The sequence below is a fragment of the Carya illinoinensis genome, chromosome 4 (assembly GCF_018687715.1).
Source record: "Carya illinoinensis cultivar Pawnee chromosome 4, C.illinoinensisPawnee_v1, whole genome shotgun sequence".
Lineage (NCBI taxonomy): Eukaryota > Viridiplantae > Streptophyta > Magnoliopsida > Fagales > Juglandaceae > Carya > Carya illinoinensis.
Window position 1 is genome coordinate 22,060,941 of NC_056755.1, and position 72,089 is coordinate 22,133,029.

Consider the following 72,089-nt stretch of genomic DNA (forward strand, 5'->3'; position numbering starts at 1 on the left):
TTTGGTGCGTGTATATAGATTTCACACAGCAGACAGAAAATGATATAGGAAAACTCAAAATTGTGGGGTTGTAGTTGAAGGAAGTCATGGAGATGATAATATCGATTTTTACGGAATTGTGGAAGATATCATAGCGTTAAAGTATGTGGGGGGATATATAGTCTGGTTATTTAAATGTAATTGGTGGGATGTCTCAAATCTTAGGTTGGGAGTGCGTAAGGATGAATATTTTGTAAGTGTCAATACCTCTCACAAATGGTATGAGGACGATTCTTTCGTTCTCACAAACCAAGCAAATCAAGTTTTTTATTTAGATGATCCGGAGTTCGGAAATCCATGGCAGGTAGTCGAGAAGTTTGCACCAAGAAATATATATATATGATTATATTCCAGAGGCAGACAAACCACATGAAGAAGTTGATAGTCCAGACCATGAAGAAGCATATCAACAAAATGAATCAGACATCAATCTATTTGTTGATCTAAGCCAATATGACATGGTCCCATTGCGCAAAGAAGATGTTCAACCCGAAGTAATTGAAGGTTACATGTCGGAAGAACATGAATCAACTGAAGTGTCTACTAATGATGAGAGCGACTGGTCCAACAAAACTGATACCGAATGATTTTCAAATAGATATTTGTGTAGGTATAATTCTTATAATAATATGAAATGTATCTTGTTTGAATAATAATTTATTATAATTTCAAACAGATATGCCTCTTAAATGCAAAAGAACACGTGAGCCATCCCCACCACCTACTAACTTCCCGTGTGATTCACCTATTAACAATGGTGGGCCAACATCACCAGAATCAGAACAAAGTATTTTATTATTATATATCTTTTAAATAAAATAATTTAATTAAAATATATGCTTTAATTTTTGTATATATAGCTGTTGTAAATCAGCGTTGAGTTAGAGGCATTACGAGGGGTGTCGGCATAGAGAAAGTAAGGAAAGTTGGTAAAATTAAAGTTGATATACCTGATGATCACACCGGTGGCTCTGGAGATTTAGCAGCTTGGCTTGCTTCTTATGTTGGTACACTTACTCACACGTATGCACCGATGGTTACATCCTCCTTGGATAAAATTTTCCAAGATGTGAAATATCACATCAAAAATCGTTTCTTGGTAATAAGTTACTTTAGAGAACATTTTTTTAAATAACTTTTGAAATTATACTAATTGCTTCTAATTTTTTGAAGGACGAGTTTGAACTAAATTTTGGTCGACGAGAGGATCGACTAACAATTGAGGAACTGATGTCAAATGCATTCCGAAGGTACAAAGGTCGATGCCATGCACACTATCAGAAGTTCAGTACTACAATAGAGGCGCGTCAAAATCCATTCCAAGCAATGCCACTAAACGAATGGAAGAAAGTTTGTGATCTGTTTGAAGATTATGTTTATCAGGTAATTTCACTACTATCTTTTTTTAATAATGATAGATGTATTAAACATAAAATTATAATATCTTTTTTAGCAATGGAGTACGGTGAACAAAATAAATAGATCAAATTTAACAATACACCATCATGCGGGTTCTCGATCTTTTCATCGCTTGTAAAAAAAATGGTTAGTTATTTTAGTCTCCATTAAATATTAATACATACACTTTTCTGGTTTAAATTTTGATATTAATTTTCATTTTGCAGCAAGAAGAAAATTCTGCTGATTATGATCTGACCCAATTATATACTAAAGTACATAAAAATCGTGATGGTGTTTGGAGTAATCCTGAAACAGAGGCAAATTATGTAAGTTTAAGTTTATTTAATTTCATTATCTAAATATATTTTTATTACTTATACTAATTTTAATGTTTTTCTTTTTGTAGGACAAGATGAAATCTCTTAAAGACACTGCTGTGGATCCATCTAATGAATCATCTGTCAACAATGCTCAAATCTTTTCTCAAGTTCTTGGATCACGTTCTGGATATTTGAGGGGCTTAGGATGTTGTGTGAAACCATCCTCAACATCTTCATCCTCTTCTAAAGCCAGATCAAAGGACGACTAGACTAAGAGGTTAGAGGAAGTTACACTTGAGATAGAACGATTGAGATCGAAGGAAAAAGAGTTGCTGACCCAATTAGATCAAGCAGCAGATTTAGAGACAAGATTAGAAGAAAGACTACAATTAAATAACTAAAAAATGTTTGAACAATTCCAGTCAATGATGTCTCAAAATCCTATGCCACCAGTACCCCTACAATCATAGTTCATTTAATTTTTGTAATTACCTTTATTTATGATATTTGTAAACATTTGAACAATTGATGTATATAGATTACAATTTGTATTAGTATGTTCTTTTTAATTAAATTTTATTTTGTTTGATCAATACCGTTCGAACTTTAAATAATCTGTTCGAATGGTAAATTACCATTTATGCATATATTCGGACAAAAATATATCCATTCGAACATATCGGAAAATACGATTAGTGCCTTTGTTCGAACAATTAAATATTCATTCGAATAACGATATTTTTCAAAATTTCATTCGAACAACGATATTGTCAGAATAACGATATTGTCTGTTTGAACAGTTAAATTTTTCTTCAAACAAAAATCACTTAAAAATGTGTTGTTCGAACGGATTCGGTTAAAGATGGTTATTGGTTCGAATAAACATTTCCTGTTGTTTAAACAATAATTTTTTCATTCGAACTTCATTCTGAGATGAAATTTTTTTATCTCAAAAAAATTACTGTTCAAACGGTTTCAACTGGTTCTGCCCAATTTCATCCCTAAAGGTATTTTTTGGAGGCGAAATTCAATTTTTATCTCCAAAAAGCTTCTGAGACGATCTTTCTGAGACAAAATATGTGATGACCCGCTTTTGCGTGTATTTTCACTAAAGGGTTGTTTCTAATTTAATTAATATATTGGTTTATTTATTTTAAATTATTATGTTTTAAAATTGGTTTTTATTTATTTGATATTGTGTTTTATTTATTTAGTCGTTTTACGGTTTTTAAAATCGTTTTCGGCGGATCAGTTTTGGTTTCCGGAGTGAGGACTGGACCTCATTTCTTTTCCCTCATCTTTTCTTTTTCTTTTCTCTTTTTCCTTTTTCTTTTTCCTTTTTCCTTCTTTTTCTTTCTTTTCTTCTTCTTTCTTCTCCTTTCTCTCCCGCGTACGCCGAACAGCTTCTTTTTCTCCTTCCTGTCGCCACCCCTTTGACCCCCCAGTTCTCCGCCGTTCAGCCACCGTTTAGTGCACCACCACCACCATTCTCTTCCCCTTCCACCAGAGATCATCCCCACCAATTTTCAGAGCCATCGGACCAGCCGTTAGCGACCGCGAGCCCCCGGAAGTCACTGCACCTGCTCTGTTTTTGCCCCTGTCGCCGGTTGCTTTCGCAGCCCAGAACCGTCGCTCGCCGGTGGTGTGGCCTACAACACCGACCCAGTTTTCTTCCCCTCTTACCGGTGAACATCCCCACCAAGTTTCACCTCCATCCGAGCCATCGTTAGCCACCACGAGCTCCTCCAAGCCATACGGTTTTTCACTGATTCCGGCGCCGTCGCACCGCCTCCGGCCACCATCTCTTCACAGCTTCTTCCCCTACCTCCTGCCAACCTAAACCACCCATTTCTGGCCTCGATCAGTTGCCGGAGCAGCTCCCACGAGCTCAACTCCGTTCAGCCCCTTTTTGGCCTTCAACCGCCATTTCCACCACCACTCACGGTCAAAACTCATTTTCCTTAACTTCATAAATATCTCAAGGCCATTCCCTATCAATCCCGAGCCTTGGTTTGTCCCCGTTAAAAAGTGGGTATTTTACAACCCACGGCCACAGTGAAATTTCACTGTTACGTTACTTTCCTTCTGCCATTTGCAACGCCGCGAGCTTTCTAAAAATACTATATAGCGCTGTAAGTATTTTTCAAACCCTACTTTCAGATTTAAATATATTTTTCTCATTCAATAATTATTTATCTGCTGATTGGTTGATTCTGGACTGAGTCCGAGGAGTTCGAGGGTCGGATGGATGGAGGACGGAGTTGCTTGTTTTATTGATTTATGAATGGTTGATTATTTTGTGCATTGATATCGCATTTATATGGTGCATGAACGTGCATTTTTATTTAATTGAGAAAAGCCTGTTTTATTGACGTAAGTAGATTTTCGGGTGCGTGTGTATCATGACCCCAAGCCGGGATGGGGTATTATCTCGGTGGAGCTCCTCTGGTCACTCGAGAGCGGAATAAACTGAGTGACGTCCCCTGAGTTGTCGCTGGGCGACGACGGGAGCAGGGACTAGGGGATGCTTGGCTACGAACGCGCCGGGCACGGAACTGGGTATCGCTCTATGCACCGACTCCGTGGCCCTTCGCTGGCGAGGGCTAGAGGATGTTTGGCTATGAACGCGCAAGGCGCGGAATTGGGCATCGCTCGTTAGGTGTCACATGCGTGGTCGTAACCTGCGGTGTGGCACTGGAGCCAGGGTGTGCAGATGACCCCTAGGAGAGGTCATGGTGCATACGGATTAATTGGATAATGTTTTGAGATGGATATGGGCCAAATATGACTTTTGGCGTGATATTTGGAAAGAATATGTTTTTGGGCCAAATGAGATTTTTGGCATGCGTGGAAAAATATGTTTTTATGGGTTTTGAGATGTGGTTTATGAGACATGTGCATTGGGCATACTTCATGCATATTGTTTAAGTTTTATATGTTTTTATCTGGTGGCCTTTGGATTTTACTTACCTGCGGCGCCATTTTTGGTTCCGTAGATTTTGGTGTAGGGTTCGAGGAGAAGGAGGAGGCTAAGCCCGAGGATGCATCTTCGCCGGAATCTTGAGTTGAAGTTATGTTTTGTAGCTGTTTTTAAAATTATATTTGTGTTATGTAATATTTTATTTATGTATGTTTTAAACAGCTTGTATTATATTAAGAAAAATTCTGGTATTTAGTCATATGACTTTCGTTATCTACTGCGTTTTCTTTTGCACATTTGTTGCTCTTACACACACTTGGCACTCGTCGATAGGGTGGTGACTCGAGTTGTCATCATCCAGACGTCTCGATTTTTCCGTATCTGTGCGTGGGGATTTAAGAGCGTCACAGAATAGAGATAAAAAATTTTCATCTTTAAAAATTTCTAGAGATAAAATAGACAAATTTTTTTATTTCAAAAAACTAATTCTCTTATAGGGTGCAACGAAAACATTACTAGAAAATTTCTGTGACAGTTTTATCCGTCACCAGAAATAAAATCTGTTATAGTAATTATAAGAAACATTACTCGTAATAACATAATCACCCAGCAATGATTACTTGATCTTTCCACAACTTTAATGGACTTAGCACAAGTGGTGATGGCAAACACTTGTAGTTGATTCCACATTTGGTCGTACAATGCAACTACTACCCTTAAATGAGGCACTCAGGTATAGTGGCCTCCAAGAGCCACGTGGAAACCCTCTTCTTCAGGACATCTGTAGGGTAGCAGTCACAGAGAATCTCAGTAATTCAACCACAAGACAACCTCCACCTTATCGCTTATAGAGGACGGTGAGCAACAAGGGAAATAATGGCTATATAGGGAGAAGGGAGAGAGGAGAAATGTTACAACCCATCCCAGAGTAAAGGGTCCGTCCTTACAAAAGAAATTAAAAATAAATAAATGAGAATAAGAACGCACCGTATTGTCCTGGAAAATTTTCCCATTTCATTAATACTCTTCCTCCTTTCGAAGTCTCCAACTCTCCATGCCTTCTCTCTTCATTTTCTCTGCAACTTCCCATATTTATTCTCTTTTTGCTTCCTGATCTCTGGCTCTCTTCTATCCTTTCGTTGCCATCTCTCTCGCTAAGTGCATGCAGGAGTTTTTGATCAGAAATTAAGCACACATTCAACGGTACCTCACATTCGATTCTCGATCTTCCCTCTTTCTCATATATTTTTTTTCTTTCTCTAATTGGTCTCCCTGTTGTGCGCTTAATTTCTTCCCGCAGAGATCGATTGAGTGCTGTTGATCGTCCTCCACTTTTATAAGCTTTATTTTTCATTTTTTTAATTATCTTTTCGAGCATATAATTACGACACTCCCACTCAATAATAATAATAATAAAATAGATGCCTACATGATCATATATCAGTAGAAGTACGTACGGTACTTTTTTTTTCAAAAATAAAACTTCCATTCATATTTCATGCATTATAGAGTTTTTCAAAGTAATACAATACATAATCACTTCGGGTCCCTCTTCAATCATTACAAGCTCACTGTCATAAGATAATGCAAATTTTGTTGCTCTATGAGCTGCTTTATTACCATCTCTAAGTACATGTTGAAGTCTCCATGTGGATCTACTTTATGTCCTCAACAACCTGGCCATAGCATGACCAAAAACCTCCTCTATAACTTTTATAGCTTTAACTACTGCTAGAGCATCCCCTTCAAAGGCAACATTCTCTATCCCTAGCTTAGTACACAATTCCATAGTTCTCTCCAGTGCTAACAGCTCAGCCTGCAAAGGGTAATTTTCTAAAATAGTTCTGACATGTAGAAAGCAACCATTAAATCCCCTCCCCAGTTCTTTACCACAACGCCTCCACCCATCTTAGATATGCTACTATACAAGGCTCCATCCAAGTTAACCTTATACCAATTTATCTCTAGTTTTTGCCATCTAGTGGGTACTGATCTGGTTACCTAGTTTTCTAGAATTTTGCCTTTAATAACTTGTGCTTTATGAAACTCTTCCCTTTCGTCCCTAGCCTTCTGCCACACAAAGCTAGGGCTTTCAAACTTTTTTTCTAAAACAAACTTATTCCTTTTCAACCATACACGTCTCGTAACACAAGCAATCTCCTCAATCTAATTTTTTTTGCAAAGCATTTATCATGTGATCTTTCCAAATGTTGTAAAAGCTAACAGCTTCAAAATTCCACTTCTATAACCAGCTAGATGAGTATGTCCAACATCCTGAGTAGCTACACAACTCCACAACATATGACTGATATTCTCCTAAAGTGGCCCATAGATAGGACAGATATAAGTAGTAACTCTCCTTCTGAACAGACTGCCCTTCGTGGGAAGTGCATCACCAACAGCTCCCCACATAAAAGTTTTAACTACATTTGGAATATTCAAATCCCAAATGGTCTTCCAAGCCTCAGAGCTATTAAGCTGAACATATGACTCACCTCTGCAACCCCTCTTTAACTGATATGCTAGATAATAAGCTGATTTAACTGTAAATGGACGAGACTTGGTAAGGCCCAAAATCAATTTATCATCCTGTCCTCTCTTACTAAGTGGAAGTCTCTTTACTATATTTGCTTCATCCTTTAGGGCGCGTGGGGGCGCAAGAAGCTCGTGTAAGTCACACGTCGTCTTCCTCCGGGCACGTGGGGCGCATGTCTGCGCGTGGGGGCACGTGGATGCACACGCCGATCTTCTAGGGGCATGTGTGGGCTCCTCTGACCTCCATTTTCGATTTCGTTTGTGGCAACGGATTTGTCTCGATGCGAGGAACACCCTGGAGTTGTCAAAAATTGATTTCAATCAATTTAAATTTTAGGACAGCTCAAACCAGAGTTCTGATACCAATTGTTGCGCCTACGGCCTGTCCAAAAATCACACAAGACGATATTTAAGTGGTTCAGCAAATTGTCTACGTCCACTGGATCCTCTTTTATTGAATTTGTATGAGATTTACATAAACTCTACAAATTCTCTTTCTCTCCCTCACATACTCTCTTTCTCTTTTTTTTTCCCCACTTCCTTGCCTTCACAACTGAGCTCTCTCCTATTTATAGGAGAGAGCAGCCTATAATCTAATTTCGGTGCAACAATTTGCTGCAGAAATTGTGTGAGTGGGTGCCTAATAATCCAAGAAAGAAAATGGTGCATACTTGGGTGGTTTTTTAACAAACACCCCCTCTACCCAAGTGTGTCATACCAGGCTGCTTGCAAATTGATTCATTTTTCAAATGAATGCACTTCTTTCTTTGTCATGAGAGACTTCTGCTATCGAATACGTTCCAATGCACCCGAGGGTGCTCAGCAGTATACAATACTGATAAAGTCCAAACAGTATTGGAAATTGATCCCTGTGATGACTTTCGTCAACATATCTGCTGGATTATCTTCAGTACCAATCTTCTGAAGTTTGATGTCATCTTCTTCTAATATTTCATGTACGAAGTGAAATCGGACATCTATGTGTTTTGTTCGAGAGTAATATACTTGATTCTTGGTCAAATAAATTGCACTTTGACTGTCATAGTAAACGGTAACCTCTTGCTGCTTAAAGCCCAAATCTATTATCAAAACCTATAACCAAATAGCTTCTTTCATGGCTTCTGTTACAGCCATGTATTCAGCCTCAGTTGATGATAGTGCAATTGTCGACTGCAAAGTTGATCGCCAACTAACTGGTCCTCCAGCCATAGTGAACACATATCCAGTTGTTGATCGGCATTTGTCAAGATCACCTGCATAGTCTGAGTCAACATATCCAGTTACTAGACTATCTTCACTCTTCTCGAACTTCAAACCAACATCTACAGTCCTTAAAATATACCATAGAATCCACTTAGCCGCATGCCATGAACCTTTCTAGGATTATGCATATAGCGATTAACTAAGCTAACGGCCTAGGAGATATCAGGTCGTGTACACACCATGGCATACATTAAGCTTCCAACAACACTTGCACATGGGACATTCCTCATGTAGTCCCATTCGTCATCGGTTTTAGGAGACTGCAATGCACTGAGCTTGAAATATGAGGCCATAGGAGTACTCACCGAGTTCGTCTTTGAGTCGATGTTGAAGCATTTCAGTATTTTCTTCAGATACTGCATCTAAGGTGAACTGTACCTTTCACCCTATCTCTGCTGATCTCCATCCCCAGTATTCTTCATACTTCTCCCAGATCTTTCATTTCAAACTCATGACTTAACTGAGTTTTTAAGTGATCTATCTCACGCTTGCTTTTACATGCAATTAATATATCATCTACATATAAAAGCAAATAAATGAAAGATTCATTTGCAAGTTTTCTGAAATACACACAGTGATCGTATTGGCAACGAGTGTATTTCAGATCTATCATAAAGCAGTCAAACTGCTTATACTATTGCCAGATGACTGCTTCAAGCCATAGAGAGACTTTTTCATAATGCATACCCAATTTTCTTTTCTAGCTTCTTTAAACCCTTTTGGTTGAGACAAATAAATCTCCTCTTCCAGATCACCATATAAGAAAGCTGTTTTCACATCAAGTTGTGCTAACTCAAGATCATATTGTGCAACCAAAGCTAGCAATATCCGAATGGATGAATGCTTCACAGCAAGAGAGAATACTTCATTGTAGTCAATTCCCTCTGTCTGAGCATAGCCCTTGGCTACCAACCTAGTTTTGTATCGCACTCCATTTTTAGCAGCTTGATCATCTTTCTGATTAAAGATCCACTTACAGCCAATTGTTTTCTTTCCTTTTAGAAGCGGCATAAGCTCTCAAGTCTGGTTCTGGTGAAGAGTCCACTCAACTTGTTCACTGGACTGTATGGCTTTTCTGTAAGTGGTTGGGATCTCACCCCCTTCAGCTGATAATGCATATGTCACATAGCTGCAAAACGTGTCGGTACACGTTTCTCTCGTCTCGGTCTGTTAGTTGCTATTGATTCGGGTTGACATGGAGGTACTGTGATTGGACTATCAAACTCATCTTATCCATGTTTCTCCAACTTCTTTGAAGTAATAAACTGCACATTTTGCAAATCATCTGATGTTTCGCCCTCACTGCTGCCTTTATTGGAATCTTTATACTTATGTGACTTAAGCATATCAAATTCATTGAATGTTACATCTCTACTGATGATCACCTTTTTGAACTCTATCCACCAGAGTCTATACCCTTTTACACCAGTACTAAAGTCCAAAAATTTTACTTTCTTAGCTTTAGGATCAAGCTTACTTTCTTTAGTATGAAAGTAAGCAGAACATCCGATAATGTGTAAAGAGTCATAATCAGTAGCATGTTTACCTCTCCACATTTCAATATGTGTCTTCCCGTCATTAGCAGCTACGGGTAGTCGGTTGATGAGGTGGCAGGCATATGTCACAGCTTTAGCCCAAAATTGTTTACTAAATCTAACATTCAGTAACATACATCACAATTTCTCTAATAAAGTATGATTCATCCATTCTACCACACCGTCCTGCTACGGTGTACCTCGTACCCTGAAGTGTCCGACAATTTCCTCTCTCCGGCATACTTCCATGAAGGGGTCTGAAGTGTACTCACCTCTATTATCAAATCTGAGCCGTTTGATCCTTCTGTCGGTCTGAGTTTCAACCATTTTCTTCCAATCAAGGAAGATTTTCAGCACTTCATCTTTATTCTTCATCGTATACACCCACACACGATGAGAATAATTATCAACAAAAGTTATAAACCAATGCTTACCTCCCAAAGATGATTTTGGGTAGGTCCCCAAATATCAGAGTGCATATAGTCAAGTATCCGCTGTGTATTGTGTATAGCAGTTCCAAACCTGATCCGATTCTGCTTCCCCAATACACAGTGCTAACAGAAAGATAGTTTACCAGTCTTGGCACCTTTGAGTAGGCCTTGCTTCACCAGTATTTGCAAAGCTTTTTCTCCTGCGTGTCCCATACGCATATGCCAATGACTGGTGGTATCATAATCAGTCTCATCTAGCTTCTCACAGCATGTGGAAGCTCTTCCATCAACAATACTTCATTGCAAGAAGTACAAGTTTCCTCGCCTCAAAGCCTTCATTGCCACCTGAACTCCTATTAGTACTTTGAGAGTTCCGTCTTCAATGGTGATTCTGAATCCCTTTGAATCCAGAGATCCCAGTGAGATGAGATTCTTCCGCAAGTTCGAAATGTACCGAACTTCTGTCAGAGTCTTGACGCTGCCATCGTGTAGTTTTAACCGAATGCTACATATTCCCTGAGTTTTACAGGCACTATTATTGCCCATAAGTACTGCTCCACCTTCAATCTTTGTGAAGTCAGTAAACCAGTCCCGATTGGGACACATGTGATAGGTACATCCGGAATCCATAATCCATTCATCAGAATGACAAATGGATGATGAACTTGTCAAGGCAAAATCTGAATCATCATCTATGTCCATGACATTGGCTGTGGTGGGTTAATTCTGTTGTTGTCCCTTCAACTTGCAACAATCCTTCTTCCAGTATCCTTTGTTGCGACAAAAGGAACACTCGTCTCTGGCGAGTTTTCTTCCGACTGATGAACCACATGATATGGCCCGGGTTTTCGATTGAAAACCTTTCTTCTTTCTGGGATACCTTGACTGTGGTCTCCCTCTTGTTGTTAGCGCTTCACTTGATGTATCTTGTTGTATCTACTTATCTTTTTTGCGAACTTTTGTTCTTCATCTTGGATTTCAACATCCAAGTTTAACAAATCAACAAGAATTTGGTTATAACTATTCATATGTTCAAACATAGAATTACCTTCACAAAATTGGAATCTGAAGAGCTTCTTCTTCAAGTGCAAACGGCTCTCAATGCTCTTCTTCATGAACTTATCCTCTAATTTCTGCCAAATTTTCTTAGCATTTGTCTCTCTCATGACAAAATGCTTCTGCTCTTTGGTAAGGCATAACTGGATTATACTACAAGCTTGGGTATTAAGCTTTCTCCAATCCTGATCAGTCATATCATCTGGTTTATCGTCCAACGCAATATCCAACTCTTGTTGGATCAAAACGTCCATCACTTCACACTGCCACATATCGAAATTGCTTGTTTCATCGAATTTCTCAACTTCAAATTTGGCATTTGACACTGTGGACCAACGTCCAGAGCTATTGGCATTTTCAGAGCTCCTATCTCTTCCAAATCTTTCCATTTGAATTTAAAAAATTTAGACACAAAATTTCAAAATTATAACCATACGGATGAGTCTGGAATGATCCAAATAGTTGGAACATACTATTTGATTGTTGAAATTGGATTCCAAATGGCTTAGATCAAGCTCAAAATGAATCTGGAAAATGAAAAGTCCTGATCGTCTGTCGAGTGAGATGCACGTGTCACGTGTCGTCTTCCTCCAGGCGTGTGGGGCTCGTGTCTGCATGTGGGGGCACATGAAGTGTGAGTTTCAGTCGTCTTCAACCTCCAGATGCATGTTTGGCGAGTGGATGCACATGCCGATCTTCTAGGGGCACGTGTTGGCTCCTCCGACCTCCATTTTCGATTCCGTTTGCGGCAACGGATTCGTCTCGACACGAAGAACACCTGGAGTTGTCAAAAATTGATTTCGATCTACTTGAATTTTTAGACAGCTCGAACCAGAGCTCTGATACCAATTGTTGCGCTTCCGGCCCATCTAAAAATCATACAAGACGATATTTAAGTAGTTCAGCAAATTGCCTACGTCCACTGGAGCCTCTTTTATTGAATTTGTACGAGATTTACATAAGCTCTACAAATTCTCTTTCTCTCCCTCACATACTCTCTTTCTCTCCTTTTTTTCCCCACTTCCTTGCCTTCACAACTGAGCTCTCTCCTATTTATAAGAGAGAGCAGCCTACAATCTAATTTCGGTGCAACAATTTGCTGCAGAAATTGTGTGGGTGGGTGCCTAATAATCCAAGAAAGAAAACGGTGTACACTTGGGTGGTTTTTCAACAAAACCAAGCACAAATGTTAATATATATATATATATATTTATATATCTGCTGATCAATACTAGATCATTTGGAATATTCAAATCCCAAATCGTCTTCCAAGCCTCAGAGCTATTAAGCTGAACAGATGACTCACCTCTGCAACCCCTCTTTAATTGATATGCTAGATAATAAGCTGATTTTAACTGTAAATGGACGAGACTTGGTAAGGCCCCAAATCAATTTATCATCTTGTACTCTCTTACTAAGTGGAAGTAGTCTCTTTACTATACCTGCTTCATCATCATTCAACACTTCAGTTATTAAATCAACATTCTAGCAACCCTTTATCATCAATTATATTATTAACACAAGCATCATGATATAGCAGTTTTATTGGGGATTGGATCATATAAGTTGTAGGAGTAACCACTTATCACCCCATATTTTGATATTATCTCCCTTTCCCACTCTCCATCTCATCCCTCCCTTTATCCAGACACCCAACCCCCAAATACTCCTCCATATTTGTGATGGTCCATAACCACTTTTGACTGCAAAATATCCCTGTGTCTATAATATTTCTTCTTTATAATCTTAGCCATCGTATTTGATATTTCCTTACACAACAGTGTAGGAAACTTAAACACACTTATTGCATAAATAGGGTATGTACGGTACGTACTTAAATATGAGAAACCAAGCACAAACATTAATAAATATATATATATATCCACTGATCAATACAAGATCATGATGATAAACATAGAAACACACATGCTAGCATGCATGCATGCATTTTGGAATTAAACACCAAACCAAACTAGCTAGTACGTACAGATCAATGCGACGGCGCCAAGCCACAAACATAGATGATACACACTTCGTACATATCACGATCAAGGTCTAACGATCATCTAGCCATTATTTATTCATCATATATATATATATATGGAGATGATCATAGCGATCAAATGATCTCTCTCCTGAAGTACATGATAAATTAATGCCCATGCCTAATTTTTTTGAGCGCACCTACGATGACTTCCAGGCATTCTTGTATTTGAAGAAGCGAGTTCTCGATATCTTTTCGCGGATCATGATGATCATCACTGCTTTGACCAGGACTCGTTTCTGCTTTTGGCGGACGACGATGACCCTCATGTCCTCGATGACCACTTGCTCCTGCTGTCTCATTCCTGCGATCGCTGCGTTTCCCATTACGTGCTGCAGATCTGGAAATACAAAGATTAAACAATGTAGAGATCATCATGTAGATAAGATTGGCATATCGAGTTGATTTTGTACGTGGTTATTCCTATCGCAACTAAAATAACAAAAGTGGAGAAAAATTCAAAAATTTCAAAAAATATTATAGTTTAAAATATATATATATATATATATATATATAGAAAGGCCGGTGAGAAAGATGATGATCATGAAAATTAGGGAGAGATCGAGTGAATCAGTGAGAAAAAAAATGAAGAGTTATTAATTTGAGACTTGAGAGATGTTGAGTAAGATTGGAAATCGGTGTTAAACCACTAAAACCAATTTAAAAAAAATGTTTAATTTTTCATTGATTGAATGTGTTTTTCACTTTTTCAAACACCAAAATTATTTACGAAAATTGTTTTAATTTATGGTGAAACAAATGCCGCTTTTACATACAACACATGATTCTTCTTCAGCTAGCAGACGACCATCACTCGTTCGATGCACAAAATCAACTTTGGTGAAAAAATAGGATTTTTCTTTTTACTATTGACCAAATTGGAAGTTAAACTCACCGCAATATAAACAGAATATATTTACTAAATTTAATTAAAAAAAAAAAAAAAACAGAATATATTTGCTTCCAAAAAACTACTCGTCCTGGGCCTTCGAACTCTTGCGTGGCGATGGCATGTTGTCCAAAACTGCAGCGTGTCTCGAACTTGGAAGAAATGATATCGACCGAAGTACGGGACAGCTAAGGATATATACTACAATATATACACTGTTGAGAATAATTAATTACAAGACTGTTTTTTCTTTTGGCCAAATGAAGACTAGGACTGAAGAGTCTTTTTATTTTTTATTTATTTTTTCTTACTTTGACAACTACCATGCACGAGATCAATACGGTAGTGCATGTTAGAGCTGGCGACGTAAATATAAAATCAAATCCTTCTACCTGCTAATTTGGCCACCTTCGGAAACTTCTCATATGATAATTAATATAATAATAATAATGTTAGTAATGTATGCTAACAGAAAATGTCATCTATACTTATAATTTTACATAAATAACCTTATATGCTGACATGTCAGTTATTAAAATAATGAAAATTTTATTACTCGAGTTTCAAATTTAAAAATAAAAATTAAGAAAATGAAACTAATACTCAATACATATATAAATGTTAAATATTGTGTGTAACCTTATGCATACATACAGCACTACCCAATAATAATAATAGTTTTTCTTTCCGCATACTAGTGAGGTGGGCATGATGATCTACTAATTAGATTCTTTGACAACCTGCTTATTTGGCCTCATTCGAAAATTATATTATATATAATAATAATAATAGTATAATGATAATAATAATTTTTCTTACATGGTCCTATACACCTTGCATGGTAGATACATTGGTGAGTGGGTAGACAAAATAAGATCCCTTCACCTTATACTTTGGCCTCACTAGAAAATTATAATAATAGCAATAATATTTTTTATTTTTTATTTTTTAATTTTTGGGAGGAGAAATTAAGGAAAGCTTGTCAATGTTTAAAGCAGGTCAATGGTAGATGCATTCGTTGTTCAGCGGTAGTGGTCCCCATTTTCGGCCCGAATGAGAAGAGTTCGGATCAATCCTACGTCACATGCCAAAGCGGTAGTTCCGACTTGTTTGTTTTCACAGATGATGAGATGAGATGAAATAAAATGAGATTAGATAAAATATGTGTTTGTTTTTAGAGATGAAATGAGATAAAAAATTTTGAGACATATTGAAATGAGATGAAATATGTATTTGTTTTTAGAGATGAGATGGGATTAGTTTGACTTTGTTATAGTTAGTAGTATAATGGGACCCACAAGTACTTGTAGTACTTTTTATAATATTTTATTTATTTGCTAATGTTGCAATTTTTATTTTTATTTTTCTACTTCTTTTTTTTATTTTTTTTTTTGCTGATTCTTTTGTTTATTTATTTACCAATGATGCAATTTTCTTTTTGCTGCTTCCTTTTTTATTAACCATTTGGTCAAAAAAAAATTTTTCTACTTCCTGTTTTTTTTAACCATTTTCTCTTTTTTTTTTGGCTATTTCCTTTATTTATTTATTTACCAATGGTGTAATTTTTTTTAGATGAAAACTTGAGATCTTTTAAGATGAAAACTTGAGATGAAAACCTGAGAAGAAACTTGAGATCTTTTGAGATGAAAACCTGAGAAGAAACTTGAGATCTTTTGAGATGAAAACTTGAGATGAAAACCTGAGAAGAAACTTGAGATCTTTTGAGATAAAAACTGGTAGATAAAAATGTGTGTTTGTTTTTATAAACCTTTTGACAGTACGAAAATTTTGAAAAGTTTTTAAAGTTTTAATTTTTTGTCACGAAAACAAACAAGACCTAATTTTCTTCCCTAATGAAAAGGTTAAGCATTTGTAATGCTTTATCGAGGATAAGGGCTTGCGAGCCTGGGCTCAGAATCATGCCGTGCACATCCCAACAGCCCATCAGCGGTCCTGCACTTTTCTAAATGTCTAAAGAAAGTCCAAATGTTCCTTGATTGGCGTTTGGAGCCCCATGGTATGGAATATTATATATATATATATATATATATAAAAAAGAAAATGAATTTATTATAATGCGGTAAATTTGTTAGTTGAAAATTAAATATTAAAAAAAAACATTAATATTTAACATGACTGTCTATTAACTCTATTTTAAAGAGGAGGGAGGAGTGTGTTCAACTAACTACGCACTAAATTAGGCATTAAAGTATAAAATATATATATTAGGCTCGGCATTCATACAAGTGTTTATTATATACAAGTAAATATTTCGACTAAATGGACTGAGGTGGCTCGGGAAAAGATAATTTATAATTTACTTTTTAAAAAAAAAAAAGTAAATAAATAATCTACGTAACTGAAACATATGTACTTAGAGTACATTTAGTCGAAATATTTGCTCTAATTTAGTTATTATTAATAAATTAGAAACAAAACGATATTGGCTTATATATATATATTAGGTCGGAGCAACGTGCAAAGCACGTTTGCCTAATCAGGTAAGATAATATTTTGCACATAAGATATAATAAACTATTCAATTTTTTAAAGTTTGTAGTAATTTAATTTTTTTAAAGATAGTTTAATAATCTAGTTCATTACCATCACATCACATAAAACATTTTAGATGGTTTTTTTCTTTTATAAAGCATCTGTTAAATAATACCTTAAAAAAAGTAAATGTTTTTTTTATATATATTTGAAGGAGTGGAGTTTTAAACTCTAACTTCTATTTTAAAAGAGAGATGATATTTGTATTTTTGGTTGTGCAAATATCATGTAGTTTTTTTGAAAAAAATGAATTAATACGGAACTTACATGAAAAAATATTAATTTTTTAATCTTAAATCTCATTATTTTTCAAAATAATTATGTGGCGTTTGTATATTTCACGATTGTATGTAGTATTACTAATTTTAAAAACTGTAAGTTATGCCAATCAAATCATATGTATTTGATAAAAAAAAATTGTTAAATAAAAATTGAGATGAACTTTTTATATAAGATTTTTTGTATTTATCAAATAAAAACTTTTTATTAGATCACTCTATTATATTCGTACAAATTTTCATTCCTTTTAATTTCTTAAACAGTCGTAACAATTACAACATGTTCACTTGTCCTCAAAAGGACGATTAGACAAACTCATGTCTATCCATTTAGGTATTTAAAAAATAAAAATAAAACCATTGTCAGAAGGAGCTGAAAAAAGAAGAGCATATCTTCGATTTTATTCAACATTTAATAACCTGTTAAAAACAGAGAAGAGAGGGATACTAATGAAAGAACTGCAAAAAAAATTTCTCCTTATCTCTCTCCCTCTGCAATTCAGTCGTATTTGACTCTCTTTCTTCAAAATTATAGGGTTACGTTTTGTGAGCCTCGTCATTTGGCTTGTTGCCCAAATGACTAACACAAGAGGAGTGGTGAATTGAATTATATTTTAAAAAAACATAACAATTATAAATCAAATATAGAATATAAAATATAAACAAAATATGAAACAGTAATAAATATAAAGAGTAAGGGTAAGAGAGAAGCAAATTCAGTATGTTAACGCGGTTCGGCCCCACTGCCTACGTCCTCGCCTCAAGCTACCCCTTGAGGATCCTCAAATTCACTATTCAACCTCATTCAGGTGGAGATAGAAACCTATTACACTTTTGAACAACACCGCTACAAAGGATCCGTGTAGAACACCCTCTACACTTGCAATCACCTTACACGTGGTGATTCAACTATTCCCTGTGTAGAACACTTTCTACACGCACAAGAGTTATACACACCTTTTTATTAATACAAGAGCTGATAGTTGGTAGGTTATCAGAAAACACTCTTCAATGAGTGAAATAAGAACAATACAGCACAAACTATATCTTTAAAAATGAATAAGGATTAAGGCTCAATGCTTAGAGAAGAGAGAATGAAAGCTTTGAATGAATGTTGTATGATCTTAGTGTTGTGAATATAAAGCTCTCAAATGATCTATTTATAGGGATATGAGATTTCATATTCAAATTTAAAAAGATTCACATGTCAAAGACAACATTATTCACTTTTTCAAAAAATTCAAATAAAAGGTTCTTCTTTTTCAATTGTCAAAAACAACATCATTCATTTTTCAAAAACTTCAAACCTAATTTTTTACTTTTGGCATATGACAAAAGGAGCACACTTTACTTTTCAAATATATCAAGCCTAATCTTTTACTTTTTGCATATGACAAAAGGAGCACACTTTACTTTTCAAAATTTTCAAACCTAATCTTTTTACTTTTTGTATATGACAAAAGGAGCACACTTTACTTTTCAAATATTCAAACAAAAACATCTACCTTTTGCATAAGTCAAAAAAAGTATCAATCACTTTAGAAAATATTCAAATAAAACATGCACATGTGAAAGATGATAATCAATCATCTTTAATATTTTCAAAGTTCAACCCTTTAATCAAGGTATGCACATGTGAAAGATGACAATCAATCATCTTTCAAAATTTTCAAATTTAATTTTCAAAATATTCATGCACATGTGAAAAATGTATTTTAATGTTTTATGATAAAATATTAATTTTGATCTTTAATCCTAATTTCGAATTTTTAAGAGATTTACAACATTACTCTATGACTTTAATATGAACTTATTCCCTTCTTGTTTATGCTTGTTTCCTTGATGTGCTTGACTCCATTGTGTAGACAACTTGAATTTGAAACTCCTTTATTCTTTGAATTCATTTGTTATCATCAAAATCCATGTGTAGATATATAATTACACAAAACTTGAAACCTTGGGTTTAACAATCTCCCCCTTTTTGATAATGACAAATACTTGATAGAACCTGAAACTTGTATTAATGCTTAAGCTCCCCCTAAAAATATACGTTAGTTATTCAAGCAAAAGTATAAATATAATTCCAAGCATATATAACAAATTTAGCAATTCAAACAATGTTAATGTTCTAGTCTAACACTTCTCCCCCTTTTGACATCATTAAAAAAGATCCGCAATAAGTAAATAGATTGAAGAAAACGGTGCGTTAGTAGACACTGTAGATAATTGAAAAAAAAAGGGATTTGAAAAAATTGTCTGATGTTGTTGACAAACGAGATTGAAGGTTCTGAGTTTTTAAAAAATGTCATTTTCACCGATCGGGAAAAAAAATCACATTACTCTTTGACTTGGATGATAGCTCGTCTGGTTCTTTATGCTATCTCTATAAAATTAGTCTTAAAGTTCATCCAATCCGCATCAAATTTTCTTCTTATCTCTATAATTCATATGCATTCCTTCAACATTCTCATTTTAAGCCTTTTATTCTTTTCTTAATGGCTCATTCTTCTAACATTTTTCTAGATCCATCCATGAGACATTCTGCATCTCAACCTCCTGTCCCTTTTGCAGCTGCCATTGGTGCCATGTTGTAGCAGGAAAATAATAATTTGGCTAATAAGTCAGATTCTGATGCTATCTATGACTTGGTGAGTCTTGGGACTCACTACTCTTCCTTTATTGTTGCTTTTTCCCAACAGCTATAAGCTAGAAATCATGAAATTGAAAAGCTCAAAGAACAAATTGTTATAATTCAACGAATTGCTTAAGAGTCTCACACAAGGGAATGAATCATTCGGCAGAAGAATAAACAGTTGAAATCTTTATTAGATTCTTCATTCCGCTTGCTGGTTTCCATGGATAAGAATGACATGATATTGTATGAAGAGAATGAGCGTCTCAAACATGAGGTTAAGAATCTCAAGTATATGTAAAAGTATTTAAAAAAATTATCTTTATTTTTATTGACTCTGGTCTATCTTTTAAGAGATATTCATAGCATGCATCATACCTATTTCTCTTCTGATCATACATAATCTATCTTCTAGTAAAGGTTTTGTGAAAATATCTGCTAACTGATCATGTGTTTGTGAACTCTAGTACTATATCGTCTTTCTGCACATGATCTCGAAGAAAATGATATCTTATTTCAATATGCTTAGTTCTAAAATGTTGTATTGGGTTCTTTGAAAGATTTATAGCACTTGTATTATCATATTTGATTGGAATGTGATTATACATGAGTTTACAATCTTTAAGTTGTTGCTTCATGTAGAGAACTTGAGCACAACAACTACTCGCAGTAACATATTCTGCCTCAACAGTAGATAGTGCAACAGAATTTTGTTTTTTATTAAACCAGGAAACTAGTGTATGACCTAAGAAATCGTATGCTCCACTAGTGCTTTTTCGATCTATTTTACAGCCAGCATAATCTGCATCTGTGTAGCTGATTAGATCGAAAGATGTGTGCTTAGGGTACCATAACCCTATGTTAATTGTACCACTAAGATATTTAAGAATGCGTTTAACTGTAATTAAATGTGATTCTTTTGGAGATGATTGAAAGCATGCACATAAGCACACACTAAACATAATATCTGGTCTACTAGCTGTTAAATATAATAAGCTACGAATCATACCTCAATATATTTTCAAGTCAACTGGCTTACCGGATTCATCTTTATCAAGTTTAGTTGATAGGTTCATTGGTGTTCCAATTTCCTTAGCACTTTCCATCCCAAACTTTTTCAGTAATTCGTTAATATATTTTGATTGATTGATGAATGTCCAAATTTTTGCTTGCTTAATTTGCAAGCCGAGAAAGAATGTAAGTTCTCCCATCATGCTCATCTTAAATTCTTCCTGCATAGTCTTAACAAAAACTTGACACATATTTTCATTAGTAGCACCGAATATTATATCATCAACATAAATCTGAATCAAAAGAATATCATCATTTTCATATTTAATGAAAAGAGTTGTATCGATTTTTCCTCTTGAAAAACATTTTTCAATCAAGAAACTACTGAATCTCTCGTACCAAGCTCTAGGAGCTTATTTAAGTCCATATAGTGCTTTTGTGAGTTTAAAAACATGATTTGGGGAAATATGATTTTCAAAATCTGGAGGTTGCTCAACATATACCTCTTTATTTATAAAACCATTTAAGAAAGTACTTTTAACATCCATTTGAAAAAGTTTGAAATCTTTATAACAAGCATATGCAAGTAGCATTCGAATAGCTTCTAATCTTGCGATTAGTGCATATGTCTCATCATAATCGATTCCTTCTTCTTGATTAAAACCTTGAGCTACAAGTCGAGCCTTATTTCTAGTAATGACTCCGAACTCATCTTTCTTGTTTCTAAAACCCCATTTTGTTCCAATAATAGTATGATTTTTTGATTTAGGAACAAGTGTCCAAATAGCATTTCTTTCAAATTGATTCAACTCTTTTTGCATAGCTAGAATTCAAGATTCATCAAGAAGTGCGTCATCAATATTTTTGGGTTCAATCTGAGATAGAAAAACAGTATGATTGCAAATATTTCTAAGAGATGATCAAGTACTTACACCTCGTGAAGGTTCTCCCAAAATTTATTCCACTGGATGATCTTTCACAAATTTCCACTGTTTGATTGCATCTTGTATTAAATTTTGATGATCTTTCCTGATGGTTCCATGTTAAACTTATTCTATTGTATTCTCTTTGTTGAGATTGAGACTTTCCATGTTATTTATACCTCCTGTTTCTTCATCAATAGATTTCTTGGAGAGTGGAGAATTAGATTCATCAAATACTACATGCATAGATTCTTGTACAGTCAAAGTCTTTTTATTGAATACTCTATAAGCTTTACTATTAGTAGAATACCCGAGAAAAATACCTTCATCATGCCTAAATTATCCCTGTCATTCAAAATAAAACATTTGCATCCAAATTCATGAAAGTAACCAATGTTGGACTTTTTTTCATTCCAAAGCTCATAGGGGTTTTTATCTAATTTAGACCTTAGCATAACTCTATTTATAACATAACATGCAATACTTATCGCTTCGGCTAAAAAATAACTAGGCAAGTTGTTCTCATTGAGCGTTATTCTTGCCATCTCTTGAAGAGATATATTTTTCCTCTCTACTACCCCATTTTGTTGAGGAGTTCGAGGAGCAGAAAAATTATGCACAAAACCATTTTCATCAAAAAAATGTTTCAATATTTTTATTAACAAACTCTTTTCTCCTATCACTTCGGATACTTGAAATAGTATAACCCTTTTCATTTTGAATTCTCTTGCATAACTTGGTAAAAACATTATGTGCCTCATCTTTATGAGCAAGAAAGATGACCCAAGTATATCTAGAGAAATCATCAATAATAATAAATGCATAATATTTTCCTCCTAGACTTGCAACTCTATTTGGTCCAAAAAGATCCATATGTATCAGTTGCAATGGTCTAGTAGTGGAAATATATTTCTTGGTTTTAAAAAAAATTTTTGTTTGTTTACCAAATTGACATGCATCGCAAATTTTGTTTAAAAAAATATGTTTTTGGTAAACCTCTCACAAGATCATTTTTTGAAAGTTTGGAAATAAGTTCCATGTTGGCATGACCTAGTCTTCTATGCCATAACCAACTAGTTTCATTTTGAACTGAAAAACAAATTGCATCTTGTGAGGTAATTTCTTCAAAATCGATTGTATAAACGTTGTTGCTTCTAAAAGCAATAAAACAAATATTACAATCATTATCATTCAAAATAATGCATTTATCCATTTTGAAAGTAACTATAAATCCTTTATCACATAATTGACTTATGCTTAAAAGATTATGTTTTAGACCTTCAACAAGTAGAATATCTTCAATTATGAAAGAAGGTTTATTACCAATTTTACCTATTCCCACGATCTTCCATTTCGAGTTGTCTCCAAATGTCACATGTCATTCTTCTTTAGATCTAAGATCAAAGAATTTAGTCTTGTCTCCCTTCATGTGTCTTGAACATCCACTATCTAAAAACCATTTGTTTTTGCTTGTGGATGACTTCATGCATACCTATAAATAATTAAAATGATTTTCTTGATACCCAAGTTTTTTGGGTCCTTTATTTATTAGTATTAGAAAAAACAAGATTTTTAGGTACCCATATAGCACTAATAGTCATTATATGATTTCTTCTAATAGAACAAGTATGATAATTATAACCATTTCTATTACAAAAATTGCAAATAGCATGTGACATATATGAAGAACTTGAATGATTATAATAATATCTTTTTTTAACAAAATTATTTTTATGAAAAGAATTTTGAATATTAGTCTTTGATGTAGAAAGATTATCAAAGAAATTTTTATAAGGTTTGTATTTTTGTTTTGGCATATATCCTAAGCCTGCCTTGTTAAAAACACATTTTTGACTACCAAGAATTTTTTCAAAATTTCTTTTTCTATTCGTAAAGTTTTCAACAATATTTTCTAAATCAGCTTTCTTCTTATTTAACTCAAGATTTTCATCTTTCAAAATGATACTTTCTTTTCTTAAAATATAAATTTTGTTTGTTAAAGAAGAATTTTTCTTTTCAAAGCAGTATACTTGATACATAATTTTTCAAATTCCTTATATACCTCTTCTAAAACATTTTACAATTCTTCATATGAAAGATCTTCAATATTATCAAGATTTGTTATCTCAATGTCATCTTTAGCCATAAGACAAAGATTTGCTGATTTTCCATTGCTTGCTTCACCATCTGAACTGCTTGAATCATCATCCATTGTAGCTTTCATTGCTTTCTTGCCATTGTTTCGATCTTTTTTTAGCAGAGGACAATCTGGCTTGATATGACCAGGTTTATTGCATTTATAACAAATTAAAGTGTCATTTTTACCTGAATCTTTCTTGGAAAACTTTTTGAAGGATTTCCTCGGAAGAGTTTTATTTTTCTTTAAGAGCCTTTGAATTCTTCTTGTTATCATCGCAACTTCTTCATCTTTGTCTTCATTTTCCTCATCGTCATCACTTTCACTTTCATGAGGAACAACTTTAAGTGCCAAACTCTTCTTTGGTTTTCCTTCTTCTTCTCCTCTTTTCAATGTGTACTCATGGGTGATAAGTGACCCGATGAGTTCATTCACTTCGAGCTTCTTGAGGTCTCTAACTTCAAGAATCGCTGTCACTTTTGATTCTCAGCATTTTGGTAGAGAGTTGAGAATTTTTCTTACTATTTCTATCTTGAAATAAATTTTGCTAAGAGCTGTCAAGCTATTTATGATGTTAGCAAAACGAGTGTGCATACTAGAAATAGATTCATTATCATTCATCTTAAACATTTCATATTCATGAGTAAGAATATAAATTTTTGATTCCTTGACTTGCAAAATTCCTTCATAAGTAACTTCCAAGTTATCCCAAATTTCTTTTGCCATAACACAAGTCATTATTCTATTAAACTCATTTCCATTGAGAGCATTAAATAATAAATTCATGGCAGTTAAATTCAAAGTATAAAGTCTATCGTCTTCACGATCAAACTCTTCTTCTTCCTTTTTGACCTTTACTCCATCAACCACTTTTGTTGGAATATAAGGTCCATTTACAATGCATTTCTAGAATTTTCGACCTTGAGTCTGAAGGAATATTCTCATTTTAATTTTTAAGAATGAGTAATTATCTCCACAAAAGAGTGGAGACCGACTGCTAGATTGACCTTCACCAAATGAAGCTGGAATGTTAGCCATAAGATCTTAACTCAAAAGATAGTTAATCTTATAATAGAGCTCTTAGCTCTGATACCAATTGTTGCCCAGATGACTAACACAAGAGGGGGGTAAATTGAGTTGTATTTAAAAAAAATAACAATTATAAATCAAATATACAATATAAAATATAAACAAAATATGAAACAGTAATAAATATAAAGAGTAAGGGTAAGAGAGAAGCAAAGTCTGTATGTTAACGAGGTTCGGCCCCACTGCCTATGTCTTTACCTCAAGCTACCCTTTGAGGATCCCTAAATTCACTATTCAACCTCCTTCAGGTGGAGATAGAAACATATTACACCTTTGAACAACACCGCTACAAAGGATCTGTGTAGAACACCCTCTACACTTGCAATCACCTTACATGTGGTGATTCAACTATTTCCTGTGTAGAACACTTTCTACACGCACAAGGGTTATATACACTCTTTTACTGATACAAAAGCTAATAGTGAGTAGGTTATCAGAAAACACTCCTCAATGAGTGAAATAAGAGCAATACAGTACAAACTATATCTATCAAAATGAACAAGGATTAAAGCTCAATGCGTAGAGAAGAGAGAATGAAAGTTTTGAATGAATGTTGTATGCTTTTGGTGTTGTGAATGTGAAACTCTCAAATGATCTATTTATAAGCATATGAGATTTCATATTCAAATTTAAAAAGATTCACATGTCAAAGACAATATCATTCACTTTTTCAAAAAATTCAAATAAAATGTTCTTTTTTATCAATTGTCAAAGACAACATCATCCATTTTTCAAAAATTTCAAACCTAATCTTTTACTTTTGGCATATGACAAAAGGAGCACACTTTACTTTTCAAATATTTCAAACCTAATCTTTTACTTTTTGCATATGACAAAAGGAGCACATTTTACTTTTCAAAATTTTTAAATCTAATCTTTTTACTTTTTGCATATGACAAAATGAGCACACTTTACTTTTCAAATATTTCAAACAAAAACATCTACCTTTTGCATAAGTAAAAAAAATATCAATCACTTTTGAAAATATTCAAATAAAACATGCACATGTGAAAGATGACAATCAATCATCTTTAATATTTTCAAAATTCAACCCTTTAATCAAGGTATGTACATGTGAAAGATGACAATCAATCATCTTTCAAAATTTTTAAATTTAATTTTCAAAATATTCATGCACATGTGGAAAATGTATTTTAATGCTTTATGATAAAATATTAATTTTGAGCCTTTATCCTAATTTCAAATTTTTAAGAGATTTACAACATTATTTTATGACTTTAATGTGAATTTATTCCCTTCTTGCTCATGCTTGTTTCCTTGATGTGCTTGACTCCATTGTGTAGACAACTTGAGTTTGAAACTCCTTTATTCTTTGAATTCATTTATTATCATCAAAATCCATGTATAGATATATAATTACACAAAACTTGAAACCTTGGGTTCAACATGGCTTTTCTTCAAAATAATTAGCGACATCCAAATGCACGGATGGGAGGATGGAAGGCAAGAAAAGAAACGCATGCTGGAGAGCTTACAAGAAGGAAAAAAATGGTGTAGGGGTGTTCTTCATTTTTCCTCTTAGGTTTTATTTTCAGGATGAAGATAAGCATATCTTGAGCTAATCTTCTTTCTTTCCCTCTCCCTGCCTATCTTGAGGTAATCTTCTTTCTTTCCCTCTCCCTGCCTATAAACCAACATCCCAAAATTGGGAAGTGAATTGAAAAAATGTTGAATAGCACCCTATTTTTCTCTGCTTCCTCACACACATCTCCATCCATTGCCAACCACCATCTACCAAACCAAAGATTTCCAGCAACACCCAAATGTACGAATGTGAGAACGAAAAGAAATACACGCTATAGGGTATATAAGAAAGGAAAAAATGGCTCTTGGGTTTTATTTTCGATACGAAGAGAAGAAATCAGAAGAATTAAAGAAGAGAGAAAATGAAGAGACAAAAGGAAATGAGTTTGGTTTTGGAGAGAGAAACGAATGAGAATATGCAGAAAAACATCGAAGACGTAAAGGTGAAAGAAATTAAAGAGAATAACTGAGATCGAAATTTACGATATAAACAACGTTAAATATAATAATAAAGTAAACGGAAGACAACAAAATCTGTTAAAACAATAAACATCCGTTTCATAGCCACTTTTTATATATAAGAGACATATATTAAAGGAGAAAAAAGATATTTGAAATCATAGAGTGCAAGGGCCGTGTATTATTTTTAAAAAGAATTGAGTAATTGTGTGAGCCACACAATGGTGAAATATGTACTTAAAAAGAAACATAATCTTTACAAGTCTCGAATAAATAAACCACACGACCACACGCAAGTCTTTGTAAAAAATTAGACCCTACTTTAAAAAAAAGTAGGGGTGTGCATCCGGACCGGATTTTTTCCCGGTCCGAATCCGAAACCCGGAATCCGGGTGAATCCGGCGGTTATCCGCCCGGATTACACCCGGGTGGTTAAGAAAAACCCGGATCTGGTTACGGATCCGATTTTCTAATCCGGTAATCCGTAACCGGATATTACATCCGGATGTTTTTTTTCTCTTGCCGAAACGACACCGTTTATTTCTTACATTTAATTCCTCTCAAGCTCTCAAGCCGAACGAATCCTCTCTTCAGCTCTCTGTCTCGTCTCGTCTCTCAAGTTCTCATCCAAAACCCTAGCCGTGCCGATTGCGAATCTGTTTATCTCTGTCTCTGTCTGTATGCTAATCGAAACCGACGGTATGCTAATCTCTCTCTGTGACGCCCCCAAATCCCCACGCCCGAACACGGGGAAATCGAGACGTCCGGATGGTGACAACCCGGGTCACCACCCTATCGACGAGTGCCAAGTGTGTGCAAAGGCAACATATGTGCACAAAGAAACACGCAGCGGATAACGAAAGTCATAACTAAGTACTAGAATTTTTTCTTAATGTAATACAAGCTGTTTAAAACATACATAAATAAAATATTACAAAAACACAAATACAGATTTAAACCAAATATAAAGCATAGCATCAGCAACCCGGCGGAGCCGCATCCTCGGGCTCAGCCTCCTTCTCTTCATCCTCAAACTCTGCACCAAAAGCTATGGAACCAAAAATGGTACCGCAGGTAAGTAAAACCCAAACACTACCAGATAAAAACACATAGAACTCAAACAATATGCATGAAACATGCCCAATGCACGAAACCCATAAAACATAATTTTTCCACACACGCCAAAAACACATCCTTTCCGAAAAATACGCCAAAAGTCAAATTTGGCCTTTATCCGACTCAAACCAGAATCCATTTTATCCGTACGCACCATGACCTCCCCTAGGGGTCATCCGCACACCCTGGCTCCAGTGCCACACCGCAGAGTACCACTATGCATGTGACACCTAACGAGCGATGCCCAGTTCCACGCCCCGCGTGTTCGTAGCCAAGCATCCTCTAGCCCTCACCAGCGAAGGGCCATGGAGTCGGTGCGTAGAGCGATGCTCGGTTCCGTGCCCGGCGCGTTCGTAGCCAAGCAACCCCTAGCCCCCGCTCCCGTCGTCTAGCGACAACCCAGGGGACATCACTCAGTTTATTCCGCTCCCGAGTGACCAGAGGAGCTCCACCGGGATAATACCCCATCCCGACTTGGGGTCGTGATACACACGCACCTGTAAGACCACTTACGCCAATACACAGGCTTTTCACACTATTTCACAAATACACGTGCATGCACCATGCAATGCCATAACAATGCATAAAAATAATCCAACAACATAAATCAAATAAACAGGCAACTCCGTCCTCTATCCATCCGACCCCCGAACTCCTCGGACTCAGTCTATATGGCAATTTTAGAAAACACGCGGCGTTGCAAACGGCGGAGAAAAAGCAACGTCACAATGAAAATTCACTGTGGCCGTGGGTTGTGAAAAACCCACTTTTGAACGGGGACAAACTAGGGCTTGGGATTGATAGGGAATGGTCTAGGGATGATTGTGAAGCTATTGAAAGTGGTGGTTGGCCGTGGGTGGCGGCAAAAACGGCGGTGGGAGGCCGGATTTTCCAAAAAGGAAAGCTAGCTCGTAGGAGCTGTTCCGTTGGTTGGAGGCCGAAAATAGGTGGGTTAGGACGGCAAGGGACCGGTGATGAAGTGGTGAAGAAATGGTGGCCGGAGGTGGAGCGACGGCGACGGATCGGAGCAAAACCCGTGCGGGCTTTGAAGGGCTTTTCCGGCCAAACGGCCGGCCGGATGGGGGTGGGTTTTGGTGGGAAGGTGCGCCGGAGGGAGGGGAGTTGAACGGTGCCGGCGGTGAGCCGCACGGTGGCCGCACGGCGGCGGTTCGAGGGGTTGAAGCTTTCCGGCGTGAGAGAGAGAGAGAAGAGAGAGAGAGACCGGGGGGTCGACGCGGGGAGAGAGAAAAAAAAAAGAAAAGAAAGAAAAAAACAGAAAAAGAAAGGAAAAAGAAAGAAGAAAAAAAAGAGAAAAAGGAAAAAGAAAGGGAAAAAGGAAAAGAGGTGTAGGGAAAAAGATGAAGTCTAATCCTCATTCCGGAAAACAAAACTAAACCGCCGAAACAAGATTAAAAACCACAAAACAACTAAAAGAAGTAAAACACAACATCAATTAAATTAAAAAAAAACAATTTTAAAACGCAAATAAATTAAAATAATAAACTAATATATTAATTAAAATAAAAACAACCATTTCAGCGAAAATACACTCAAAAGCGGGTTATCACACACACTCTCTCTCTCTCTCAATCTCTCTATCTTTCTCTCGGTTTGGTTGGATTTTTCTGGGTTTGTGTTTGATTTTCGCTTGGTCTGTTTGGGTTTGTGTTTGATTTTCTGGGTTTATTATTTTGTGAAGCTAATGTTTATATCTCTTTCCCTTTTTCATGCTTTTGGTCTCTTTGTCTCTGTCTTTCTCTCGGTTTGGTTGGATTTTTCTGGGTTTGAGCTTGATTTTCGTTTGGTATGTTTGGGTTTGTGTTTGATTTTCGCTTAGTCTAGTTTGGGTTTGTGTTTGATTTTCTGGGTTTGGAAAGGTAGTCATCATTTTCTGGCTTCATCGCTTGGTCTATTTGGGTTTGTGTTTGATTTTCTGGGTTTGGAAAGGTAGTCATCATTTTCTGGCTTCATTATTTCTATACTTGCCCTCCAACGGTATGTAGATTTTAATTGGTTAATATCAATTATTGTGACTTGGCTTTTGATTATAATCATTTACAGATTTATATGTTATGATGTTGATGATTTAATATGATTTATACTTGCCCTCCCAGTAGACACCTTTGCCAACTTGCAGTTCAAAAAGATCATCACCAAGTAGAAAGAAGATGATATCTTAACACAATCATCTTACACTTTTACTTAGATAACAATTATGAGAGCATTGGGAATAATAAGATAACAATAACACGATCCATGCATCTATATCATTTTCCTTTTTAATTTAAGAGTAGAAACAAAGGGGCCTAATTTCCACATTAATCTCTTTGAAGAAATCGGATACTCGCTTTTTCACGTAAACGTAGATAGCTCTTCTGCTCTTTAGACATGGCAGCCACCCTTCTCAGCAGATTTGGAAGGTCACTTTCTTGTATTTCTAGAAGGGGCTTTCCGACTGCTTGTGATGACAAGCTTCTCCTGCCAACCGGTAAATCCATGAACCTCTACTCTGCGATCAACCAAGCGCTTCACACCGCCTTGGAAACCGATCCTCGGTGAGCTCTCTCTTTCTTTTTCTGGTTTCTTAGGATTCAACTGTCTGTTACGATGAATCTCCGCTTTTTTTTAGCTTGTCAAGGAAGGCAAAAAAAAAAAAAAAAAAAAGATATCGTGTTTCTTATTAAACCTATAGCTGTTGCCGGTATATTATTTTTTTTAAGAAAAAGGCTAGGCGATAAATTCACAAAATTCCCAAATTTAAAGTTTGTGTCATCATTCATGCGTTTAGTAACCGAAAACTGAGAGGTTTATTAGCATCCAACGAATTGTAGCAGTGCGGAAGATGGCTCCCTTTTGCCTATTGTGGTGCAAAATATTTGTTTACTTCTGTGATCTTCACATCTAAATTCTTATTTCGAAATGATTGAATTAAAATTGTCAGTTTTCTTAACTCCACAAACTTCTGTATATTGTCTTTTTGTCTAGTGGCTATTGTGATGATCCGCTTTTGAGTGTATTTTCGCTGAAATAGTTGTTTTTATTTTAATTAATATTTTAGTTAATTATTTTAATTTAATTGTGTTTTAAAATTGTTTTTAATTTAATTGATGTTGTGTTTTATTTCTTTTAGTTGTTTTGTAGTTTTTAATCTCTTTTTGGCGGTTTAGTGTTGTTTTTCCCGGATTGAGGTTTAGACTTCATCTTTTTCCCTACACCTCTTTTCCTTTTTCTCTTCTTTTTTCTTTTTCCTTTTTTTCCTTTTTCCTTCTTTCTTTTTTTTCCTTTCTTTTCTTTTTTTCTTTCTTTTCTTTTTTTTCCTCTCCCCCGCGTCGACCCCCCCGGTCTCTCTCTCTCTTTTCTCTCCCTCACGTCTTAAACTTCTTACCCCCGGTGTACCGCCGTCCGGCCACCGTGTGGCTCACCGCCAGCACCATTCTCTTCGTCTCCCTCCGGCGCACCACTCCACCGATTTCCACCCCCGTCCGGCCGGCCGTTTGGCCGGAAAAGCTCTCCAAAGGCTGCACAGATTTTGCCCCAATCCGCCGCTGTCGCTCCACCTCCGGCCACCATTTCTTCACCACTTCATCACCGGTCCCTTGTCGTCCTAACCCACCTATTTCCGGCCTCCAACGACCACCGGAACAGCTCCCACGAGCTAGCTTTCCTTTTTGGGAAATCCGGCCTCTTTTCGACGATTTCGCCGCCACCCACGGCCAACCACCACTTCCAATAGCTTCACAACCATCCCTAGACCATTCCCTATCAATCTCAAGCCCTAGTTTGTCCCCGTTCAAAAGTGAGTTTTTCACAACCCACGGCCACAGTGAATTTTCACTGTGACGTTGCTTTTTTGCCGCCGTTTGCAACGCCGCGAGTTTTCTAAAATTGCCATATAGCGCTGTAAGTATTTTTCAAACCCTATTTTCAGATTTAAATATATATTGCTCTTTTAATTAATTAATCTGCTGGTTGGTTGATTCCGGACTGAGTCCGAGGAGTTCGGGGGTCGGATGGATGGAGGACGGAGTTGTTTGTTTTATTGTTTTATGTTGTTGGATTATTTTATTATGCATTGATATGGCATTACATGGTGCATGCACGTGTGTTTTTGTTTATGTGTGAAAAGCCTGTGTATTCGCGTAAGTGGTCTTACGGGTGCGTGTGTATCACGACCCCAAGCCGGGATGGGGTATTATCCCGGTGGAGCTCCTCTGGTCACTCGGGAGCGGAATAAACTGAGTGATGTCCCCTGAGTTGTCGCTAGACGACGGGAGCGAGGGCTAGGGGTTGCTTGGCTACGAACGCGCCGGTCGCGGAACCGGGCATCGCTCTACTCACCGACTCCGTGGCCCATTCGCTGGCGAGGGCTAGAGGATGTTTGGCTACGAACGTGCGGGGCACGGAACTGGGCATCGCTCATTAGGTGTCACATGCGTGGTGGTACTCTGCGGTGTGGCACTGGAGCCAGGGTGTGCGGATGACCCCTAGGGGAGGTCATGGTGCATACGGTTAATATGGATAATGGTTTGAGTCGGATAAAGGCCAAATGTGACTTTTGGCGTGTTTTTCGGAAAGGATGTGTTTTTGAGCCAAATGGGTTTTTGGCGTGTGTGGAAAATTATGTTTTATGGGCTTTGTGCATTGGGCATGTTTCATGCATATTGTTTGAGTTCTATATGTGTTTTTATCTGGTAGTGTTTGGGTTTTACTTACCTGCGGTACCATTTTGGTTCCGTAGCTTTTGGTGCAGAGTTGGAGGACGAAGAGGAGGAGGCTGAGCCCGAGGATGCGGCTCCGCCGGGTTGCTGATGCCATGATTTATATTTGGTTTAAAACTGTATTTGTGTTCTTGTAATATTTTATTTACGTATTTTTTAAACAGCTTGTATTACGTTAAGAAAAATTCTGGTACTTAGTTATGACTTTCGTTATCCGCTGCGTGTTTTCTCTGTGCACATTTGTTGCTCTTGCACACACTTGGCACCCTTCGAAGGGATGGTGACCCGGGTTGTCACCATCCGGACGTCTCGATTTTCCCGCGTTCGGGCGTGGGGATTTGGGGGCGTCACAGGTGGTATCAGAGGGGTCTGGCTTTGGGTAAAACCACATGTCCCGTAGGCAGTACGAGAATGCTTTTTAAAGTTGTGTTTTAAAAATTATGTTAAGTACAGTTGTTTTATTTGTTTTATTTGTTTGAGCTTGTTTGTTTGTTTGTATTTATTTAGTTATGTTTTTGCAAGCTGGTTTCTTTTGTTTCTTGCTGTGTGGTGTTGGTTTTGTTTTTGTTGGTTTTATGATGGTTTTATTTGTTTTCTTAAAGGAGGGTCAAGAGTGGTGTTGTGGCAGGAAAATGGGGAGACCAAGGAAATCTACCCAGGAACCACGGGACAATACCTCCCGGGATGACTCCATAGCCGAAGCAATACGGCAGATGACGGAATTTATGCAACAGAGTGCGAGGTCTCAACAAACAGGGCCTTGGCCACAACAAGAGGGTCCCTGGCCACCATCAGGAGGGCCTTGTCCACAACAAGGAGGGTTTTGGCCACAACCAGGGGGTCCTTGGCCATATCAGGGAGGGCCTTGGATGTATCCAGGATGGTCCAGTAGCATGGTGCAAGCCGGATGCACCTATGAGCGCTTCCTGGCACATAGGACTCCACACTTCACTGGAAATGAGGATCCACTTCAGGCTGGAAGATGGATCAAAGTTCTGGAGAAAACCTTTTAGGTGTGTGGATGCACTGAGGCACAGCAAGTACTCTACGCCAACTATCTCTTGCAAGGTACCGCTTCTGATTGGTGGGATACCAAGAGGGTGTTGTTGGAATCTGAACTGGGATCTTTCGCTGCGGTGACCTGGCAGCGTTTCAAGAAGGAGTTCAATGACCACTTCTTTCTCGCATCGGTAAGGAAGCAAAAGGCAAGAGAGTTCTCAAATCTGGTCCAAGGGGGCGCGACAGTGGAACAGTACGCCCGGAGGTTCATAGAACTCGAGCGATTTGCTCCTCATCTTGTCGCCACTGAGGAGATGCGAGCAGATCGTTTCCAGGAGGGGCTACGTCATGACATACGCCGTATGGTGGTCAGCCATCGGATATCCACTTTTCAGGAATTAATGGATGTGGCTACCCTTGTGGAGCGAGAAAATAATCTGAGTGTGGGCTCCCCTCCAGGGCATAAGAGGCGGAGTTTTTCTGGTGAAGGAAGCAGCTCGGGTTCGCCCCAGAAGTTTGTTCAGCGGACCGGAACTCGACCTCAAACGTCCTCAGGTGTTCGTATGGGAGGACGGGTGCCTATCTGTGGAGCTTGTAATAGAGCTCATGAGGGCGAGTGTCGGATGAGTAGCGGACCCCAGTGTTACCGGTGCGGCCAAGTAGGACATATCGCTCGGGATTGCTCCGTCAGAGTTCAAGGAAGCCGTGGAGGTAGACACGGTGGAAGAACCAACCCGAGACAAGCAGTGCAAGCCCGGGTTTACACTGTCACACCCGGAGAGGTGGATGATGAGGCACCAGCGACCCATGATGCTGGAGTAATTACAGGTATGGTTTAATTTAATCTTAAGTTGGATTTAATTTTTGGTGTTTGTGGTTTATTCTTTGCTTTTTGGATTTCATGGGTTGATGTGTTTGGTTCAGGAAGAGTCTGTTTGTATGAGTTTTATGCTTGTACTTTGTTTGATTCCGGTGCTTCACGGTCGTTTATATCTTCCACGTTTGCTCGGGTGTGTAATTTGGTCACGGAACCATTGCCGAAGTCTATGGTAGTGGCTCTACCCGATGGTGAGATGGTGTGGTGTTCCAAGGTTGCTTTGGGATGCCCGTTAAATTTTGAGGGAAGGTTCTTGGATGCTGATTTGGTAGTGTTCAAGCTGTTGGGTTTTAATATCATCCTCGGGATGGATTGGCTATACCGATATTCTGCGAGTATTAATTGCAGAAGTCGGATAATTAGCTTTCAGCTTCCAGATGGTGATTGTCTGGAATTTGTGGGGAGTAGATTAAAAGAAAACCCGATAATTATATCGGCGATTCAGGCAAGAAGAGAGATTGCATGGGGAGCGGATGCATTCTTGGTGCAGATGGTGTCCACGCCGTCTGAGAAGAAGTCTTTGGCAGACATTCCAGTTGTGGAAGAATTCCCCGATGTGTTTGTGGATGATTTGCCCGGACTACCCCCTGTTCGGGAGATGGAGTTTGTTATAGAATTGGAACCTGGAGCGGCTCCTGTGCATAAAGCTCCTTATCGCATGGCACCGGCTGAATTGAAAGAGTTGAAAACTCATTTGCAAGAACTGGTAGAGAAGGGATTTATTCAGCCTAGCACGTCGCCGTGGGGTGCACCAGTTTTATTTGTTAAAAAGAAAGATGGAACCCTCCGTATGTGCATTGATTATCGGGAATTGAATAAAGTGACCATCAAAAATAAATATCCTCTCCCGCGGATAGATGATTTGTTTGATCAGCTTCAAGGAGCAGCCGTGTTCTCTAAGATTGATCTGAGGTCGGGATACTACCAGCTGAGAATCAGAGACCAGGATGTGCCTAAAACTGCTTTCAGGTCAAGGTATGGGCATTATGAATTTAAAGTGATGCCGTTTGGGTTAGCTAATGCCCCTGCAGCTTTCATGGATTTGATGAATCGAGTGTTTTGACCTTATCTGGATTCCTTTGTGGTAGTGTTCATTGATGATATACTGATTTATTCCCGAGATGTTGAAGAGCATGTGTATCATCTTAGTCTGGTACTTGAGAGATTGAGAGAACACCAGCTATACGCCAAGCTCAGCAAGTGTGAATTCTGGTTGGAAGAAGTTAAATTCCTTGGGCACGTAATTTCCCGGGGCGGAGTGGTTGTTGATCCTAGTAAGGTAGAAGCCATTTTGTCATGGCAGCGCCCGACTACAGTGCGCGAGGTCAGGAGTTTCTTGGGGCTCGCCGGATACTACCGAAGATTTGTAGAGGGTTTTGCTCGCCTATCCGGACCTCTCACAGCTTTGACTCGGAAGAATATAGAATTTGTTTGGTCAGAGAAATGTGAGAGAAGCTTCCAGGAATTAAAGAACAGGTTGACGACGGCACCAGTGTTAGCGCTCCCAGAACCGCATAAGCCATTCGTAGTCTTCAGTGATGCGTCTAAGTTTGGTTTGGGTTGTGTCCTTATGCAGGAAGAACGGGTTGTAGCCTATGCATCTCGTCAGCTAAAGGACCATGAGAAGAATTATCCGACGCACGATCTAGAATTGGCTGCGATTGTTTTTGCCCTCAAAATCTGGCGGCACTTCTTGTATGGGGAAGCTTGCGAGGTATTTACTGATCACAAGAGCTTGAAGCATTTGTTTTCCCAAAAAAATCTGAATATGAGGCAGAGGCGATGGCTGGAGCTAATCAGTGACTATCAGTGTGAGATCAAGTACCACCCGGGGAAGGCTAATATAGTTGCTGATGCTTTGAGCCGGAAGTCACATTTGGAAGATGAAGCCGAGCCGTCAGAATTGGAGTCGTTGCTTTGTGGGATGAGAAGGCTCCTTATAGAGAGTTCGCAGCAAGTGGAGATTTTGTCTTCAGTTCTCGATATTCAGGTAACTGATTTTGAAGAATTGAAAACTGTCCAAAGAAAGGATCCGAAACTGCTGAACATTAGGAAAAGAGTTAGAAAATCTCGAGGGCCGTTGCACTATAGCATGGATAATGATGGGATACTTCGGTTCCGAGATCGCAGAGTGGTCCCAAAGGACTCAGATTTCAAAGAACGGATCATGGCGGAAGCTCATGCGGCCCCTTATTCAGTTCATCCCGGCAGTACAAAGATGTATCAGGACTTGAAGAAAAATTACTGGTGGGACGGAATGAAGAAGGACGTTGCCTTATATGTGGAGAAATGCCACACATGCCGTCAGGTAAAGGCCGAGCATCAGAGACCTGCAGGGATGCTCCAACCCCTCCCTATTCCTGAGTGGAAGTGGGATGACATCACGATGGACTTCGTAGTGGGTTTGCCGAGAACGCCTAGTGGGAAGAATTCTGTTTGGGTGATTGTGGATCGGTTAACGAAGAGTGCTCATTTTCTGCCTGTTAATAACACCGACTCTTTGGGTAAGTTGACCCGTTTGTATGTCAAAGAGATAGTGCGGCTACACGGCGTACCAAAGAGTATAGTGTCGGATCGAGACCCGAGGTTTACGTCGCAGTTCTGGAAGAGTTTGCAGGCAGCTTTGGGTACTAAGTTGAAGTTCAGTACTGCTTATCACCCGCAGACAGACGGCCAGTCAGAGCTCACCATTTAGACCCTGGAAGACATATTGCGAGCATGTGTCATGGAATTCCAAGGAAGTTGGGAAAACCATTTGCCGCTCATCGAGTTTGCATACAATAACAGCTTCCATGCGACCATTCAGATGGCTCCCTATGAAGCTCTTTATGGGAGAAAGTGCAAGTCGCCCTTGTGTTGGGATGAAGTTGGGGAGAGTAGGATAATTGGACCCGAAATAATTCAAGAGATGCAAAGCCAAGTCCGAATCATCAGAGATAAAATGGCGGCAGCTCAGAGTCACCAGAAGAGTTACGTTGATACCAGGAGGAGAGAGTTGTCGTTTGAAGTTGGTGATTGGGTTTACCTTAAAGTCTCTCCCATGAGAGGTGTTAAGCATTTTGGTAAGAAAAGGAAGCTAGATCCGAGGTACGTCGGCCCTTTTCAGATTTTGGAGAGAGTAGGGTCCGTCGCCTATAGAGTTGCCTTGCCAGATTATTTTGGGGATGTTCATGATGTCTTCCACGTATCATCCCTGAAGAAGAGCTTTGGACAGCAAGAGCCACGCTTTGTTGACCCAGCAGGTATTCAGTTGCAACCGGATCTCACTTATGAGGTTGTTCCGTCGCAGATCATGGATTGGAAGGAGCAACAGTTGAGGTCCAAGACAATACCTTTGGTTAAAGTGGTTTGGGGAGATCCATTAGCTCAAGATTTCTCTTGGGAGCGAGCAGCGGACATGAGGGAGCAGTACCCGTATTTGTTCGAATAAGGAAGGTATGTATCTTAATCTTGATCACAGATGGTTTATGTGCTTTCTTGTGGCTTGTTTTAAGTTGGTGGTTGATCTGCAATTTCGAGGACGAAATTGTTTTTAAGGAGGGGAGGATGTGATGATCCGCTTTTGAGTGTATTTTCGCTGAAATGGTTGTTTTTATTTTAATTAATATTTTAGTTAATTATTTTAATTTAATTGTGTTTTAAAATTATTTTTAATTTAATTGATGTTGTGTTTTATTTCTTTTAGTTGTTTTGTAGTTTTTAATCTCTTTTCGGCGGTTTAGTGTTGTTTTTCCCGGACTGAGGTTTAGACCTCATCTTTTTCCCTACACCTCTTTTCCTTTTTCTCTTCTTTTTTCTTTTTCCTTTTTTTCCTTTTTCCTTCTTTCTTTTTTTTCCTTTCTTTTCTTTTTTTCTTTCTTTTCTTTTTTTTCCTCTCCCTCGCATCGACCCCCCCGGTCTCTCTCTTTCTTCTCTCTCCCTCACGTCGGAAACTTCTTACCCCCGGTGTACCGCCGTCCGGCCACCGTGTGGCTCACCGCCAACACTATTCTCTTCGTCTCCCTCCGGCGCACCACCCCACCGATTCCACCCCCATCCGGCCGGCCGTTTGGCCGGAAAAGCTCTCCAAAGGCTGCACGGATTTTGCCCCGATCCGCCGCCGTCGCTCCACCTCCGGCCACCATTTCTTCACCACTTCATCACCGGTCCCTTGCCATCCTAACCCACCTATTTCCGGCCTCCAACGACCACCGGAACAACTCCCACGAGCTAGCTTTCCTTTTTGGGAAATCCGGCCTCTTTCCGGCGATTCCGCCGCCACCCACGGCCAACCACCACTTCCAATAGCTTCACAACCATCCCTAGACCATTCCCTATCAATCTCAAGCCCTAGTTTGTCCCCGTTCAAAAGTGGGTTTTTTACAACCCACGGCCACAGTGAATTTTCATAGTGACGTTGCTTTATCGCCGCCGTTTGCAACGCCGCGAGTTTTCTAAAATTGCCATATAGCGCTGTAAGTATTTTCCAAACCCTATTTTCAGATTTAAATATATATATTGCTCTTTTAATTAATTAATCTGCTGGTTGGTTGATTCCGGACTGAGTCCGAGGAGTTCGGGGGTCGGATGGATGGAGGATGGAGTTGTTTGTTTTATTGTTTTATGTTGTTGGATTATTTTATTATGCATTGATATGGCATTACATGGTGCATGCACGTGTGTTTTTGTTTATGTGTGAAAAGCCTGTGTATTCGCGTAAGTGGTCTTACGGGTGCGTGTGTATCACGACCCCAAGCCGGGATGGGGTATTATCCCGGTGGAGCTCCTCTGGTCACTCGGGAGCGGAATAAACTGAGTGATGTCCCCTGAGTTGTCGCTAGACAACGGGAGCGGGGGCTAGGGGTTGCTTGGCTACGAACGCGCCGGGCGCGGAACCGGGCATCGCTCTACTCACCGACTCCGTGGCCCTTCGCTGGCGAGGGCTAGAGGATGTTTGGCTACGAACGTGCGGGGCACGAAACTGGGCATCGCTCGTTAGGTGTCACATGCGTGGTGGTACTCTGCGGTGTGGCACTGGAGCCAGGGTGTGCGGATGACCCCTAGGGGAGGTCATGGTGCATACGGTTAATATGGATAATGGTTTGAGTCGGATAAAGGCCAAATGTGACTTTTGGCGTGTTTTTCGGAAAGGATGTGTTTTTGGGCCAAATGGGTTTTTGGCGTGTGTGGAAAATTATGTTTTATGGGCTTTGTGCATTGGGCATGTTTCATGCATATTGTTTGAGTTCTATATGTGTTTTTATCTGGTAGTGTTTGGGTTTTACTTACCTGCGGTACCATTTTGGTTCCGTAGCTTTTGGTGCAGAGTTGGAGGACGAAGAGGAGGAGGCTGAGCCCGAGGATGCGGCTCCGCCGGGTTGCTGATGCCATGATTTATATTTGGTTTAAAACTGTATTTGTGTTTTTGTAATATTTTATTTACGTATGTTTTAAACAGCTTGTATTACGTTAAAAAAAATTCTGGTACTTAGTTATGACTTTCGTTATCCGCTGCGTGTTTTCTCTGTGCATATTTGTTGCTCTTGCACACACTTGGCACCCTTCGATGGGATGGTGACCCGGGTTGTCACCATCCGGACGTCTCGATTTCCCCGCATTCGGGCGTGGGGATTTGGGGGCGTCACAGCTATTCTACAGAGTGGTAATGTATGAGGAATTGATTTCTAACTGAACTATCTTTGATGACTTTCCTTCTTCTTGTCACTAGTTGGTGTCAATTTTAATTACTCATTCATGTTAAGGAGGAGATATAAAAGTTTATGTTTTACTTAGATAACAATCATCTTACACTTTTACAGTTTTACTTAGATGCCTTCCCTCTCTACCCTTTTACACCAATTTCTGCTCTTTTTGCCTATGATGTATACTTTCTGTGTTTAAAGCCAAACTTTCATTGGCGGGAAACAGTTATTCATCCAAGAATTTTTCTGTACAAAACTTCTTGTCATCTAAAGGCAGATGGAAGGAAGTTTTCTATTACACCTTGAATCAATTCATATAATTAAAAATGTAACACCTTGAACATATTGTTATTTTCTACCTTGTTTGTCTGTTAACAGTCATGTGCTTCAGTCATCACATTCATGGGCTGTGAGTTCATAGTATGCATGGTATACCCTATTGGCATGTCAAACAGTGCAGCAAGATATTGGCCTACAATTGATGGTGATGAATCCTCCATTAGTTTATTGGCTTTATGCATAGCTTATATGAATTCTCCATTAGTTACGCCTATTGATATTAATACTTGCTGTTGTCCAGGACTCACAGACCTTATTATACTTTAATTTAGAAAATGAACTGTCAGCCATAGCAATAGAGAGAAGACTTCTGAGATGCTGGCATTTTGGTCAATTTGTTATGAGCTGAACTTAAGGAGTATGATTCTCTACATTGGACTTCCTCTCTAGACTTGCCTATAAAGTGAAGAAGACTTTAAGAAACCATAAATGCCACTGGGTAAGATAAAAAATTGGGTTAGACAAATACCGCTTGCTATTAATTTTGGGAGTTTTGCTGCCTCTTATCCTCTCCTTTTTCCCTGAACTTGTTTTTCCATATATTATGCAACAATATGCTTGTGCAGTTGATGCTTGACTGTTATCCTCCCTTGTGCAGTTTCCTCAATTCCATATTCAACTTTCAAGATGTGAAGAGCATTGTATTTTTTTTTTTTTTAAATAGTAGCAGCATTGTAATGTATTATTATTTATTTTGTTCTTTGTAATGGATTGTATTAGTTGAATTACTTGTAATGTATTATTATTTATTTTGTTCTTTGTAATGGATTGTATTAGTTTTTAATTAGTTGTATTGTATTATTATTTATCTATGTTTTGCATTGAGATGTAAACAAAATATTATCTATTTTTGCATTTTTATTTATATATATATCAGATATTTTTTTTAAAAAGTGCTATATATATTTTTTTGGGGTTATAACCCGGATATCCAGGTTTTAAGGCAAAAACTACAAAAAAACCGGATATCCGGTTATAATCCGGATATCCGGATTAGACCCGGTTATCCGCCCGGATTGGAATCCGGGTCAATCCGGGCGGATAACCGCCCAGTTTTTAAAAGCCGGATCCGGATCCGGTTATGGCCGGATACCCGGATCCGAATCAGGTTGAACACCCCTAAAAAAAAGTATAAAATATATATATATATATATATGTATGTATATATTTATTAGTGAGACTCACTTTCTTATAAAGGGTTTGTATAAAACTTGTCTATTTAAAACTTGTACCAAGCATTACTCTTCTAAAAATATATGAGCTCGAGAATGATTTGTTAAAAGACTAATTGAAGGGTCAAAGAGTTTGTCTCACTATTGATACAAGGACATTAGTCCAAAATTTGAAGTATTTGTATTTAATTGCTCATTTTGTAGATAGTAAGTGTAAGTTATGCAAAAAGTTTCTTAAATTCTGTTTAGTCGATGATCATAAAAGTGACACCATTTACAAGACGATGGAGTCCAAAATAAAGGAGTGAAATTTGTAGAGCAGGTGGTGACAATAACAGTGGAATATGCCTCGTATAATGATACCACATTTGAGTATTCAAAAAATAGTTGCAAGTGTACAAATGCAATAAGGTTTGTGAGATCTTCGACGGTTAGACTTGATCAATTCAAGACCATTGTTCAAGTTGTGGATAATGGATGTAAGAAGATGTTGTGTCTTGATGCTACAAGATGGAACTCAACTTCTTTTTTTTTTTTTCTTTTTTTTTTTTTTTTCTTTTTTTTATGTTAGAAATGGTCTAACATTATTGAAAGGCTTCTGATTCCATAAGAGATGAGAGGCGTGCAATATGTCTGAAACTTTGATGAAGAAGAGGAGATTGGCTCAACCCAAGGTTGAGAATTGGGAAAGTATTCAAGTCTTCATAGGATTCTTAACGCTTTTTTACAATGTCACATGCACCATTTCTAATTCTTTGTATGCAACATCAAATGAATATTGTTAACAAGTTTGTTAGGTAAAGGAAAAATGAATGAAATGATCAAAAGCGTTCATCCTACTTTACGTATTATGGCATTTAACATGAGGATCAAGTATGAGTAATATTGAGAAGATTTGAGTAAGATCAGTGTTTTGTTATATGTTGCTATTATTCTTGACCCATGGTACAAAATTAATGTAATGGTTTATAGGTTGTAAAACACTAGCAGGAAGAGATAAGCGAATCAACTTACGTCAAGGATACACTCAATAGGTTGTATTATGGGTTTGTGCTTTCAAGATGGTTAGTATCAAGGTTCCACCATCCACTACACTGGCTCAACTAGAAGTCGGTAAGTCAAAAAAGTGTAAGTAAGGTATGAGCTTTGGTGATATCCATGATTTTCATAATAATTTAGATGGCCAATCAGACTTGGAAAGATAATTGTTTGCATAGTGACATCCATATGTAGAGGAATTTAATATTTTAGGTTGGTGGAAGATAAATGATGTCAAGTATCATATCTTTGTAGAATTTGATATCTTGGTGTAAATGAGATAAATGATGTCAACTCGGGGGGGGGGGGGGGGGGGGGGGGGGAAATATTGAATCCGTTTAAGAATTCATTGTCTCTTAACAGTGTGTGGGCTTTGATTTTCACCTAGAATTGGTTTAAAGGAAGTCAATTCTGGTTTGGGAGGTGGTGAACTTTGTATAGAGTTACGAGGAGGGAAGTCATTGTCTCTTAGCAGTGTGTAGGCTTTGATTTTCACTTGGAATTGGTTTAAAGGGAGGTCAATTTTGGTTTAGGACGTGGTAGACTTTGTAAGGGATCACGAGGAGGGGGGTGTTGATCACAATGGTAATTGTTCTTAATTCATTCCTTGCTTATAGAGATTGTTTTAAATTTATACGACAAACTTGTGAGGTTTGCATAGTGAGTTGAATTGAGATAAAAGTTGAATAAATTTTGCTATTATTTAAATTTGTAATTTTATTTGTGTTTTGAAATTTGAAAAAGTTAAATTGTTTATTATATATGGTAAACTTGTAATTTTACTCTAAGATGTCATGTTTTCATATTTCTAAGTTATTAATAATAAGTTTCTAACATTTGGAATCCCCACTTACAGATTCTTGTGTTTCGTGCTTTTTCACATAGACGCGACAATTACTGTAAGGTTTTCATATTTCTTGTCACAACGTAATAGTGGTGGCATTTAGATAGATGCCATTAATATATACAATGTGCCAGTAACATACTAGTGGTGGCGTTTAAATAAACGTAGTTAATTTATACAATATGACGACATCGTACTAGTGGCAATGTTTAAATAAATGCAGTTAATTAGTCCAAAAATGCCAATAATGAATTTTTCCATTTCTAGCATTTAGGAAAATGCCAGAACGCATAAATATCGACCCTCCCATACCCGCATCTAGTTGCATAAATAAATAAACGTCGTTAATCGATTACCAACGTTTATTTTAACTGTTATCGGCGGTTTTCAAACAACAACATATCATGATTTTAAAAAACCACATGGTTCTCACGTGTCGCCCACATTTATGAGTGATTCACACATGCCCCCTTTTCTGGCAACTCTTCTCAATATATAAGCTAGATCATCGGACTCGCTATCACCAACTTTTTATATTTGACCTTTGTAGTTGAAAATAGACAAGTGTGTTGTTGTCACAGGCCATCGAGAATTCCAAAATCTACCGGAGTTGGTCCAAATTGTAATCCGTCATTTTTCACATATATCTTACTGCTTTTCTTTTTGTTTCCTTATTGTTAATTAAAATAAAAAGAGAGTTTATCTATAGAGGTTGAGTCATATTTTTCTATGAAGGATGAGGTTGAGTATTTGTTTAAGCAAATAGTGTTGTTTCTTGGATGTTTGTTTGTAAAGAATATTAGCAATAGTGAAAACTAGACTAGTCACAAAAGGAAATATTGTACTTATGGAATTCCAAATGCATTATTTTAATTTATGATGTCATGTTTGATAGAGGAATATCCTAAAATATATCTTGTCATGAATTTAAGTTTCTCTAATAACTTAGAAAAAAAAAGTGCTTTGAAAAAGGTTTCTCTGATAAATGAATGATAATAGTTTCTCTTAAAAAAAAGTACTGATCATAAAAGAGAAATAAAATGTATATATATACATATATATTTGATCTTCGGCTTGATAATGATCAGTTAGATATTAATTAAGTGAATATATATATCCAAAATACCTCATGATTTAAACTAAAATGTATTATTCATTTCAAATAAATTAATAGAGAGAATTTTTTTTCCACTTCACCTTAATATTATTGAAGGTACTAATTATTAATATATAAGATCGATGTAATTTAAGCACAAAGTTATGCTCTTGTTATTTCAAATTTATTCAAAGTTATGCTCCTGGAAGTTCATCATCTATCGATAAAAATTTTCACCACACACCCTACATCAATGCCAAACTAATGTCTGTGTAAAAACTTGTGAACCCGCTAACATTAATACATCCTCTATTATGGTAACTTTGGAAATTAGCGACATACCATGAGAAAGTATATGTCCATTTTTCCACTGAGAGAGACAAATGTTAGCATCAATACCAATATCTCCATTTACTGATTTGGAGTCACTTGCCGAACCCGCTCTTTATACTAGCTGTTTCATCTATCGCTAGTTTCAGTGTTGACTTCAGGGGTTGATCTGCCTTTCAACGCCTTGTGTAATCCAATTTCCCCACCTCATTCCTAACATCATCTTGATGAATTTTTATCGTAGAAATGAATAGTACCTCACTAAGTAAGTTCACAAGAAAGATTGAAGTGTCAGAATAGACACGTTTAAAATTTCCAATCTTTTAGATAGAACCTCCTTAGACAATACGTATCTATACTATCATACCAAAACTCCACCCCTACCAAAAGAACATGTCTCTGATACCACAGTTGGGAATTTGGACCTCCCAAATTCACCTCCTAGGATCTTCCTTTTGCAGAAATAACAAGAAAACAGAGAAAGAATAACAACACAATATTTTACGTGGAAAACTATTAAACCGGAGAAAAGCCATCAGACTAGAAAAGAAAATTTACTATGTGAAAAATTGTTACAATCACATAATTTTTCTTCTCACCCGAAATACATCCACAAAACTTTACCCACTAGCAAAACTTTTAACTCACACCTCTTCTAATTTTATAAAAAATAGACACCAAAAGAATTTTACTAGAGTCAAAAGTTTCTAGTTAAATTTTTGACTAGTGCAGTCTACCAAGGAGCATAGGCCTCCTTTTATAAGCCTTGGGGCTTGCTCCTTTTCATTTCCCACCCATGTGGGACTAACCAAAAGAAGCAAAAACCCAACGTTTTTACAGCTTTAACTATTGCTAGAGCATCTCCTTCAAAGACAACATTCTCTATCCTTAGCTCAGTACACAATTCCATAGCTGTCTCTAATGCTAACAGCTCAACCTGCAAAGGGTTTTCCACAAATAGTTTTGGCATGCAAACAGCAACCATTAAATCCCACTCGCAATTCCTTACCACAATGCCTCCACCCGTCTTGGATTTGCTACTATCCAAGGCTCCATCCCAATTAACCTTATACCAATTTATTTCTAGTTTCTGCCATCTAGTAGGTACTGATCTGATCACCTAGTTTCCAACCTCAAGAATTTTGCTTTTAATAACCTGTGCTTACAGAAACTCTTCCCTTTTATCCCTAGCTTTCTACCGTATAGAGCTGGGGATTACAAACTTTTTTTCAAAAACAAACTTATTCATTCTCAACCATATATGTCTCATAACACAAACAATCTCCTTAACCTAATTTTTTTGCATAGCATTTATCTTGTCTTCCTAAATGTTGTAAAAGTTAACGGCTTCATAATTCCATTTCGATAACCAGCTAGATGGATCTGTCCAGACATTCTGAGCAGTCGAACAACTCCATAATAGATGACTGGTATTCTCATAAAGTTGCCCATAGATAGGACAGATATCAGTAGGAACTCCCCTTCTGAACAAATTACCCTTCATGGAAAGTGCATCAACAACAGCTCTTCACATAAAACTTTATCTACATTTGGAATATTCAAATCCCAAATTGTCTTCCAAGCCTCAGAGCTATTAAGCTGAACAGATGACTCACCTTTGCAACCCCTCTTTAATTGATATGCTAGATAATAAGCTGATTTAACTGTAAATGGACGAGACTTGCTAAGGCCCCAAATCAATTTATCATCTTGTACTCTCTTACTAAGTGGAAGTAGTCTCTTTACTATACCTGCTTCATCATCATTCAACACTTCATTTATTAAATCAACATTCTAGCAACCCTTATTATCAATTAGATTATTAACACAAGCATCTTGATATAGCAGTTTTATTGGGGATTGGATCATATAAGTTGTAGGAGTAACCACTTATTATCCCATATTTTGATCTTATCTCCCTTTTCCACTCCCCAACTCATCCCTCCTTTTATCCAGACACCCAACCCCCAAATACTCCTCCATATTTGTGATGGTCCATAACCACTTTTGACTATAAAATATCCCGACGTCTATATATTTCTTCTTTATAATCTTAGCCATCATATTTGATATTTCCTTACACAACAGTGTAGGAAACTTAAACACACTTATTGCATAAGTAGGGTATGTACGATAGGGGTGTTCAACCGGATCCGGATCCGGGTATCCGGCCATAACCGGATCCGGATCCGGATCCGGATTTTAAAAACTGGGCGGTTATCCATCCGGATTGGCCCGAATTTCAATCCGGGCGGATATCCGGATATCCGGTTTTTTTGCAATTTTTGCCTTAAAACCCGGATATCCGGGTTATAACCGGGTCTAATCCGGGTTTTTTTTTTTTTTTGTTTTTTTTTTCAGACTTTAAAACTCCAAAATATATATATATAGCACTTTAAAAAAAAAAAATCTGATATCTTATTTCAATTGCCCAATTTGTTTTAAAAAATAATTTAAACACATTTTATAAGTTTAAAAAAAAAAAGTAAATTAAAGAACAAAATAAATAAAAATGCAAAAGTAGATAATATTTTTGTTCACATCTCAATGCAAAACATAAATTTACAAAGAACAAAATAAATAATAATACATTACAACTAATTAAACTAATACAATCCATTACAAAGAACAAAATAAATAATAATATTTAAAATACTGCTACTATTTCAAAAAAAAAATTACAATCTCTTCAAGTCTTCTTCACTTTATAGGCAAGTCTAGAGAAGAAGCCTCAACAGGTAGCTGATCCAACCTGCCATCTCCAACCTATATTTGTTTCAGATATACATTGACACCAAATAGTACTTGAGCACATCAACTGAGTTTAGGGGACTGGAAAGATAAAATAAAAAAGGAGTCCATATCACAATTAGTATTAGTACTGATATTGTTCTTGTCACTTTGTTGATGGTAAAAGCACTTTAATGTCTAATGTCTTTACATACTAGCAAGTCTTGAATGTCATGCTAAGGACAGAAAGACCATTGGGCTTAGATGCAACTTCATCGATTATAGACCACAATGAGATTTGTATTGTCACATTGGTCCACCAGAAAGTCTGAAAATACCATCTCTTTGTATTAGTCTGGCCTACAGTCTCAGAGAAAGGTATAAAGTTTAACTCCCAACTGATAAACATAAAAAACTGATCATAGTTCATCACAAACAGTGACAGAAGCATATCTACGTGTTCGATCTGATTGGAACCAGTTCTTAACTCTTTCAACTGCATATATATATATATATATATTTAAACCAGAAAGGAGAAGAAGAACAAGCAACAAGCCAATAGATATAATATATCCTACTAAATTACTAATCTTTATTGCTGTCCCTGATTATTTTCATAACAAAGAGTAAACAAAAAACAAATAGCAATGTCATTTAACAAGAACTGGTTGATTTTAAAAGAATGAGATCAAAGGAAGCCAAGGCTTACTGTTATCTCAACAGTACTATATTTGTGATTTTTAAGCCTGTACACTATATTTGTGAGGACTAGCTAGCAAGGATGAATAGGCTGAAAGTAAGTACCACTGTTTTGCATATTTGGACTGCAAATTGATATTCAAATTTTTTATATATAGTTTAGTAATGGATAACGTTAGATTTTATAGGAGTCTCCATTATAATATTGACTGGTTCTTTTAAAGTAGGATGGGACTATATGTTATGTGATTCTTGAGTACTAGTTCTTTTAAAGTATACACTATGTAGCACTTACACAACAGCCCATTGCTGCTACAATTTCTATAAGCACCATTGGTAAGCTCTGGCAGCATCTACAAACCAATATATACAAATATTAATAAGATTCACACCATATATATATATATATAGTACACGCACACTATCTTACTTGAGTAATACTATATATAGTCATGAAATGCTACACGCATCCTATCGCGTAGTTTCTTCATGATCATCCTAGCCCCATGTTTCTGAAGAAGAGAGTGGGTTTTGTTTATAAAGCAAATGCAGATTTTGTTGTAGCATTAATATCAGTATGCATGATTCTTGTGAGAAACAATCAATATATATTGATTCTTAATCTTATGTGCTAGCTTTTGGTTGTGCAGTAGAGTTTGTCGTCTCTCCATTCCTTCATTCCTCTTTTTCAAAAGGGAAGTCGTGGCATCTCATAGAAACCATGTGATGTGCTGAACATTTTTTTTTCTTGGTATCTGAATCAGAATGCATGTGATCTTAGAGTTTTCCAGCGACTTCAGCAGAGAGCTAAGAGAGTAGTATTATTAAATTCTATTGGCAAATTAAAAGCACATTAATGCTGATATTACTGAGTTTGGACATCATTGATTTACAAACTGAAAACTCTTAACACTTCACAAAGATCACAGTTGCAAGTCATAATTAATATGTAGATTGATTTTTCTATTTTTGGTTTGAATATAAAAACTCTGTATGATCTCTGATGCGATCTCTTTGAGTTTCTTTATAATTAAAATTATGATTTTTGGTGAAAAGAAAAGCTCAGATTTGGTCATATGTACACACTTTTTTTAACTTTTATTTGGAAGACTCAGAGAGAGCCTCCAGATTCAGTAGAGCAACTTTCTTTCTGGGGGTGGGTGTATCGAAAACAGAGCGTACAGATGCAACTTCAATGCTACTTCTAACAAACCCAGAACGAATAACAGAGCGTACAGATGCAAAATCGCAAACCCAAATGGCAAACCCTAAACAGATCTTGAGAGATCAACACTGTAAATTAGAGCTACAATTTTGCTAAACAGAGAGATTCAACTAGCAAAACATCCAAATTCGTAAATCACAAGCCAAGCAATGTGTAAATCAGAAAAGAGATAACATCATGCGAAAATCAAACGTAAACCCAGAAATAGGAATCCACCCAAATCGAGAGAGAGAGAGAGAGAGAAAGAGAGAGAGAGAGAGATTAACATACCTTAGGTTTCAAACAGAGACAGAAGATTTGCTATGCAATCGCCACGGGCCCTAGGGTTCTTGAGAGACGAGCGTGAGAGAAGACGAGTGAGATTCGATCGAGAGAGACCGGGTTATGTTTCCGGAAAATCAAAATGTAAGGAGAAACGGTATCGTTCGGGAAAATAAAATCATTAACCAGGTGTATAACCCGGTTACGGATTACCGGCTTATAAAACCGGATCCGTAACCGGATCTGGATTTTTTAACAACCGCCCGGGTGTAATCCGGGCGGATAACCGCCCAGATTCACCCGGATCCGGATTTCCGGACCGGATCCGAAAAAAAATCGGTTCGGATGCACACCCCTAATGTACGGTACGTACTTAAATATGAGAAACCAAGCACAAACATTAATATATGTATATATATCCACTGATCAATACAAGAGCATGATGATAAACATAGAAACACACATGCTAGCATGCATGCATGCATTTTGGAATTAAACACCAAACCAAACTAGCTAGTACGTACAGATCAATGCGACGCCAAGCCACAAACATAGATGATACACACTTTGTACATATCACGATCAAGGTCTAACGATCATCAAGCCATTATTTATTCATCATATATATATATATATATGGAGATGATCGCGATCACATGATCTCTCTCCTGAAGTACATGATAAATTAATGCCGACGCCTAAATATTCCGATGTGAGCTTTGATGACTCCCAGCCTTTCCAGTATTTTGCCTAATGTTTCATTGATTGAAAGTGTTTTTCGCTTTTCAAACACCAAAATTAAAATCAGAAAAATTATTTACAAAAATTGTTTTAATTTATGGGGAAACAAATGCAGCTTTTACATACAACACATGATTCTTCTTCAGCTAGCAGACGACCATCACTCGTTCGATGCACAAAATCAACTTTGGTGAAAAAATAGGATTTGTCTTTATAATATTGACCAAATCGGAAGTTAAACTCACCGCAATATAAACAGAATATATTTACTAAATATATATATATTTATAGATTTGCTTCCAAAAAATTACTTGTCTTCGGTGATCTTCTTCGACATCGATGTCTTGTTGTCCAAAACTGCAGCGTGTCTCGAACTTAGAAGAAATGATATCGACCGAAGTACGGGACGGCTAAGGATACCACAATATATAGACTCATGTTGAGAATAATTAATTAGAAGACTGTTTTTTCTTTCGGCCAAAAGAAGAGGACTGAAGAGTCTTTTTATTTTTTATTTATTTTTTCTTATTTTGACAACTACCATGCACGAGATCAAGCCGGTAGTGCATTATTACAGTTGGCGACGTAAATATAAAATCAAATCCTTCTACCTGCTAATTTGGCCACCTTCAGAAACTTCTCATATGATAATTAATATAATAATAATGTTAGTAATATATGCTAACAGAAAATGTTATCTATATTTACAATTTTACATAAATAACCTTACGTGCTAACACGTCAGTTATTAAATTAATGAAAACTTTATTATTCAAGTTTTGAATTTAAAAATAAAAATGAAGAAAATGAAACTAATACTCAATACATATATAAATGTTAAATATTGTGTGTAACATTACTCATACATATAGCACTACTCAATATTAATAATAATTTTTCTTTCGGCATACTTGTGAGGTAGACATGATGATCTACTAATTAGATTATTTGAAAACCGGTTTATTTCACCTCATTCGGAAATTATATTATATATAATAATATTGACAGTGATAATGATAATAATAATTTTTTTTACGTGGCACCTTGCAGGTAGATACATTGGTGAGTGGATAGACAAAATAAGATCCCTTCACCTTATACTTTGGCCTCACTAGAAAATGATAATAATAATAATAATAATATTTTATTTTTGAGAGAAGATTAAGGAAGGCTTGTCAATGTTTAAAGCAGGTCAATGGTAGATGCATTCGTTGTTCAGCGGTAGTGGTCCCCATTTTCGGCCCAAATGAAAAGGGTTCGGATCAATCCAACGTCACATGCAAAAGCCATTTAATTTTCTTCCCTAATGAAAAGGTTAAGCATTTTTAATGCTTTATTTAGTATAAGGGCTTGCGGGCCTGGGCTCAGAATTATGCCGTGAACAGCCCAACAGACCATCAGCGGTCCAGCGCTTTTCTAGAGTCGACACAGTGCAAAATGGTTCTAGAGCTGCGAAAAAATTTGAAATTAATTTCTAATCCGCACTATTGGAGTACTACTGTCGAAAAACATATATAGCTACCATGCATGCATATATACATATATATATATATATATATACACTAGGAAGGGCACAGCACGTGTGCCCAGTTGAGAAAAAAAAAATTCTAATAGATTTAAAAGAGGTTATAAATTTAAAAAAGTTATATCAAATATAATAAAAAGTGAACAAAAAACATGAAATTTATATATAAGTCACTGTTTTATTTAAGCATATAATTACAATAGTGAAAAGTTTGACAAAAAGATATTTGAACGTTCACTATAACAAATTCGTACTATTTTTGCGAAAACTTTTTATAGCAATTATTGAAACTTTTGCAACAAATGACCATAACGTCACAAAAAATTACCGCCACAAGTTTGCAAATAATAAATTGCCAATTTTAACTACTACTTTTGGCTATCTGAAATTTTGACGAAAATACCTACATATCTTGGCAATTTATGCCGTTCTATAAGTCATTTATATTGTTACAAATACGGCAAACATACCCTCCCAATCTCGAACAGGAAACTCAATTCCTGAAATGCAACCTTGCCACTAATATGCTATCGCATCAATTTATAACTTGGATATTGATTACTTACTACACATATATATTGTAGGAAATATATTATATTGGGAACTCATGTCGACAAGAAAATATAAGTTTGGCAACTTTGAAGAGTCACAATAACCTAATTACGATGCGGTTCGAGAACTTCAGACTGACATCAATTGGCTTTGGTACAACTACAAATCAATGTAATAGGTTTGTATTGGCGACTATGTATTATGGAAAATTAGTTTTTAACAGCAACTTTGGCTCATCCAGTCTGCTTATTGCCAGATACCTATATTCTCCAGAGACAGCTTTTTTTGGCAATTGAGCAAAGCCAAAATTAAATATTATTGGCCATTATTTTCTTTGCTATAGCAAGGCAAATTGCATATACACCTCTATATATATATAAATATATATATATATATTCCGAATAGGACTACCTACATTTTATTGGCTGAAATTGAAGGGTCCTAATGATGCATTCTTGCCAGAAATCCTTATTTCCCACAAAACCCAACAAATGTACATAAATACATAAACAATGCAACCTCGCGTATCAAATTAGCATTTCAACCTATGTACTTTCCTATACCTTACCAATTTTCCACTACAACACAACAATTCCATATATCTGTAATTTATAAAATTATATACAACGATGAACTAAACCAGAATTTGATGCATAAATTAATCCTCAAGTATATAAAATTTAAAGATGAATCCCATGCATGTTGCAACTGATAGATCAAAGTTTTACTTGCGAATACTGCCAGAGGATTGTGCGCCTAGTAGTATAAAACCAAAACTGTCAACATGCATTTTGGTTTTATGGATAAACTGTATGATTTCCCCCTTCTGTAGTACCTTTCCAAAATATACAAGATAAATCAAGTTGACAGAAATATTTAATTCTCATGGCAAAACTCCCAAACATTCGCCCAGACATGATCATCATCTATTTGATATATCACTTAGTTCTCCATTTCACATATAATTTCTATCCAAATTCACCCTGTTCAGTTAGTTAATATCCAGCCAACATAAACCACAAAGTGCAAATGATCATATCAACACATTTCACTTAACCATTACTCCTACACTTGCTAATTACATGATGATGCCAAAATTGGCATCCTGTTCAATCTGACATGCCCAGCCAATATACAAGTTCTATGAGTCCCATTTCTATGTCCCAAAATAGAACCTTTACATATCAATAGATACTAGTTCATGGTTTTTAATCTCTTCCCTTGTCAAATAATTCTGTGGGGATCTTCACTAAAAAAAAAATATAGACCTCCAATTGTCCACATAGATGGTAAGGTTGGCCTCATTGTATCTTCATTTGAATCAATTCCTTCAAAGCTCCTCTTGCTGCCAGGCTTCAAACTCTCTGCACATATATTAATTTGGCATAGAGTTAGCTTATACCATTTTTGCCAGTTGAATTACTTCCGATATAGCAGAGCTGATTAATTACCCCCAAAACAGACAATATTGGACACTTACTATGTACCTATGGCATCATGCAATTGACTCCACTCAAAAACCACCAATTGCATGTATTAGGCTTCAACGCAATTAAACTATTTATGTTAATCTAAAGCAGGGATATCAAGAGTGTCAGGAATACAAAACCCAAACAGCACATATATTTTGTTTTTAGCATCATGGAAATCCAAAATTTTTACCTATTAGTCCCTTCTTAAATAGTAGGGCAGACTAAATGACCAAATAACTCATTTTTTGACACTTACTAACTGCTCTATCTCATCATTAAAGTGACTGTACGCTCAGCCACCAATTCTTGAGATTTTTATCCAATCATTCAAACTATTAGAATTTGATCTAAACCATGTACAGTTTGAGTGGATATCCAAATTCACCATAAATGACCATTCCTCACTCAAGTTAAATGGATGGGGGAAAATTATCTCTCAATATGTGACTCAATCATCAATATTAACTGTAAGAAAAGCGTGGAAATTGCATACCTTACTCAAGGTTTTTTGGTAGAATGCATGGTAGCAAGTATTCCCATTGTCAACCCATACTATGATGATTGTTAATATAGTCACAAACTGGAGATTGGCGCCACATCCATATAGGTGCACAGCAAAGGACCAAAAGAGTTTACTCCTTCATGTTAACCTTACTTGTAAGTTCAGCTAGGACTTCCCAAAAATCAAAAGCTAGGCAACCAAAAATACAGAATACCAAGGATGCCTAGGCATCCATGCGAGTCTCCTGAGGAGACTCTCTTCGATTACATTCCAGGTTAGCCACATGATTGTTCATCGATTTCTCGTAGTTTTTAAATTGATTCTTGGAACTATGCAACTCATTTCTTAGTACCTCTAACTGGCTTTTGTACAAATTTGCTTCATTCTTGTTCCTGTTATTCTCTTCAACAATCCTAACATAGTCCCTATTTTTTCGCAATGCTATCGAAGCTTCAAGTATAATCAAGTGTTCAAGTCCTGTTGCATAGCCTGGTTTATATCATAAAACCTCCTTGAAAGCTGCATTGCACTTCTCCTTGTTGTTTTCTGTATTCACCTCAGTCTCATCTAATCGCTCAAGCATTAGTTTCTACATCAATTGATAGGAAAACACCATTAATGCAAGCATGTATACCTGTTTTAACATCACAACATGAAGGGAAAAGGAACTAGAATTGACTTACGTAGTTCTGTTTTGCTTGGCCACTTATAAAGCAGCCCTTTTTTCTTGACCAATGCACTTCTTTGTAAAACTGTATCAAGTTCGGGTCTTCTTCATTCTGGACTATCAACACATTTGTAAGTTAATGTGTTAGGGTGGATAAGAAAGCATATGTGGCAAAAGATGAATAAAAAATTCATCTAGACTAACCATTTCCTCCAATATTCGTATAAATGGCTTTCTCCCTCCTGTATGGTTCACATTTTGTTTCTGCCTATTTCTCTAGTTTCTTTTTGACATTTTCTGTGGGGTATTGACAAGCAAAGTTTAATGAGCTATAATTTTAAACTATTATTTAGTTTCTGCAGTAGCTAGGAAAATTCTTGGGAAGTTTTAATTTTATAAATAAAGCGCGAGGAGTAGCATATTATTTTTTACGCTTTAAATTGAAAATTTAATTAAGGATGGGTGTAACCTATAACGCTTTATTTAATCTATTATAACCATGCACACTACTGTGAACTACAATATTTTCAGTCAGTCAACTGAAACCTAATTGTATTTGATGTTCTACATGCCAATTCTGTTTTTAATTCCACACAATTTACATTGTTTTTAACAAAAAATAGGTTAAATGTCTTATTGCATAATTTCTACCACTTGTCATATTACACAAGTGGTAGCTATACACATACCCATTTTGAGGCCAAAATCCAATCTGTCCGAAAGCAGATTGCATGCCAAATCTACTTTCGGTGGAGCACACTCTTTTTTCTTTTTTTTTTACTTTGTTTTAAGAGGTATGCAAGTTGTAAGACATTAATGTTAAAGTAGCAATGTCAATTTGTCTATCTAACACTCTAGCACATGTACACCTAGTATGACACATGTTTTGTACCATGCCAAAAGTTTAACTTATAAAACCATTTGCACTGTTTTAACCCAATGGAATGCTACTTTAACAAATGTGACTTACAGCAAAGCATTTTTTAACATTTAAATAACTGCACTAGCACCCAAGACTATTCATTTTGATTGATGTGTTAGGCTGAGAATATATAAGGCAGTTTTCCATTTTGCTAAATCATTCAAGGAGTTGTATTATTATAGAGATGAGGATATACCTCGAAATCTTCGCTTGCCCACATTGTACATAGGTGGTTCCATACGAGTTTCTCCACCTAAAATGTCCTGCCAGAAAGTGCAGCTTCTTTTGACCCATACCTTATGTATTACTTTCGTAGTAAATAGTGAAATGCATTATATTTCCTGGCAACTGTGTTTGTCACACATTCACGATGCGAACTTTATGTCCAATCCAATTTAAAATCAACCTACGATGAGGTCAAATAGTCAAATCATTGAACTAACATATAATCTCTTTGTGTCGACAAAGAGATCAATTACGAGAGAAGTTGAAATTAAAAAAAAAAAAAAAAAGCAGATAGAGAGGCTCAAACATAGCACTCTTGCATTGTCTTACCTTAACACGGTCGAAGAGGTCTTCTTTCTCCTTTTTTAGCACAACTTTCCAGCTTGCATGGATCATGTTGGCATGAAGTCTCACGATCGTGGTCACCTGTCTAGAAAATATGTTGTAATTTTCGCACGATGGACCTCTTTGTCCATCCTTAATAATCAAGGGTATCGGACCAAATTTTCTGACTCTCTCAAACAATGTGTCTTTTGCTGGTCCTCGACCACATTTTCGAGAAGGTGCATCAGCTCCTTCTATCCACCAATAGCATAAAATCATCACCAGCTGATTGATTTTTTTAATCTTAAGTAAAACAAACACTACAAAATATTTTCGATAAAAGTTACTCAACTTATGTGCATTACTAACAATCCTAATATCAGGATTTGCTTCATCCCTGGCCTCCTCTACACCCACATTTGGAGGTTGAGTGGAATCACCAAATACTTCATCTTTGTATCACACAGCAATGGTGGCCCATGATGTAGCCATGGAGCATGCCCCCGGTCCATATCGTCCAGGGAGCCTTCCTCTTACCCATTTCACCATTGCCCTATTTTTTGAAATGTCAATCTTACTAATACACCCACACACAAGACTTTCAATTAAACTTCCAGCCTAAATATTGCTACAGGGGAAAAAATTGACATATGCTATCTAATGCATCATATTGTCAATGAGTTGACAATATTAAAACTAATGCATGAACCCTAGGGTAAGACCCCCTGTTACTTACATTCAAATGTGAAAAGAAAAACTCGGTTAGAGAAAGTAGTGGCTATTGCAGCAAACCCTCACTACAATAGCCAAAAAAAATGGGCTATATTCTAGTCTAGACATGGCAACAGGGAAAAAGGATATAAATAAAGGTGTACTGTTCTTTGCTTTTTACTTGAAATTATTTGGCAATATTGAAGTCAATGGTATAACATTCTAGAGTAACAGGCATGCATTACTTACATTTAACATATTGGATTTAAGTCATAAAGAGAAATGAGATTTATCCACTTAGAAGAGGATCCATATCTACTGCCACATAAAAAAGGCTGTATTCTAGCCTAGATATTGCAACAGGGGAAAAAATGCATCTTCTTTTGCACTACAGAAATGTGTTGCCAATATTGAACCTATTACGGGCCAATAGTAAGATTGCATGCATTACTTACATTCTAATCTAGATAGGAAAATGCAGAGAGAGAAATGAGAGAATGGGTCTGTACCCCAGAGCTACAAACCATCACAGATTATCTTTTGTAATCCATTCTAGATATTGCAACTTAAAAAATATTACTAATCTTTTTTTTTTTTTTGGAGAAATGTGTTGACAATATTGAAACTAGTATCATGATGTTCCATTAGAAGCATGCATTACTTACATTCAAAGCTAGAATGTAAAAATCTACCAAGAGAGAAATGAGAGTTCATGTAGTGGTCCACCCAGATCTACATCTACTGACTCAAAACATTTCCCACTCCATTCTAGAAATGGCAGAATGAAAAATCAGCCACAAACCACTTGCATGCATATTAGGATAATTTGCAACAGTTGAGATTTGTTGACAATATTGAAACTATTATAACCCTACATGTGTTTAGCATGCATTACTTACATGAACCTCTATTAAGTATAACTTGGATAGAGAAATGAGCAGTGAGACCATAACTATGCTTGTAAGTTTCATGCATTACTTACATGTGGTTGCTTGTAAGGAAAACTCAGACAAGAGAAATGCAAGTGAGAGCAATACCCCCTCAAGGTAATGCTACAAAAAGGCTATGCATTCCAGACTTCCACTCTAGATATGGTAGCAAGAAAAATCAGCATCAAACTAAATCCCTTCATGCATTATTTTCTGGACAATTAGCAAAGTTGAGATTTGGTGTGTAGTATGAAACATGTATAACCCTAGATTACAATGCATGCATTACTTACATTCAAACACTAAGTATAACTCAGAGAGAGAAATGAGTTAGAGCAGTATTCCGTGTGTCACTACAAACTGCAAAACAAAAAAATACAAAATCTCCCCAGTGTAGATATCTTAACAGGAAAAATAAAAATGCTAATCTCTGCTTTAGAGATATGTGTTCACAATATGCAGCTACAGGTTTTACCCTAGTGGTTAGCATTCATGCATTACTTGGTTTCCCATCCATTACTAACAATTCAATGAGAGAAATTAGCTGTACGTAAAGTTGCCCCTCACTACAAACTGCCATAGTTTAACTCAGTCATTCCAATCTAGATGTGGGTAGACTAAAAAAGCAGCAGCAAACAACTTTCTCTTATAAATTAAAAATTTCCTACCTTCAGCTTTGTTGACAATACTGGATTACTATATAACCCTAGTTTAAGAAGCATGCATTACTCACCTTCAAATCTATAAAGTATAGCTCAGAGAGAGAAACAAGAATGAGAGCAGTATTCCGTGACTATCTTTTCTGTAAACAAAAAAGAAAAAAAAAAAGCCAATCCATGAGTGACTAGATATTGCAACAGGAAACAAAAAAAAGTAAGCTTTCTTAGCTCTATATAAATGTCTTCACACAGTGTGGATTAAATACACGTAGAGTAAGAAGCATGTATTACTTATAGTTTGTTTCCCTATTATGAAAAACTCAAAGAGAGCAAGGAGATTGAGAGCAGTACCCCCTCACTACAAACTGCCATACAAAAGGTCTAACAGTTTCTAGTCTAAAGTTGGCAACAGGGGGAAAAATATGTTTTATCTTTAATAAAAAGCTGGAATGGTTCTTCTTGAGAAATGTGTTGACAATATTATACCTTGAACTAGCCCTTGTGTCATTTTTTTTTTTTATAAAGAGCCGGTAGCCACATGTCCAATAGTGGCTCTGTCCCAAGTTTATTAAAAAATCCTCACTTGTGGTGGAGGGAAACCGTGGTTACAGAACCAGCCTCTAGGAGTTAGATAAAGAAAAAAAAAAGACCTCCCAAATGCAACCCAAGAGACAAGAGAAAAAAACCACAAACCAACCTAAACAAGCCTATAACAGACCAACGTCTAAACATGCCTAACAAGGAACTACACATGCCTAAAAAACCAACACACAACCAAACAAAGAAAAAAACAAAAATAAAAACAAACCCAGCTAGAAACGAAAAGAAGGAAGGCCCAGAGAATCAGTCCGACCAATGCCTTTCAAAAGACAAGGACCTCTTTGAATGCTATCATAAACTTCCGTCCTCCCCCTTTCTCCTTCACGAGCTAAAAAATCTGCCGCAGAATTTGCATGCATTACTTACATGCAAAGCTTTTAAGAATAAGAGGTTGCAGAGAGAAAAATGAAAATAAGAGCTTTAACCCCAGAACATGTGCTTTGAGAGTTGAGAACAAGTGAGAAAAAGTGAGAGGAAAAGGAGACGAGGTAGACCGAGTTAGCCCAAACTGCTTCATGGATGAAGGTAGAAGAATTTGCTCCTCTCACTACTTGGATGATCACAAGTGTAGTGGAAACCGATGCTTTGTGGTTTTGGTCGAATCTGAACTTCAGAACGACTGGCTGATTTCACGTTTTGTTTTGCTCCTCTCTCAGAAACAACTGGGTATGGCTTCTCTGTTATGTGAGCAATGAGACACAAGAAGTTGCAATATACTTTTTGAAGCAATTGGGTACGGGCTCCTAGGTGTTGGCAGGAGAAAACAGAAGATTACTGCATATGAGTTAACAACCAAACACGTTGCACCCCGCCTCTTTTCAGTCCCTTCCCACCCACTTTTTTTGGAATACTATATTTTTATTATGCATCATCCCCTATCTACCTTTGTCATATCTAACATATTCTATTTTTCTTTTCCCTCGTTGAGTGTATAAAAAGATATTTGAGTATCTTGGTCAGCATTTAATGATCTAAACAAGGGTATAATTTTGCTGCCCATCTTTCTGCATAGGTTTTCAATACAAGCAGATTATTTTTTATAGATAAATAATGTGTCAATCCCTATATACAAGTGGCATATTATTTTTTATCATGCAATATAGGTGTCAGCTTATATAGAAGTGGCAGGTTAATAAAGTTGCTAAAACATGGTAGTGCCAGCTTACATACAAGTGGCAAATTATTGCTTAATATAGGTGTCAGCTAATTTTTGCTAGATGTGTCAACTTTTAGTACAGGTGTTAGCTTATAATCTGCAGTTATATAATCTATAAGGCAAGACCCTCTTTATGTGAACTGGTCATCATTGCAAACCTGTACTATCAGATTAATAGTTTCGACATTACAGCATAGCTGCACCATATATATAGAATCAATAAAAAATGGTAGTCTATAATTTTTCCATTTTTGCATTGATTAATCCATCTAAATCCCCCCATCGATAGGCATTGAAACAACACATATGTTTTCTTTCTGCATAGGTCATTCGATATTTGCAATGAAAATATTGTCAATCAATTGGAAGTTTGATATATGATCACATTTCTTCTCTATTCTTTACTGAGGTGAATAAGTGATATCTTTGCATTTGCAATGTCTTACATAAGTCGAGTAGCTTAGAACCATGTGCTTGCTACTTTGTAGGCTTCATGTAACTCATAAAGGCCAAATCAATTCTGCTGCATAGGTGGTAGATTATGCTATTCTCAAATTATCATGTCTAACATATTACAGCACCCACATCAATTTAGCCAATTAATTGGTCCACAATTTCATTTATCCCATTTACTTGGATTGAGTTTATTGTATTGATAAGAAATATCTAATGGTAGTGCATTACGCCATACTTTTAGGAGGATTGATATGGATGTTCGCCAAACTTCATGTATACCTCTTATGCTGTATGTTATATTCATTGAGCGCATGCCAGGGAGCTAGAAATGAAGCAAACTGATTGTGGTAAAAGAAATTTTTTGTTTTAGCTGAATTCCTTGATACCTGTCATTCCATCTTAAACTTATTAGAATCACATCAAACAACTTTGAACTGAAAGAGCAAATGTGAATATAAATAGGAGTCAGCAGATCACAACATTGGGCCCTGCCAACGATATTCAACACACCTCAATTGCCCTATCTAAACTTGACAAAGAAGCAAATAGGAGGATTTAGTCTACAATATAAGCAACAAATTAGCCAACACAACAAAAATTATTTGTTTAATCAACTATTGTGTTTGATTAAAAACTTCACCTCAAAACGGTGGCCCATAAGCATCATATTCACGTGTCACATTCTAACAATAGCAATTACACTTGAAGTTGGCTTTTCATTGAAAGAGGTTATCAAAATAGTTCATTGATCTAAAATACCACTCAACTCTATGTATATGTAGAAGAGCACCTTTATTGACTCTATAACAACTGCTCACCATAGGGGCTGGAAAGAGTCTTTTTGCAGCTCCCATAATCCATTGTCTTATGTGAAAGCTGGCAGGATTTTGCATCATTAAGCTCTGTTTCTGGATAGCATAGAGAGTAAGTCATTTTTTTAATCAATCAATATCAATACATAGGTGTAGAAACATCAAGGCAGTAGTTTTCATTAAAAAGACTTGAGGAATATAAGCAGTGAATACATGACCCTAAAACTTTTAATGATCATTTCCACCTAGATAATCTTCTTAAAATGCATATCTTCCTGCATTGTGCAAGAAGGAACAAACCTAGCAATGTTTTCATTTACTTATATTCCTAACTGAAGTAAATGATTAAACCAAGATACTTGCAATATGCATATCGTATGCATATATTTAACTGATACAATGACTAACAGAAGATAAAAACATTGCAGCTGGAGACTATCACATACTTGTCACTTTGTTAACCAAAGAAAGTGGAGCAACATAATATTGCTCAATTACGCACAGACCTCCTATGCGTAAAGATGCCTAGATGGCATTTCTTACCAAAATGAAGGAAAGGCCAAACCTTCCTTCTGAAACTTTGTTCAACACCTTTCATATGGCAGCATAACGAATAAGATATCAAACTATGTCAGAATAAGAGGTTAACAATAGGAAGGAGGATATAAAAGACCTGTGCAGATGATGTCCTCGCTTCTCCGGCAATGGTCACTGATGCAACTAGTTGGTTGTGGCTGACATGCCACATAAATATCATTCTGCAAAAGGCCATTTACCACATTCAACCCTCACGATCATCACAATGCACACATATTTATCCTGTTATTAATGTATGTACATTAAAATCTGCATCAACTCAAGAGAGAGGGTCATGTGAAGATGGGAACAAGGGGTTGGGGTTGTGGGTACAGGTTTGTTAATTGTTTATAAACCATTATGGGTGCTGCATTATCATGAAGGTGTTTTATCCTATACCTTCAGTGTGCTTATTTACTCCTTTTGATACATTGAGCAAGTTTTACGTAAAAGTAAAAATAAAAATAAAGCATAATAATAAATAAAGAAGGAGACCATGAAGACAATGAGATAACCAACTAAAAACATTATAAATTAGGGCATACCACCTTCTGAATCAGGGGTTGCATCATTGACAAATGCAATACTGTCTTCATTGCTTCCCCTACTATTACCATCAGCATCGTCGATTCCCATCTCATCATCAATGCCATCATCCTCGAGGTATGCCTCGGGGTCAGGTAAAGCAGATGGTTGATGTTCTAATATGGTCGAAGGGTCAATCAGTAATTGTTCTTCGTCTACCCTGTTCAATGGATTCATCAAGTCTGGATCACTACGAAAAAGGCATGCGGCACATTTCTAGCAATGTTTTCATCTTCCTGGAAAGCGTCATCGTCACCAGACTCTGCACCATCATATGCATTGTCAACCGATGCAACTAAATGAATGCTGTATATATTCATATTCTTTATCTTATGGACCACATACCAACTACCCACCACACTAATATCTTTTAAGTAAAACACCTGTTAGGCTTGGCAGGCTAGAGCAAAAGGTTCATCTTTATATCATATTTTAGAAGTGTTCAGGCTTGTTAGATGGTCACCAATGCGAATCCCTCTTCGCTTATCACCAACATCTCACCAATCATATTGAAACAAATAGACCTTACGCCAACCCATATATCTTAATTCTATAATATCATTCAAAACCCCATAGAAGTCAACGGGATTTGATTGATGTTCACCACGGACAACCAAACCGCTATTTTGAGTTCGTCGGTGCCTCTCTCGATCCTTTGTCTGAAACCTAATTCCATTCATTATGCAGCCAGCATACAACGCAACCCACTTGTCGGGACCACATGCAAGTGCATATATTTCATCTGGTACACTGGTTGGATCCATCGCACACTTCTCTCGAATCTATATTCCGATCAAAAGATAAAACGAATCAAATTATAAAATAGCTAGAACAATTATACAACATTTTGGTTTTAAACATGTGGCATCGTCTATTTTTTATTATTATATCAAAATTTTTATTTTTCTAGTGTTTAGCATCTTTTATGTTGGATTCAAATGGCATGCACACCAACAGGGGTACGTATCGAGAAGGTTGTATGAATCAAGAGAAATACGTACGTGTTTCTTGAACCACCCAGGAAATTGAGCTTGGTGCCTGCGGGCATTGTTGGTTGTGACTTCCCTTGTAATCATGTTATAATGCTCACTACAAAATAGAGTCATATCACTAAACGGTGTAATTTGTATCCGATCAGTACTATGGGCTTTACACAAAATCATAACCACTTACTCAAGGTAATGCTTGATCTCATCACAATTATTGAGAACATACCAGTAGGCTCTTGAAAATAATTTTTCGACTAGCATGTGAATGTTTGCCGCCCCGAGCGGACGTACCTTTTATGAGAATACAGAGAAAAATTCTTCATTAAGCTGTTTTGGAATGTCTGAGTTTCTTTCAACTCGTTGATATCTAGTCTCAATATCGTTGGGATACATTGAGCAAAATGTCAAACACTCAACAGGAACATATGCTTCAGCAATTGAACTCTCAAGGCGGGCTTTGTTCCGGCCATAACGCTTGAACTTCTCTAGGTACCTCTCAAAAGGATACATCCACCTGTATTGCACTGGTCCAGCAAGTAATGCCTCGTCCGGTAAATGCATTGCAAGGTGCACCATTATATCAAAAAATGCAGGTGGGAATATCATCTCAAGTTTACATAGGATGATAAAAATATCTGCCTGAAGTCGATGCAATGATTCATAAGTCAATGTTTGAGCACACAATTCCTTGAAAAATGTACTTAACTCAGTCAAAGCTAGTTGGATGTCAGGCCCAGATAACCACCAATCACGACTGGAAGCAACCGTTGGGGAAAAATGTGGCAGTCATGACTTTTCATTCTTGAAATTTTGCCTTCACGAATATTTACACACCGAGCAATACTAGAGGCAAAGCTATATGAAAAAGTAACTTGTGACACCCACTCACAAAAGGATATTCTCTCATTATGGTTTAGTGTGTAACATGCAAGACTCATTCGGCAACGATCACCATCCGGACGTAAGTGTAATTCCTTCCTCAATCCAAGATGTTCCAAATCCCCTTGAGCATTTGCAGTGTCCTTACTCTTTTCATCAATACTCAGCAAGGTGCCCAATATGCTATTGTAGATGTTTTTCTCAATATGCATTATGTCTAGGTTATTCTTCAATTCCACGTCTTGCCAGTATGGGAGATCGAAGAAGATGCTTTTCTTTGTCCAGTTGAATTCTTGTGGTGCCCGTTTCCTCTTCCGTAAACTTTTCCCAAACTGCACGTAGAAGACCATGCATAATTGCTCAAGTATAGCTTGGGGCGTAGGTTTTGCTGGGTGAAGCCGAACCTCGTTTGCACCATTGAAAGCACGTTTATTCTTTCTCCAAGGGTGGTCCAGGGCCAACCATTGACGGTGGCTCATATAACAATATTTACGCCCATAGGCTAACCACATAGAATCAGTATCTACATTGCAAACAGGACATGCCAACTTCCCCTTGGTGCTCCACCCAGAAAGATTGGCATATGCAAGAAAGTCATTTATAGTCTAGAATAAAGATGCATGTAATCGGAAAAAATCAGAACTAAATGCATCATATGTCTCAATACCAACCTCCCATAATTCTTTCAATTCATCAATTAAAGGACGCAGGAAGACATCGATATCATTTCCTGGTGATTTAGGATCAGGTATCAAACATGTCAATAGAAAGTATGGGTCTTTCATGCAAGACCAAGGTGGCAAGTTGTACAGCAGAAGTATGACTGGCCATATACTATAGGGCTTGCTCATGTTATTGAATGGGTTGAATCCATCACTAGCAAGTCTAAGACGTACATTACGAGCATCTTTAGCAAACTAATCATGTTTCCTGTCAAAATCTTTCCACACTTTGGAATCAGCTGGATGCCTCATATACCTTGAATCATCAATATGCCCCTCTTTATGCCATCGCATCGCTTCTGCTGTCTTCTTCGACATATAAAGTCGTTGCAACCTAGGTTTTAATTGAAAATAACGCATCACTTTCTGAGGTACCCAGTGTTTACTTGTCATTGAGACCCACCTAGATGCCTTGCATTTAGGGCACACATGGATTTTGGTGTAACTAAAATCCCAACCCACGCTCTAGCTACAGTGCATCATTATAGTCTTGAGGCAAGAGAGCAGTCGAGAAGGCAGATCTTAATAGCTTTAGCACCATGTTAAATGACTTTACGTTCCAACCACCGATAGTCTTGATGTGAAGCAACTTCACCATAAATGATAGCTTCGAGTAGTTTGTACACTCAGGATAGAGTGGACGTCGTGCATCCTCTACATACTATTCAAATGTATGGTGTCTTGATGTCCCAACATTGGGTTCTGCATTATCATTGTCACTGCCACTAGCATTTAAACCCACTATCCACAAAGGATCTCACCCGAATGTCATCTAACATCTCATCAACGTCATCAATGTACTCGCCAAAATCATCTCCATCATCCTCATCATCTGACCGGTTGGAATGAAAAGGATCATCTTCTCCATGAAATATCCATTGAGTATAACTTCTATCAATCTCTTGCAAGAACAGATGATCCCTCACAACAGTAAATGGTTGGAAAAAGTTATTACGACATATCCGATAGAGGCACCTAATGGCGTCACTGGCTGGTGCATTGGATTGAGCCATGGAAAGGAAATGGTTTACTCCTTTGGGATATTCATGGGATCGCAATCTATCTTCAATATGCATCCAAGATTTATCCATTTAATTCTTGGTAACAAAAAAATAGGCCAGAACAAATTTCCTTGATATAACTTAATATGAAGTTGAGTTTTCAAGACCGGATAATGGTAGGTCCCTAACAAATTTAAATGGATAAAACAATTTTCAGCCATGTAGTTTGTCAAAAAAAAAAAATGGAATAAGAGGGAAGTTGCATGGGTGATGACAACCGAGAAGTAAGTTTACTGCAAGGCACACACTAACCAAGTTTATGATGCATGAGTAACAAGCATGCAAGAACTTAACCAGGATATAGGTTGTACAAGAACAATCATGTACAACGAATTATCCAAACTCCTATTTTTTCTATTTTTCACCAAATAATGGACAATTTTCTAAGCAGCATACAGGGAGTTAATTTCCATAAATACGGTATTGGCTGTCCAAATCACCATTCTATGGGAAGTGCTGCTGTTCATACTTACTAGTAGTAGGGGAAAAAAACAAGTTAAAGTTGCTTGAGTGGGCAACAGAAGAATTCAAGTTGGTTGATAAAGAATTAAGAAAAATGTGAGAAGCAATGATTTATTGCCCAATCATGTAAGTGCACTATTATAGAGGGAGGGCAACAACATGCTAGAAATCCAGTCCAATGTCCTAGTAGTATGGGCATGGCCATGCATGCCACATAATTTACTTTGTCATGAAATGTCTCTGAATCATATAATATTCTACAAAATTACAAATCCTACACATGTTTAATATGCAAGCTAGTAAGGAAAAAATATCAGGCAAACACAAAAGGTTAAATCACAATAGTATGACATACATGTGCACTCCCACTCCAAATGAGCATAAAAACCAATGGGATCATTAAGGAGCATAGAGAAAAAATGGAAGGGTCACTTTGTGTCAACAATAATTTTTTGTGAGCATGGATTAGTGCATGTAATCTATAACTATGTCTTTTGCTAGTCATCAGCAGTAGTTTATCATATTCAATATAAACCCAACAAGGAGAATTCAGTAAGAAATCAGATGCTTAAGTTTATTTGTTCAAAGCTTGACCATTACTCCCCTTGTTGCTAGTATATAACAATGGGTGTAGCTAATAGCAGGTCTGTAAAAAAAAAAAATCTTATGTTATTTTTTAAGCTGGAGATTGGGAGTCACCCCCATGTTCCCATATTTTTTGAAACCTAGTCCCTATTTTGGGTGTAGATACTCAAAGCTAGAGGGGTTGGGGTTGTATTAGAACAGTCTATGAATGGGAAGCTTCAGATGTTCTACATTTTTCTCCACGGCAAGATTTGTCCATTTCGCCATGTATAAGTAATGCACCTACGAGAAACAACACGCTTGGTGTTCTGAAACTATTAATAAACTAGTTTGGAATCAGCAGTTGGGAATGCCCATCCATATTCTGGATAAGAAAACATTCTCTACAATAATGTTTGAGTGGAAGCAAACATCGTTATAGACAAAAATAAGAATGTATAAGTACATAGGCAAACCAAAAACAAAAGCTCACGAAGGAAATTCATATAAAAAACTTTAAAGCAAAACAAAACAATAAACAAATTGGAGACCAAAGAGGAGAAAACAACCCCAATGCCGCCGATTAGGCTGCCAATATCAGCTCCCCATATTATCATGTCTCCATACAAATCAGCCCGGATAAACACTTTAAAAGTGTGTAAGTTAACAAACCATCAGTTTAATCTTCCCCCCAAGACACATGTATACCAAATAAAAACTCGTACAGATTTGGTAGGAGTAGGTCCTAAGTTATGGTTTACAACCTAACATTTGTAACAACAAATGTGAAAAAGACTAATGGAAAACATAGTATCATAGCTTTGCTGTGTCAGTTATCACAACAAACATACAAGCACATGGAAAAAACAACAAAAAACCACAACACCAAGAAGATTCATCCTGATAGGGGTATCGGGAAGGGGCATACACCAAATGGGTGCCATTCTTGGTATTGCAGTAGATATATCGATATATAAATTACACTACATCACATATTTTCCAAACAATGTACAAACATTAGAAGTAGTTATAAAGGCAGTTTAACTCTGCTACATTGATGAGTTACATTTAAATGTAGTTCTGTCTCATCAATCCTGAATCTAATGCATGCAAACCCATTTTGCTAACCCAATCATAAAGGACAATATATTCATACAATGACCAAACTGAAAAGCCAAGTTACACCTCAACAACCCTAAACAGATATATAGTAGTAGGAACGTACAATAATTTAGCAGACGCAAAACACTATGTATTAGTATAATAGATGAGAACTTACACCAAGTCTATAAGCAATAATTGATGAGCTAAATTCTTGGGATTGCCACAGCCACCCGTGGAAGCCTGAAAAAAACAAAGGGTTTAGCTTATCTTTTCTGAAATCAAATCCCACACACAACATGGCACAAAATGTAGTGAAAAATATGAGTCATCAGCATCAAATTTACCAGTAGCTATATGGTTTTCCAAAGTTGATAGGCTCCAAGGCAGAATACTGGAAGCAAAGTTAGATGCTAGTAAGTTGCAATGTTTTTATGGGAGAGATGAACAATGGCACGAGTGACTAGTGATGTAACTAGGCTTGGGCATTGTTGGTTATATGTATTGTGGGTTGTTTAAATTGAGTGCACACATACGATAAGTTCATCGTCCATATTTCTTTTTGCTAAATCAATCCACATTACAAATGGGGAAGTAGTTCATGATGAAAAAAAAAACATAGGTGTGGTCGCGTACAGGAACAATAGAAGCTATTATATACTTAGAAGAGGATGCATTAGCAAAATGCATATTCTGTAATTGTCCATATCGTGCAGTAGCTTTTTATTTACTCATAAAATACAAGATTGGGAAGGCTATGGTTTAAAAAACATCCAACTTAATAGATACTTGATAGAGTTAGTTTACAAAGGGAAAAGGGATTAAGGTAACACATCAGACACTAATCCATGAAGAGTGATTGATGTTGCTAAGCTGTTTGGTATAAAAATGACTTGACCTTTGTAAAGTTTACAGGGCCACAATCATATTTGTCTGAATCTACAAAGGTTGTATCTAAATGACTCAACCATGATCTTGTTTGCAAGATCAGTTACATGGAAAGAGTTTGTGGGGCATAAAATGCTAGAAACATATCCCAAAAATTGGACTGTTATGCAGGTATGCTGATGTGTTTTCAAGTTATAATTAGTTAGGCAAAAATTACTGACAAGCACTGTGTCGTCATACCATGCATTATAATATTAAGCTTCACATACATCATGAAGTGTCGTTGTCTATGTATGTTTTGCTATACATTGTATTTGGCTAGGTGGTTTTCATGGTAGTCTACGTTGTTCTCGTCTAATTTAGCAAATATTAGTTTTCCCCAACGTATTTTCAAGTATGTACCACACTTGGATGAAGAACAAATTTTCAAGTACATTCTACACTTGCAATTTAACATGCATGGAAGAGTAAGGAAATTAGGATATCCTACCATAAACATATTACCATGGTAGGGAGGATGAACGGCGAGTGAGCATTGCAATCGCTAAATCATATTAAGTAGTGACTGCAGAGATGTCAATGTGCATACAAAATAAAATGGACTGGTGCAAAGGCAACACAACAATATTAGCTCCTTCTCCCAAAAACTAATAAAAACAACACATTAGCTGACAATAATGTACATCGACAAAGACCTTAATACGATTTAATAAGTTAAAATTTTTGAGCTGTCAAAGTGCAAATCTGACTATAGGGGAAGCCACAAAGTGTAAAAATTACTTATAATCATTTGCCATTATTTTTAAAAAAGCTGAACCTCTTACACAAGTTTCTCTGGAGTGTTACTTCATGTCAAGGTCCATCATACCATACTCAAATTGGTAATCGTTTTATAGTATTTGATAATGTTTCTGATATGCACATGGACAGTCTATATGTGCACACATTCTTGTGATTTAAATGCTTCCTTAATAGACCAAGCATTACTTTGAGGTGCACTTTATATAGAGTCAAATAATGCATCGAAGGGTACTATGGTATAAGCTTTAACTAGAATTCAGTCAGTCCTCTCAATGATGGCTCTCCAAAAATTTTTACACTCTAGCAAATGTTTTATCAAAAGAAAAAATAAATAGAGGTGTTTAGAAGATATTGCGACTATTAGCATTATAGGGATGGTAAGTAATTACATATCAAGCGAGGATAATAAGGATGTTGTCCAAATAGGGGAAGACTTATATGTCTTCCCCATCTTCATCCAATTTCTTGTGAAGTGATGAGTAAAAAATAAGTTGGTAGCTGATGATAAACAGATTCCATTACGACATGGAATGTTAACAAATAGGCTACAGAACATGGACTTCTTTATAGATTTGTCAACATTGGACTACCTATCTTAAAGTCTAAATAAAAATAAAATGAGCACAAGTTGCATGCATAGTTGCCAACATTTTTTTAATATGTTACAAATAGACTTCACATATTAGTTAAATAAATTAGTAGTTAACCCAGCCAATAAAAACTTAAGTTCCTTTTTAATGATTGACATTGTTGCTCTAAATGAATCCAACATTTTTCCTCTAAGTGGCTCTTTGAGTGGGTAAAAACATTTTGTAAGATTAAAAGTCTAATAAATTCAAGGAAAAAAAAAAGCCAATAGAAAAAGAAATGAAAATAGTAGGGAGAGGATATTAAATAGCATGCACTTAAAGTAGCCAAACAGGGCTCCCCTTTAGTGTGTATGCAGATGTACATACACACTTTAATAACAGGTTAGGCTCCACAAATGCATTAGCATAATCTATAAAACTGTATCATCTTGGA

The 72,089-nt window shown here is 36.8% G+C and overlaps 1 long non-coding RNA gene across 1 annotated transcript; it reads left to right on the forward strand.

Moving 5' to 3' along the window:
• Nucleotides 1–27,549: 27,549 nt before the first annotated feature.
• On the forward strand, nt 27,550–41,447 carry LOC122308135. The gene is made up of 3 exons (XR_006241925.1): nt 27,550–27,759; nt 41,032–41,229; nt 41,389–41,447. It is a non-coding gene; the product is annotated as an uncharacterized LOC122308135 (long non-coding RNA).
• Nucleotides 41,448–72,089: the final 30,642 nt, after the last annotated feature.